This window comes from Bombina bombina, chromosome 2 (genome assembly GCF_027579735.1).
Source record: "Bombina bombina isolate aBomBom1 chromosome 2, aBomBom1.pri, whole genome shotgun sequence".
Lineage (NCBI taxonomy): Eukaryota > Metazoa > Chordata > Amphibia > Anura > Bombinatoridae > Bombina > Bombina bombina.
In genome coordinates, this window is record NC_069500.1 from 1,448,166,817 (window position 1) to 1,448,231,763 (window position 64,947).

Consider the following 64,947-nt stretch of genomic DNA (forward strand, 5'->3'; position numbering starts at 1 on the left):
TAAGCATCGCTAGTATTGAGGGTTGAAGTGGAGGTAAATTCGGCTCAAGGCACCCTTTTTGGAGCCTAACGCAGCCCTTCAGACAACTCTAAATACCAGCGTTGTTTGGAAGCAGCAGTAGGATAAAAAGCTGTGTTAGCTACGCGGGTCTTTACCGACAAAACTCTAAATCTAGTCCTTAGATTCTTTGTCCATGAAGATTTTTCTGACGAATGTCAGAAAATCAAAACTTCATTCTTCATGCCTTTCTCTCCAGTCTACTGTTCATCCTTCAGTGGCTCAATGCATAGAGGTGATCGGTCTGATGGTAACTTTCATGGACATCATTCCTTTTGCTCGGTTCCATCTGAGACCTCTGCAACTATGCATGCTCAGTTAATGGAACGGGGATCACTCAGATCTCTCGCAGAGGATAAATCTGGACTCCCCAACAAGAGTCTCTCTCGTGGTGGACTTCACAGGACCATCTGTCTCAGGGCACATGCTTCCTGAGGCCATCCTGGGTGATCGTGACCACGGACGCCAGTTTGATGGACTGGGGAGCAGTTTGGGGTTCCTTAAAAGCTGAGGGGTTGTGGACTCTGTAGGAGTTGTCTCTTTCAATAAACATTGAGAGCAATCTTCAATGTTTTGATAACTTGGCCTCAACTAGCTTTGGTTCGGTTTATCAGATTCCAGTCAGACAACATTACTTTGGTAGCTTACATCATCCACCAAGGGGGGACTCAGAGTTCCTTAGCAATGAAGGAGGTGACTCGAATTCTTCATTGGGCAGAAACTCACGATTGTCTTCTATCTGCTATCCACATTCCAGGAGTGGACAATTGGGAGGCAGATTTTCAGAGCAGACAGACTTTTCATCCCGTGGAGGTTTTTCTTGGAACAAGGTAAAGGTTCCTTGAATTTTGGCTTTTCTTCAGGAAGGTCTGGAGAAAGGTTTGTCAGTCAGTACTCTGAAGGGTCAGATTTCAGCACTGTCTATTCTCTTGCATAAACGTCTGGCAGTTCTAACAGATGATCAGTCTTTTGTTCAGGCTTTAGTCAGAATCAGGCCTGTGTTTGAATCTGTTGCTCCTCCTTAGAGCCTTAATCTTGTTCTTAGGGTTTTACAGCAGACTCCATTTGAGCTGATGCATTCTATTGCTATCAAGTTACTATCTTGGAAGGTTTTGTTTCTTCTTGCTATTTCTTCTGCTCGCAGAGTTTCCAAAATTTTCGACTTTGCAGTGTGATTCCCCTTAACTTATTTTTCATGTTGATAAGGCGGTCCTTCGTACTAAGCTAGGCTTTCTCATTAAGGTAGTGTGGGATTACAATATTAATCAGGTAATTGTTGTTCCCTCTTTTTGTCCTAATCTTTCTTCACAGAAGAAATGTCTTTTGCATAACTTGGATGTTGTGCATGTTCTTAAATTTTACTTTAAGCAACTAAGGATTTTCGGCAGTCTTCTGCCTTGTTCATTGTTTTCTCTGGTAAGCGTAGGGGTCAGAAGGCCACTTCTACTACCCTTTCTATCTGGTTGAGAAGTGTCATATGGTTAGCTTATGAGACAGATGGACAACAGCCTCCTGAGAGAATTACAGCTCATTCTACTAGAGCTGTTTCTTCTTCTTGGGCTTTCAAGAATGAAGCTCCGGTGGAGAAAATTTGCAAGCCGTCCACTTGGTCTTCTATTTATACTTTTTCCAAATTTTATAAATGTTATACTTTTGCCTCGACTGAGGTTTCTTTTAGGAGGAAAGTTCTTCAAGCAGTGGGGCCTTCGGTTTATTTTTGCCTGTCTTGTTCTCCCTCCCTTTCATTCCGTGTCCTCTAGCTTGGGTATTGGTTCCCACTAGTAATTGGAATGATTTGTGGACTCTCCATGCCATAGGAAAGAAAACATAATTTTTGCTTACTTGAATGACTGGGGGTTATGGGTAAGGGAAGTGATTCTTAACAGCTCTGCTGAGGTGCTCTTTGCTTCCTCCTGCTGGCAAGAAGTGAATATCCCACTAGTAATTGGAATGATTCGTGGACTCTCTATGCCTGGAAATAAATACATTTATCAGGTAAGCATAAACAGTGTCCTGAACTAGTACCGTTATCTCCTGAGCTAGTACCCTTATCTCCTGAGCTAGTACCATTATCTCCTGAGCTAGTATCCTTATCGCCTGAGCTAGTACCCTTATCTCCTGAGCTTGTACCCTTATCTCCTGAACTAGTACCATTATCTCCTGAGCTAGTATCCTTATCTCCTGAGCTAGTACCCTTATCTCCTTAGCTACTACCATTATCTCCTCAGCTAGTACCCTTATCTCCTGAGCTAGTACCGTTATCTTCTGAGCTAGTACCTTTATCTTCTGAGCTAGTACCGTTATCTCCTGAGCTAGTACCGTTATCTCCTGAGCTAGTACCGTTATCTCCTGAGCTAGTACCGTTATCTCCGGAGCTAGTACAGTTATCTCCTGAGCTAGTACCGTTATCTCCTGAGCTAGTACCCTTATCTCCTGAGCTAGTACCGTTATCTCCTGAGCTAGTACCGTTATCTCCTGAGCTAGTACCATTATCTCCTGAGCTAGTACCCTTATCTCCTGAGCTAGTACCGTTATCTCCTGAGCTTGTGCCCTTATCTCATGAGCTAGTACCGTTATCTCCTTAGCTAGTACCGTTTTATCCTGAGCTAGTACCTTTATATCCTGAGCTAGTACCTTTATATCCTGAGCTAGTACCGTTATCTCCTGAGCTAGTACCCTTATCTCCTGAGCTAGTACCGTTATCTCCTGAGCTAGTACTGTTATCTCCTGAGCTAGTACCCTTATCTTCTGAGCTAGTACCCTTATCTCCTGAGCCAGTACCCTTATCTCCTGAGCCAGTACCCTTATCTCCTGAGCTAGTACCCTTATCTCCTGAGCTAGTACCATTATCTCCTGAACTTGTACCCTTATCCCTGAGCTAGTACTGTTATCTCCTAAGCTAGTACCCTTATCTCCTGAGCTTGTACCCTTATCTCCTGAGCTAGTACCATTATCTCCTGAGCTAGTACCGTTATCTCCTGAGCTAGTACCATTATCTCCTGAGCTAGTACCGTTATCTCCTTAACTAGTACCGTTATCTCCTGAGCTAGTACTGTTATCTCCTGAGCTAGTATCCTTATCTCCTGAGCTAGTACCGTTGTCTCCTGAGCTTGTACCATTATCTCCTGAGCTAGTACTGTTATCTCCTGAGCTAGTACCCTTATCTCCTGAGCTAGTACCCTTATCTCCTGAGCTAGTACCGTTATCTCCTGAGCTAGTACCATTATCTCCTGGGCTTGTACCGTTATCTACTGAGCTAGTACCCTTATCTCCTGAGCCCTGAGCTAGTACCGTTATCTCCTGAGCTAGTACCTTTATCTTCTGAGCTAGTACCATTATCTCCTGAGCTAGTAACCTTATCTTCTGAGCTAGTACCGTTATCTCCTGAGCTAGTACCATTATATCCTGAGCTATTTCTGTTATCTTCTGTGCTAGTACCATTATCTTTTGAGCTAGAATCATTATATCCTGAGCTAGTTCCATTATCTTCTGAGCTAGTACCATTATCTCCTGATCTAGTACCGTTATCTCCTGAGCTAGTACCCTTATCTCCTGAGCTAGTACTGTTTTCTCCTGAGCTTGTACCATTATCTCCTGAGCTAGTACCATTATCTATTGAGTTAGTACCATTATCTCCTGATCTAGTACAATTATCTCCTGAGCTAGTACCTTTATCTTCTGAGCTAATACCGTTATCTCCTGAGCTAGTACCTTTATCTCCTGAGCTGGTACCATTATATCCTGAGCTAGTACCGTTAGCTCCTGAGCTAGTACCCTTATCTCCTGAGCTAGTACCCTTATCTCCTGAGCTAGTACCGTTATCTCCTGAGCTAGTATGATTATCCCCTAAACTAGTACCCTTATCTCCTGAGCTAGTAACGTTAGCTCCTGAGCTACTACCCTTATCTCCTGAGCTAGTACCCTTATCTCCTGAGCTAGTACCGTTATCTCCTGAGTTAGTACCGTTATCTCCTGTGCTAGTAGCGTTATCTCCTGAGCTAGTACCCTTATCTCCTGAGCTAGTACCCTTATCTCCTGAGCTAGTACCGTTATCTCCTGAGCTTATACCCTTATCTCATGAGCTAGTACCATTATCTCCTGAGCTTGTACCCTTACCTCCTGAGCTAGTACCTTTATCTTCTTAGCGAGTACAGTTATATCCTGAGCTAGTACCGTTAACTCCTGAGCTAGTACCTTTAACTACTGAGCTAGTACAATTATCTCCTGAGCTAGTACCGTTATCTCTTGAGCTAGTACCCTTATCTCCTGAGCTAGTACCATTATCTCCTGAGCTAGTACCCTTATCTCCTGAGCTTGTACCCTTATCTTCTGAGCTAGTACCTTTATCTCCTAAGCTAGTGCCATTATCTCCTGATCTAGTACAAATATCTCCTGAGCTAGTACCTTTATCTTCTGAGCTAATACCGTTATCTCCTGAGCTAGTACCTTTATCTCCTGAGCTGGTACCATTATATCCTGAGCTAGTACCGTTTTCTCCTGAGCTAGTACCTTTATCTTCTGAGCTAGTACCGTTAATTCCTGAGCTAGTATCCTTATCTCCTGAGCTAGTACCATTTCCTGAGCTAGTACCATTATCTCCTGAGCTTGTACCATTATCTCCTGAGCTTGTACCATTATCTCCTGAGCTAGTACCATTATCTCCTGAGCTAGTACCATTATCTCCTGAGCTAGTACCCTTATCTTCTGAGCTAGTACCATTATCTCCTGAGCTAGTACCCTTATTTCCTGAGCTAGTACCATTATCTCCTGAGCTTGTATCCTTATCTCCTAAGTTAGTATCCTTATCTTCTGAGCTAGTACCTTTATCTTCTTAGCTAGTACAGTTATATCCTGAGCTAGTACCGTTAACTCCTGAGCTAGTACCTTTAACTCCTGAGCTAGTACCGGTATCTCCTGAGGTAGTACCGTTATATCTCCTGAGCTAGTACCCTTATCTCCTGAGCTAGTACCTTTATCTCCTGAGCTAGTACCGTTATCTCCTGAGCTTGTACCCTTATCTACTGAGCTAGTACCGTTTTATCCTGAGCTAGTACCTTTATCTTCTGAGCTAGTACCGTTAATTCCTGAGCTAGTATCCTTATCTCCTGAGCTAGTACCATTTCCTGAGCTAGTACCATTATCTCCTGAGCTTGTACCATTATCTCCTGAGCTTGTACCATTATCTCCTGAGCTAGTACCATTATCTCCTGAGCTAGTACCGTTATCTCCTGAGCTAGTACCCTTATCTTCTGAGCTAGTACCATTATCTCCTGAGCTAGTACCCTTATTTCCTGAGCTAGTACCATTATCTCCTGAGCTTGTATCCTTATCTCCTAAGTTAGTACCCTTATCTTCTGAGCTAGTACCTTTATCTTCTTAGCTAGTACAGTTATATCCTGAGCTAGTACCGTTAACTCCTGAGCTAGTACCTTTAACTCCTGAGCTAGTACCGTTATCTCCTGAGGTAGTACCGTTATATCTCCTGAGCTAGTACCCTTATCTCCTGAGCTAGTACCTTTATCTCCTGAGCTAGTACCGTTATCTCCTGAGCTAGTACCCTTATCTACTGAGCTAGTACCGTTATCTCCTGAGCTTGTACCCTTATCTTCTGTGCTAGTACCTTTATCTTCTGTGCTAGTACCTTTATCTCCTGAGCTAATGCCATTATCTCCTGAGCTAGTACCTTTATCTTCTGAGCTAGTACCGTTAACTCCTGAGCTAGTATCCTTATCTCCTGAGCTAGTACCATTATTTCCTGAGCTAGTACCATTATCTCCTGAGCTTGTACCATTATCTCCTGAGCTAGTACCATTATCTCCTGAGCTAGTACCATTATCTCCTGAGCTAGTACCCTTATCTTCTGAGCTAGTACCCTTATCTTCTGAGCTAGTACCTTTTTCTCCTGAGCTAGTACCATTATCTCCTGAGCTAGTACCCTTATCTCCTGAGCTAGTGCCGTTAACTCCTGAGCTAGTACCTTTAACTCCTGAGCTAGTACCGTTATCTCCTGAGCAAGTACCGTTATCTCCTGAGCTACTACCCTTATCTCCTGAGCTAGTACCTTTATCTCCTGAGCGAGTACCGTTATCTCCTGAGCTAGTACCCTTATCTACTGAGCTAGTACCGTTATCTCCTGAGCTTGTACCCTTATCTTCTGAGCTAGTACCTTTATCTCCTGAGCTAGTGCCATTATCTCCTGAGCTAGTACCATTATCTCCTGAGCTAGTACCATTATCTTCTGAGCTAGTACCATTATCTCCTGAGCTAGTACTCTTATCTCCTGAGCTGGTACCATTATCTCCTGAGCTAGTACCGTTATCTCCTGAGTTAGTATCCTTATCTCCTAAGCTAGTACCATTATCTCCTGAGCTTGTACCATTATCTCCTGAGCTAGTGCCATTATCTACTGAGCTAGTACCATTATCTCCTGAGCTAGTACCTTTATCTTCTGAGCTAGTACCATTATCTCCTGAGCTAGTACTCTTATCTCCTGAGCTGGTACCATTATCTCCTGAGCTAGTACCATTATCTCCTGAGTTAGTATCCTTATCTCCTAAGCTAGTACCATTATCTCCTGAGCTTGTACCATTATCTCCTGAGCTAGTACCATTCTCTCCTGAGCTACTACCGTTATCTCCTGAGCTAGTACCCTTATCTTCTGAGCTAGTACCCTTATCTTTTGAGCTAGTACCCTTATCTTCTGCGCTAGTACCTTTTTCTCCTGAGCTAGTACCATTATCCCCTGAGCTAGTACCCTTATCTCCTGAGCTAGTACCATTATCTCCTGAGCAAGTACCGTTTTCTCCTGAGCTAGTACCCTTATCTTCTGAGCTAGTACCGTTATCTCCTGAGCTAGTAGTCTTATCTCCATAGCTAGTATCCTTATCTCCTGAGCTAGTACCATTATCTCCTGAGCTAGTACCGTTATCTCCTGAGCTAGTACCCTTATCTACTGAGCTAGTACCGTTATCTCCTGAGCTTGTACCCTTATCTCCTGAGCTAGTACCCTTATCTTCTGAGCTACTACCATTATCTCCTGAGCTAGTACCATTATCTCCTGAGCTAGTACCCTTATCTTCTGAGCTAGTAACATTATCTCCTAAGCTGGTACTGTTGTCTCCTGAGCTAGTACCATTATCTCCTGAGCTAGTACCCTTATCTTCTTAGCTGGTACCATTATCTCCTGAGCTAGTACTGTTAATTCCTGAGCTAGTATCCTTATCTTCTGAGCTAGTATCCTTATCTCCTGAGCTAGTACCATTCTCTCCTGAGCTAGTACCCTTATCTTCTGAGCGAGTACCCTTATCTTCTGAGCTAGTACCCTTATCTTCTGAGCTAGTACATTTTTCTCCTGAGCTAGTACCATTATCTCCTGAGGTAGTACCATTATCTCCTGAGCTAGTACCCTTATCTCCTGAGCTAGTACCCTAATCTCCTGAGCTAGTACCATTATCTCCTGAGCTTGTACCATTATCTCCTGAGATAGTACCCTTATATCCTGAGCTTGTATCCTTATCTCCTGAGCTAGTACCCTTATCTCCTGAGTTAGTACCTTTAACTCCTGAGCTAGTACTGTTATCTCCTGAGCTAGTACCGTTATCTCCTGAGTTAGTACCCTTATCTCCTGAGCTAGTATCTTTATCTATTGAGCTAGTACTGTTATATCCTGAGCTAGTACTGTTATCTCCCGAGCTAATACCCTTATCTTCTGAGAGAGTACAGTTATCTCCTGAGCTAGTACCCTTATCTACTGAGCTAGTAGTTATCTCCTGAGCTAGTACCCTTATCTTCTGAGCTAGTACCTTTATCTCCTGAGCTAGTACCGTTATCTCCTGAGCTACTACCTTTATCTCCTGAGCTACTACCGTTATCTCCTGAGCTAGTACCGTTATCTCCTGAGCTAGTACCGTTATCTCCTGAGCTAGTACCCTTATCTCCTGAGCATGTACCGTTATCTCCTGAGCTAGTACAATAATCTCCTGAGCTAGTACCATTGTCTCCTGAGCTAGTACCCTTATCTTCTGAGCTAGTAACATTATCTCCTAAGCTGGTACTGTTGTCTCCTGAGCTAGTACCATTATCTCCTGAGCTAGTACCCTTATCTTCTTAGCTGATACCATTATCTCCTGAGCTAGTACTGTTAACTCCTGAGCTAGTATCCTTATCTTCTGAGCTAGTATCCTTATCTCCTGAGCTAGTACCATTCTCTCCTGAGCTAGTACCCTTATCTTCTGAGCGAGTACCCTTATCTCCTGAGCTAGTACCCTTATCTTCTGAGCTAGTACATTTTCTCCTGAGCTAGTACCATTATCTCCTGAGGTAGTACCATTATCTCCTGAGCTAGTACCCTAATCTCCTGAGCTAGTACCCTAATCTCCTGAGCTAGTACCATTATCTCCTGAGCTTGTACCATTATCTCCTGAGATAGTACCCTTATATCCTGAGCTTGTATCCTTATCTCCTGAGCTAGTACCCTTATCTCCTGAGTTAGTACCTTTAACTCCTGAGCTAGTACTGTTATCTCCTGAGCTAGTACCGTTATCTCCTGAGTTAGTACCCTTATCTCCTGAGCTAGTACAATAATCTCCTGAGCTAGTACCATTGTCTCCTGAGCTAGTACCTTTATCTCCTGAGCTAGTACCGTTATCTTCTGAGCTAGTACCCTTATCTCCTGAGCTAGTACCGTTATCTCCTGAGCTTATACCGTTATCTCCTGAGCTAGTACCGTTATCTCCTGAGCTAGTACCGATATCTCCTGAGCTAGTACCCTTATCTTCTGAGCTAGTACCTTTATATCTTGAGCTAGTACCCTTATCTCCTGAGATAGTACCTTTATCTTCTGAGCTAGTACCATTATCTCCTGAGCTAGTACTCTTATCTCCTGAGCTGGTACCATTATCTCCTGAGCTAGTACCATTATCTCCTGAGTTAGTATCCTTATCTCCTAAGCTAGTACCATTATCTCCTGAGCTTGTACCATTATCTCCTGAGCTAGTACCATTCTCTCCTGAGCTACTACCGTTATCTCCTGAGCTAGTACCCTTATCTTCTGAGCTAGTACCCTTATCTTCTGATCTAGTACCCTTATCTTCTGCGCTAGTACCTTTTTCTCCTGAGCTAGTACCATTATCCCCTGAGCTAGTACCCTTATCTCCTGAGCTAGTACCGCTATCTCCTGAGCAAGTACCGTTTTCTCCTGAGCTAGTACCCTTATCTTCTGAGCTAGTACCGTTATCTCCTGAGCTAGTAGTCTTATCTCCATAGCTAGTATCCTTATCTCCTGAGCTAGTACCATTATCTCCTGAGCTAGTACCGTTATCTCCTGAGCTAGTACCCTTATCTACTGAGCTAGTACCGTTATCTCCTGAGCTTGTACCCTTATCTCCTGAGCTAGTACCCTTATCTTCTGAGCTACTACCATTATCTCCTGAGCTAGTACCATTATCTCCTGAGCTAGTACCCTTATCTTCTGAGCTAGTAACATTATCTCCTAAGCTGGTACTGTTGTCTCCTGAGCTAGTACCATTATCTCCTGAGCTAGTACCCTTATCTTCTTAGCTGGTACCATTATCTCCTGAGCTAGTACTGTTAACTCCTGAGCTAGTATCCTTATCTTCTGAGCTAGTATCCTTATCTCCTGAGCTAGTACCATTCTCTCCTGAGCTAGTACCCTTATCTTCTGAGCGAGTACCCTTATCTTCTGAGCTAGTACCCTTATCTTCTGAGCTAGTACATTTTTCTCCTGAGCTAGTACCATTATCTCCTGAGCTAGTACCCTTATCTCCTGAGCTAGTACCCTAATCTCCTGAGCTAGTACCATTATCTCCTGAGCTTGTACCATTATCTCCTGAGATAGTACCCTTATATCCTGAGCTTGTATCCTTATCTCCTGAGCTAGTACCCTTATCTCCTGAGTTAGTACCTTTAACTCCTGAGCTAGTACTGTTATCTCCTGAGCTAGTACCGTTATCTCCTGAGTTAGTACCCTTATCTCCTGAGCTAGTATCTTTATCTATTGAGCTAGTACTGTTATATCCTGAGCTAGTACTGTTATCTCCCGAGCTAATACCCTTATCTTCTGAGAGAGTACAGTTATCTCCTGAGCTAGTACCCTTATCTACTGAGCTAGTAGTTATCTCCTGAGCTAGTACCCTTATCTTCTGAGCTAGTACCTTTATCTCCTGAGCTAGTACCGTTATCTCCTGAGCTACTACCGTTATCTCTGAGCTACTACCTTTATCTCCTGAGCTAGTACCGTTATTTCCTGAGCTAGTACCCTTATCTCCTGAGCATGTACCGTTATCTCCTGAGCTAGTACAATAATCTCCTGAGCTAGTACCATTGTCTCCTGAGCTAGTACCTTTATCTCCTGAGCTAGTACCGTTATCTTCTGAGCTAGTACCCTTATCTCCTGAGCTAGTACCGTTATCTCCTGAGCTTATACCGTTATCTCCTGAGCTAGTACCGTTATCTCCTGAGCTAGTACCGATATCTCCTGAGCTAGTACCCTTATCTTCTGAGCTAGTACCTTTATCTCTTGAGCTAGTACCCTTATCTCCTGAGCTAGTGCCATTATCTCCTGAGCTATTACTCTTATATCCTGAGCTAGTACCATTATCTCCTGAGCTAGTACCCTTATTTCCTGAGCTAGTGTCATTATCTCCTGAGCTATTACCCTTATATCCTGAGTTAGTACCATTATCTTCTGAGATAGTACCATTATCTTCTGAGCTTGTACCGTTATCTCCTGAGCTAGTACCATTATCTCCTGAGCTAGTACCATTATCTCCTGAGCTAGTGCCATTATCTACTGAGCTAGTACCTTTATCTCCTGAGCTAGTTTTGTTAACTCCTGAGCTAGTACCGTTATCTCCTGAGCTAGTACCGTTATCTCCTGAGCTAGTACCCTTATCTCCTGGGCTAGTACCGTTATCTCCTGAGCTAGTACCCTTATCTCCTGAGCTAGTACCGTTATCTCCTGAGCTTATACCGTTATCTCCTGAGCTAGTACCGTTATCTCCTGAGCTAGTACCATTATCTCCTGAGCTAGTACCCTTATCTTCTGAGCTAGTACCTTTATCTCTTGAGCTAGTACCATTATCTCCTGAGCTAGTATCCTTATCTCCTGAGCTAGTGCCATTATCTCCTGAGCTATTACCCTTATATCCTGAGCTAGTACCATTATCTTCTGAGATAGTAACATTATCTTCTGAGCTTGTACCGTTATCTCCTGAGCTAGTACCATTATCTCCTGAGCTAGTACCATTATCTCCTGAGCTAGTGCCATTATCTACTGAGCTAGTATCTTTATCTCCTGAGCTAGTTTTGTTAACTCCTGAGCTAGTACCGTTATCTCCTGAGCTAGTACCGTTATCTCCTGAGCTAGTACCCTTATCTCCTGAGCTAGTACCGTTATCTCCTGAGCTAGTACCATTATCTCCTGAGCTACTACCATTATCTCCTGAGCTACTACCGTTATCTCCTGAGCTAGTACCCTTATCTCCTAGTACCATTATCTCCTGAGCTAGTACCCTTTTATCCTGAGCAAGTATCCTTATCTTCTGTACTAGTACCGTTATCTTCTGAGCTAGTACCATTATCTCCTAAACTAGTACCATTATCTCCTAAACTCGTACCATTATCTCCTGAGCTAGTACCGTTATCTCCTGAGATGGTTCCGTTATCTTCTGAGATAGTTCCTTTATCTTCTGAGCTTGTTCCCTTATCTCCTGAGCTAGTACCGTTATCTCCTGAGCTAGTACCGTTATCTCCTGAGCTAGTACCGTTATCTCCATTTTCTCCAACATAGGTGTGTCCGGTCCACGGCGTCATCCTTACTTGTGGGATATTCTCTTCCCCAACAGGAAATGGCAAAGAGCCCAGCAAAGCTGGTCACATGATCCCTCCTAGGCTCCGCCTTCCCCAGTCATTCTCTTTGCCGTTGTACAGGCAACATCTCCACGGAGATGGCTTAGAGTTTTTTGGTGTTTAACTGTAGTTTTTATTATTCAATCAAGAGTTTGTTATTTTAAAATAGTGCTGGTATGTACTATTTACTCTGAAACAGAAAAGAGATGAAGATTTCTGTTTGTAAGAGGAAAATGATTTTAGCAACCGTTACTAAAATCGATGGCTGTTTCCACACAGGACTGTTGAGAGGAATTAACTTCAGTTGGGGGAAACAGTGAGCAGACTTTTGCTGCTTGAGGTATGACACATTTCTAACAAGACGATGTAATGCTGGAAGCTGTCATTTTCCCTATGGGATCCGGTAAGCCATTTTTATTACATAAAGAAAAAAAGGGCTTCACAAGGGCTTTTAAGACTGTAGACATTTTCTGGGCTTAAACGATTGATATATAAGCATATTTTAATACTTCATAGCTTTGAGGAATTATTTTATTCTTGGGAATTATGTAAAATAACCGGCAGGCACTGTATTGGACACCTTATCCTCTAGGGGCTTTCCCTAATCATAGGCAGAGCCTCATTTTCGCGCCTCTATTGCGCACTTCTTTTTGGGAAGCATGACATGCAGATGCATGTGTGAGGAGCTCTGATACATAGAAAAGACTTTCTGAAGGCGTCATTTGGTATCGTATTCCCCTTTGGGCTTGGTTGGGTCTCAGCAAAGCAGATACCAGGGACTGTAAAGGGGTTAAATATAAAAACGGCTCCGGTTCCGTTATTTTAAGGGTTAAAGCTTTCAAATTTGGTGTGCAATACTTTTAAGGCTTTAAGACACTGTGGTGAAATTTTGGTGAATTTTGAACAATTCCTTCATACTTTTTCACATTTGCAGTAATAAAGTGTGTTCAGTTTAAAATTTAAAGTGACAGTAACGGTGTCATGAGATGCAGGACATATGCAGGACACAGCAATGATGGTACAACTCTATTTTATTACAGAGCATAGCAATACACATCCAGACAGGTTGATTGTACTAAACTAACTGCGACACAGACACCGGACCTAAGCCCCGCCCACCTGCTAGTGACATCACATCCTGCTATCATCACATCTTCCCCTTTTTCAAAGGCAAAGCATACATTCGCATATATTAAATAACAAGGTACACCAACAGGGTATACAACAACATTTTGTTTTAGAACATTATAAAAACAGATAGATTAGAAAACATGAACAAATAAATTACATCCTGACTTGGACATCGGGGTAGACTACCCTAGTCCACAGTGACCATGGGATTATTCTGCCCATACTTCCGGTCACTGTTCTAGCTAAAGTCAGTCCCTGTATCGGGCCGGAAGCCTCACCACTCTTCCGCTTGATGTAACTTTGCATGAACTGTCCTCTGATACAGAAGATGGTGAACAAGAGTCTGCTGGAGGCAAAGATATATCCCCGCTATGATCTTGCTGAGGGGAAGGCACCTCCCTTAGAACAGGGGATCCCACCGGCGGTGGTACTGAGGTATCCGGTTCCAGACTCTCAGGTACAGGCTGAAGATGTCTTCGGTTACGGCGTGTAACCGTCCCTCCCTCTGTAAGGACTGTGTAAGACCTTGGTTCTGGAGAGCGGCCCACTACCGTAGCAGGCGTCTTCCATTTCTTCTCATCATCCAGTTTAATTCTGACACTTTGGCCCGCTTTCAGTTCCTGTAAAGGCCTGACAGAATGTCTCCTGTCGTAGAAGAAACGATAACCCTTTTTGGCCTCTTCATCCCTCCTAAGGACTTCGTCCCGAGGAACAGGGCCAGGCGGCTTGAAGACACCCACTGAGGGTAAAGTAGTGCGAATCTGGCGTCCTAGCATCAGCTGTGCCGGGCTAAACCCGGTGGCTTGAATGGGCGTCGCCCTGTATGACAAGAGGGCTAGGTACGGTTCAGATTGCTTTAGAATGAATTTTGTTGTTTGAACTGCCCTTTCAGCCATTCCGTTGGCCTGCGGATAATGTGGACTTGACGTGGAATGTACAAAATCATATTCCCTGCTGAAAGCACTGAACTCTGTAGAAGCGAACTGCATGCCATTATCACTCACTAGCTCCATTGGAATGCCCCAGCGGGCGAACAAGCTCTTCAGGCGAATGATAACGGTTTGACTTGTGATATCATTCAGGGGTGCTATTTCCAAATACCTGGAATAGTAGTCGATAACAACAAGAAACTTTTTCCCGTGCAGTTCGCACAAATCAGCAGCTATTTTCTGCCACGGCCCCGCAGGCAGCGGAGTAGACATTAAGGGCTCCCTTCTCTGAGTAGGCCGGCGTTCCCGGCAAAAGGCACATTTAGACACATGATTTGCAATGTCGGAGCTGATCCCAGGCCACCACACAGCTGTAGCTGCTCTTTCTCTGCACTTTGTGATGCCTAAGTGCCCATCGTGTATCCTGTTCAACATCTCCTTCCTCATGCTGACAGGAATTACAATACGGTCTTGGAACAGCACCAACCCCTCCAGCTCCGTGAGCTGCGACCTCTCTGGCTGGTAAGCATTTAAAGACATCCAGGCTGCCCGGCTCTCGGGCCAGCCATCTCTTATGTACCTTATAACTTCTTGCAGATCTGTGTCCAAATATGTCTCTTTCTTTATCTCTTCCAGTTTCCTTGAAGAAATGGACTTAGAGGCCAGAACTGAATCAACATACACTTTTACATCCGACTCTGTGGAGGATTCTTCAGCAGCAGCCAGCGGGAGCCTGGACAGTGTATCCGCCACAACCAGCTGCTTCCCCGGCACATGCACTGCCTGAACATTGAACCTGAGCAGTCTCATTAAAAGTCTCTGGCATCTCAAGGGTGTTTTGTCGATGTCATAAGAATTGATAAGAGGGACTAGCGGTTTGTGGTCAGTTTCCAGACTAAATTTCTCCAAACCCACTAGATAACGCTGAAAGCGCTCACAGGCCCAAACTGCAGCCAGGCACTCTTTCTCAATTTGAGCGTATTTTGACTCCGCAGCCGTCAGTGTGCGGGAACAGTAGGCGATGGGCTGTAGTTTGTTGTCATTCAGCTGCAGAAGTGCAGCCCCCAACCCATAACTGCTTGCATCAGCACTAACCACAGTCTTTTTTGAAGGGTCGTAGAACCCCAGCACTGGGGCAGACCCCAGCAGGGACTTAGCATGCAGGAACGCTTTTTCTTGTGAGGGTCCCCAAACCCAGGCAACATCTTTCTTAAGCAACTCTGTGATAGGGTGCAAAACTGTAGATAAATCTGGAAGAAACTTGCCCACGTAATTTACAAGGCCCAATATCTGTCTCAGCTCATGTACATCAGAAGGGCTTTTCATCTGTTCGATAGCCCGAATTTTCTCGGGGTCCGGCTTGATGCCATCCCCGTTGACGATATGCCCAAAGTAGCATAATTCAGTTTTCCTAAAATGACATTTTTCTTTATTCAGCTTCAGCCCAGACTCTTTGATAGCCTGCAGCACACAACTCAAACGCTGATCATGCTCTTCCACTGTAGACCCATACACTAGAATGTCGTCCATGACGACTGCTGTGCCCACGTGGCCACTCAGGAGAGAACTCATTTCCCTCTGAAAGATCTCTGGAGCGGAGGATATCCCAAAGGGAAGTCTGCAGAAGCAGAACCGACCTACCGGAGTGATAAAGGTAGTCAGTTTGCGGCACTTTGGATCCAGGGGGATCTGCCAAAAGCCGCTAGAAGCGTCTAATGTGGAAAAGAACTTCGCCCCAGCCAACTTCGGGGCTATATCTTCCAATGTCGGCAGCACAAATCTCTCCCTCTTCACTGCCTCATTCAACCTTTTCAGGTCCACACAGATGCGCACCTTTCCGTTTTTCTTTGCAACTGGAACAATGGGGGCACACCAATCAGTTGCTTCAACAACCTCTTCAATAACCCCCATAGACTTCATGCGCATGAGCTCTTTCTCCACTTGAGGCATGAGCGGGAACGGAATTCTACGAGGAGTAGAAATACTGTACGGGACTGCGTCACTTTTAAGTGCTATACGGACAGGTTTGCAGCTCAGTAGGCCCAACTCGCCAAACATATCTTCAGAGATCTCATTCACTCTGGCCACGAGGCCCAAGTCACAGGCTGCTTTTCTGCTCAATAAACTGTTAACACACTGACCTCGGATCACATGCACCCACATGGTGAACTTTTTTTGTTTGTACTCACAGCTGGCAAGAAATTTCCCCACACAATCAATGCGGCCACCAGGACTATGAACATTTGTAGTAACCTTCGCCAGCTGGGGCTGTCTAGGCAGTTTCATAAATTCAGCAAAAGACATTACAGTGATATCTGCTCCTGTGTCAATCTTAAAATCAACTTTGGCTCCCATTACAGTAAAAGTAACTTTCCAATCTTCCTCTGAGCTTGTCCGTTCCACAACAGACCCCACAAAAGACACTTCCTGACCCTCCTGGTCACTGTCCACCTGCATCTCCTTAATGTATTCAGTTTTACACACCACTTCAAAATGGCCTATTCTGTTACATTTTCTGCATCTTTTATCTCTGGCCGGGCATATAGCACTCTGATCATGAGCCCGGTAGCACCGTGTGCATCGGCCATGTTGCGCCCATCCACTTCTAGGCCTTTCCAATACTTTTGATCTACCGCTCACACTGTGCCTTTCACTAGTAATTTTTCTAGACTGTTGCACTTCATCCACAATACTCTCAGACCTCAGATCAGCACTTTGCTTTTTCACCAGTTCACTCTGGCGGGCCATCCTAATAGCCCCGTCTAATGTTAAATCAGGCTCTAACTGCAGCTTCAGGGAGACTTCAGCATCTGCAATTCCAATAACTATTCTGTCTCTGATTTGCTCTTCTTTAGCAACACCAAACTCACAGAATTCAGCTAATTCATACAGGCTGCGCAAAAATGACTCCACAGATTCTCCCACACGCTGATTACGTTTGTGAAAACAAGCTCTCTCATGAATCACATTTCTTTTGGGCACAAAGTGGGCACTGAGTTTATCCATAACTATATCAAAGTTAACTTCTTCCCCTTCTTGGAAAGTAAAAGCATTGAACACTGGCTCTACATCTTTCCCCATAGAGTATAAAAGAGAATTAACTTGTACTTCACCACTCTCCTTGTTCAGTTTGGATGCAATCCTGAAGCGCTGAAACCGCTGACGCCATGTGGGCCAAGCTGCAGGCTGAGAAAAGTCAAAAGGCTCAGGTGGGGTAAACTTTGACATCGTCATCATCAGAAACAGAAGCGTAGTCCAGAACTTCTGACACCATGTCATGAGATGCAGGACATATGCAGGACACAGCAATGATGGTACAACTCTATTTTATTACAGAGCATAGCAATACACATCCAGACAGGTTGATTGTACTAAACTAACTGCGACACAGACACCGGACCTAAGCCCCGCCCACCTGCTAGTGACATCACATCCTGCTATCATCACAAACGGTTTTATTTTAAAACGTTTTTTGTACTTTGTTATAAAGTTTATGCCTGTTTAACATGTCTGAACTACCAGATAGACTGTGTTCTGTATGTGGGGAAGCCAAGGTTCCTTCTCATTTAAATAGATGTGATTTATGTGACACAAAATTTAGAGAAAATGATGCCCAAGATGATTCCTCAAGTGAGGGGAGTAAGCATGGTACTGCATCATCCCCTCCTTCGTCTACACCAGTCTTGCCCACACAGGAGGCCCCTAGTACATCTAGTGCGCCAATACTCCTTACTATGCAACAATTAACGGCTGTAATGGATAATTCTATCAAAAACATTTTAGCCAAAATGCCCACTTATCAGCGAAAGCGCGACTGCTCTGTTTTAGAAAATACTGAAGAGCATGAGGACGCTGATGATATTGGTTCTGAAGTGCCCCTACACCAGTCTGAGGGGGCCAGGGAGGTTTTGTCTGAGGGAGAAATTTCAGATTCAGGGAAAATTTCTCAACAAGCTGAACCTGATGTGATTACATTTAAATTTAAATTGGAACATCTCCGCGCCCTGCTTAAGGAGGTGTTATCTACTCTGGATGATTGTGAGAATTTGGTCATTCCAGAGAAATTATGTAAAATGGACAAGTTCCTAGAGGTCCTGGGGCCCCCGAAGCTTTTCCTATACCCAAGCGGGTGGCGGACATTGTAAATAAAGAATGGGAAAGGCCCGGCATACCTTTCGTCCCTCCCCCTATATTTAAGAAATTGTTTCCTATGGTCGACCCCAGAAAGGACTTATGGCAGACAGTCCCCAAGGTCGAGGGGGCGGTTTCTACTCTAAACAAACGCACCACTATACCCATAGAAGATAGTTGTGCTTTCAAAGATCCTATGGATAAAAAATTAGAGGGTTTGCTTAAAAAGATGTTTGTTCAGCAAGGTTACCTTCTACAACCAATTTCATGCATTGTTCCTGTCACTACAGCAGCGTGTTTCTGGTTCGATGAACTAGAAAAGGCGCTCAATGAAGATTCTTCTTATGAGGAGATTTTGGACAGAATTCATGCTCTCAAATTGGCTAACTCTTTCACCCTAGACGCCACTTTGCAATTGGCTAGATTAGCGGCGAAAAATTCTGGGTTTGCTATTGTGGCGCGCAGAGCGCTTTGGCTAAAATCTTGGTCAGCGGATGCGTCTTCCAAGAACAAATTGCTTAACATTCCTTTCAAGGGGAAAACGCTGTTTGGCCCTGACTTGAAAGAGATTATTTCTGATATCACTGGGGGCAAGGGCCACGCCCTTCCTCAGGATAGGTCTTTCAAGGCCAAAAATAAACCTAATTTTCGTCCCTTTCGCAGAAACGGACCAGCCCCAGCTACGTCCTCTAAGCAAGAGGGTAATACTTCTCAAGCCAAGCCAGCCTGGAGGCCAATGCAAGGCTGGAACAAAGGTAAGCAGGCCAAGAAACCTGCCACTGCTACCAAGACAGCATGAGATGTTGGCCCCCGATCCGGGACCGGATCTGGTGGGGGGCAGACTCTCTCTCTTCGCTCAGGCTTGGGCAAGAGATGTTCTGGATCCTTGGGCGCTAGAAATAGTCTCCCAAGGTTATCTTCTGGAATTCAAGGGGCTTCCCCCAAGGGGGAGGTTCCACAGGTCTCAATTGTCTTCAGACCACATAAAAAAACAGGCATTCTTACATTGTGTAGAAGACCTGTTAAAAATGGGAGTAATTCATCCTGTTCCATTAGGAGAACAAGGGATGGGGTTCTACTCCAATCTGTTCGTAGTTCCCAAAAAAGAGGGAACATTCAGACCAATCTTAGATCTCAAGATCCTAAACAAGTTTCTCAAGGTTCCATCGTTCAAAATGGAAACCATTCGAACAATTCTTCCTTCCATCCAGGAAGGTCAATTCATGACCACGGTGGATTTAAAGGATGCGTATCTACATATTCCTATCCACAAGGAACATCATCGGTTCCTAAGGTTCGCATTTATGGACAAGCATTACCAGTTTGTGGCACTTCCGTTCGGATTAGCCACTGCTCCAAGAATTTTCACAAAGGTACTAGGGTCCCTTCTAGCGGTGCTAAGACCAAGGGGCATTGCAGTAGTACCTTACTTGGACGACATACTGATTCAAGCGTCGTCCCTTCCACAAGCAAAGGCTCACACGGACATTGTCCTGGCCTTTCTCAGATCTCACGGGTGGAAAGTGAACGTAGAAAAAAGTTCTCTATCTCCGTCAACAAGGGTTCCCTTCTTGGGAACAATAATAGACTCCTTAGAAATGAGGATTTTTCTGACAGAGGCCAGAAAATCAAAACTTCTAAACTCTTGTCAAATACTTCATTCTGTTCCTCTTCCTTCCATAGCGCAGTGCATGGAAGTAATAGGTTTGATGGTAGCGGCAATGGACATAGTTCCTTTTGCGCGAATTCATCTAAGACCATTACAACTGTGCATGCTCAGTCAGTGGAATGGGGACTATACAGACTTGTCTCCGACGATACAAGTAGATCAGAGGACCAGAGATTCACTCCGTTGGTGGCTGTCCCTGGACAACCTGTCACAGGGGATGAGCTTCCGCAGACCAGAGTGGGTCATTGTCACGACCGACGCCAGTCTGGTGGGCTGGGGCGCGGTCTGGGGACCCCTGAAAGCTCAGGGTCTTTGGTCTCGGGAAGAATCTCTTCTCCCGATAAATATTCTGGAACTGAGAGCGATATTCAATGCTCTCAAGGCTTGGCCTCAGCTAGCAAAGGCCAAGTTCATACGGTTTCAATCAGACAACATGACGACTGTTGCGTACATCAACCATCAGGGGGGAACAAGGAGTTCCCTGGCGATGGAAGAAGTGACCAAAATCATTCAATGGGCGGAGACTCACTCCTGCCACTTGTCTGCAATCCACATCCCAGGAGTGGAAAATTGGGAAGCGGATTTTCTGAGTCGTCAGACATTTCATCCGGGGGAGTGGGAACTCCATCCGGAAATCTTTGCCCAAATTACTCAATTGTGGGGCATTCCAGACATGGATCTGATGGCCTCTCGTCAGAACTTCAAGGTTCCTTGCTACGGGTCCAGATCCAGGGATCCCAAGGCGACTCTAGTAGATGCACTAGTAGCACCTTGGACCTTCAAACTAGCTTATGTATTCCCGCCGTTTCCTCTCATCCCCAGGCTGGTAGCCAGGATCAATCAGGAGAGGGCATCGGTGATCTTGATAGCTCCTGCGTGGCCACGCAGGACTTGGTATGCAGACCTGGTGAATATGTCATCGGCTCCACCATGAAAGCTACCTTTGAGGCGAGACCTTCTTGTTCAAGGTCCGTTCGAACATCCGAATCTGGTCTCACTCCAACTGACTGCTTGGAGATTGAACGCTTGATCTTATCAAAGCGAGGGTTCTCAGATTCTGTCATTGATACTCTTGTTCAGGCCAGAAAGCCTGTAACTAGAAAAATCTACCACAAAATATGGAAAAAATATATCTGTTGGTGTGAATCTAAAGGATTCCCTTGGGACAAGGTAAAAATTCCTAAGATTCTATCCTTTCTTCAAGAAGGTTTGGAGAAAGGATTATCTGCAAGTTCTTTGAAGGGACAGATTTCTGCCTTGTCTGTGTTACTTCACAAAAAGCTGGCAGCTGTGCCAGATGTTCAAGCCTTTGTTCAGGCTCTGGTTAGAATCAAGCCTGTTTACAAACCTTTGTCTCCTCCTTGGAGTCTCAATTTAGTTCTTTCAGTTCTTCAGGGGGTTCCGTTTGAACCCTTACATTCCGTTGATATTAAGTTATTATCTTGGAAAGTTTTGTTTTTGGTTGCAATTTCTTCTGCTAGAAGAGTTTCAGAATTATCTGCTCTGCAGTGTTCTCCTCCTTATCTGGTGTTCCATGCAGATAAGGTGGTTTTGCGTACTAAACCTGGTTTTCTTCCGAAAGTTGTTTCTAACAAAAACATTAACCAGGAGATAGTCGTGCCTTCTTTGTGTCCGAATCCAGTTTCAAAGAAGGAACGTTTGTTGCACAATTTGGATGTAGTTCGTGCTCTAAAATTCTATTTAGATGCTACAAAGGATTTTAGACAAACATCTTCCTTGTTTGTTGTTTATTCTGGTAAAAGGAGAGGTCAAAAAGCAACTTCTACCTCTCTCTCTTTTTGGATTAAAAGCATCATCAGATTGGCTTACGAGACTGCCGGACGGCAGCCTCCTGAAAGAATCACAGCTCATTCCACTAGGGCTGTGGCTTCCACATGGGCCTTCAAGAACGAGGCTTCTGTTGATCAGATATGTAAGGCAGCGACTTGGTCTTCACTGCACACTTTTACTAAATTTTACAAATTTGATACTTTTGCTTCTTCTGAGGCTATTTTTGGGAGAAAGGTTTTGCAAGCCGTGGTGCCTTCCATCTAGGTGACCTGATTTGCTCCCTCCCTTCATCCGTGTCCTAAAGCTTTGGTATTGGTTCCCACAAGTAAGGATGACGCCGTGGACCGGACACACCTATGTTGGAGAAAACAGAATTTATGTTTACCTGATAAATTACTTTCTCCAACGGTGTGTCCGGTCCACGGCCCGCCCTGGTTTTTTAATCAGGTCTGATAATTTATTTTCTTTAACTACAGTCACCACGGTATCATATGATTTCTCCTATGCAAATATTCCTCCTTTACGTCGGTCGAATGACTGGGGAAGGCGGAGCCTAGGAGGGATCATGTGACCAGCTTTGCTGGGCTCTTTGCCATTTCCTGTTGGGGAAGAGAATATCCCACAAGTAAGGATGACGCCGTGGACCGGACACACCGTTGGAGAAAGTAATTTATCAGGTAAACATAAATTCTGTTATCTCCTGAGCTAGTACCATTATCTCCTGAGCTAGTACCGTTATCTCCTGAGCTAGTACTATTAACTCCTGAGCTAGTACCGTTATCTCCTGAGCTAGTACCGTTATCTCCTGAGGTAGTACCCTTATCTCCTGAGCTAGTACCGTTATCTCCTGAGTTAGTACCCTTATCTCCTGAGCATGTACCATTATCTCCTGAGCTAGTACCATTATCTCCGGAAATAGTACCATTGTCTCCTGAGCTAGTACCTTTATCTCCTGAGCTAGTATCCTTATCTCCTGAGCTAGTACCGTTATCTCCTGAGCTAGTACCGTTATCTCCTGAGCTAGTACCCTTATCTACTGAGCTAGTAACGTTATCTACTGAGCTAGTAACGTTATCTCCTGAGCTTGTACCCTTATCTCCTGAGCTAGTACCCTTATCTTCTAAGCTACTACCATTATCTCCTGAGCTAGTACCATTATCTCCTGTGCTAGTACCCTTATCTTCTGAACTAGTAACATTATCTCCTAAGCTGGTACTGTTATCTCCTGAGCTAGTACCATTATCTCCTGAGCTAGTACCCTTATCTTCTTAGCTGGTACCATTTTCTCCTGAGCTAGTACTGTTAACTCCTGAGCTAGTATCCTTATCTCCTGAGCTAGTACCATTCTCTCTTGAGCTAGTACCCTTATCTTCTGAGCGAGTACCCTTATCTTCTGAGCTAGTACCCTTATCTTCTGAGCTAGTACATTTTTCTCCTGAGCTAGTACCATTATCTCCTGAGCTAGTACTCTAATCTCCTGAGCTAGTACCATTATCTCCTGAGCTTGTACCATTATCTCCTGAGATAGTACCCTTATATCCTGAGCTTGTATCCTTATCTCCTGAGCTAGTACTCCATATCTCCTGAGTTAGTACCTTTAACTCCTGAGCTAGTACTGTTATCTCCTGAGCTAGTACTGTTATCTCCTGAGTTAGTACCCTTATCTCCTGAGCTAGTATCTTTATCTATTGAGCTAGTACTGTTATATCCTGAGCTAGTACTGTTATCTCCCGAGCTAATACCCTTATCTTCTGAGAGAGTACAGTTATCTCCTGAGCTAGTACCCTTATCTTCTGAGCTAGTAGTTATCTCCTGAGCTAGTACCCTTATCTTCTGAGCTAGTACCTTTATCTCCTGAGCTAGTACCGTTATCTCCTGAGCTACTACCGTTATCTCCTGAGCTACTACCGTTATCTCCTGAGCTAGTATCGTTATCTCCTGAGCTAGTACCGTTATCTCCTGAGCTAGTACCCTTATCTCCTGAGCATGTACCGTTATCTCCTGAGCTAGTACAATAATCTCCTGAGCTAGTACCATTGTCTCCTGAGCTAGTACCTTTATCTCTTGAGCTAGTACCGTTATCTTCTGAGCTAGTACCCTTATCTCCTGAGCTAGTACCGTTATCTCCTGAGCTTATACCGTTATCTCCTGAGCTAGTACCGTTATCTCCTGAGCTAGTACCGTTATCTCCTGAGCTAGTACCCTTATCTTCTGAGCTAGTACCTTTATCTCTTGAGCTAGTACCATTATTTCCTGAGCTAGTACCCTTATCTCCTGAGCTAGTGCCATTATCTCCTGAGCTATTACCCTTATATCCTGAGCTAGTACCATTATCTTCTGAGATAGTACCATTATCTTCTGAGCTTGTACCGTTATCTCCTGAGCTAGTACCATTATCTCCTGAGCTAGTACCATTATCTCCTGAGCTAGTGCCATTATCTACTGAGCTAGTACCTTTATCTCCTGAGTTAGTTTTGTTAACTCCTGAGCTAGTACCCTTATCTCCTGAGCTAGTACCGTTATCTCCTGAGCTAGTACCATTATCTCCTGAGCTACTACCATTATCTCCTGAGCTACTACCGTTATCTCCTGAGCTAGTACCCTTATCTCCTAGTACCATTATCTCCTGAGCTAGTACCCTTTTATCCTGAGCAAGTATCCTTATCTTCTGTGCTAGTACCGTTATCTTCTGAGCTAGTACCATTATCTCCTAAACTAGTACCATTATCTCTTAAACTCGTACCATTATCTCCTGAGCTAGTACCGTTATCTCCTGAGATGGTTCCGTTATCTCCTGAGATAGTTCCTTTATCTTCTGAGCTAGTTCCCTTATCTCCTGAGCTAGTACCGTTATCTCCTGAGCTAGTACCGTTATCTCCATTATCTCCTGAGCTAGTACCGTTATCTCCTGAGCTAGTACCTTTATCTCCTGAGCTAGTACTATTAACTCCTGAGCTAGTACCATTATCTTCTGAGCCAGTACCGTTATCTCCTGAGCTAGTACCGTTATCTCCTGAGTTAGTACCCTTATCTCCTGAGCATGTACCATTATCTCCGGAGCTAGTACCATTGTCTCCTGAGCTATTACCTTTATCTCCTGAGCTAGTACCCTTATCTCCTGAGCTAGTACCGTTATCTCCTGAGCTTATACCGTTATCTCCTGAGCTAGTACCGTTATCTCCTGAGCTAGTACCGTTATCTCCTGAGCTAGTACCGTTATCTCCTGAGCTAGTTCCCTTATCTCCTGAACTAGTTCCCTTATCTCCTGAGCTAGTACCTTTATTTTCTGAGCTAGTACCGTTATCTCCTGAGCTTATACCGTTATCTCCTGAGCTAGTACCGTTATCTCCTGAGCTAGTACCGTTATCTCTTGAGCTAGTACCGTTATCTCCTGAGCTAGTTCCCTTATCTCCTGAGCTAGTTCCCTTATCTCCTGAGCTAGTACCTTTATTTTCTGAGCTAGTACCGTTATCTCCTGAGCTAGTACCCTTATCTTCTGAGCTAGTACCTTTATCTCTTGAGCTAGTACCGTTATCTCCTGAGCTAGTACCATTATCTCCTGAGCTAGTACCTTTGTATCTTGAGCTAGTACCATTATCTCCTGAGCTAGTACCCTTATCTTCTGAGCTAGTACCATTATCTTCTGAGCTTGTACCATTATCTCCTGAGCTAGTACCGTTATCTCCTGAGCTAGTACCATTATCTCCTGAGCTAGTACCATTATCTCCTGAGCTAGTACCATTATCTCCTGAGCTAGTACCATTATCTCCTTAGCTAGTACCTTTATCTCCTGAGCTAGTACGGTTATCTCCTGTGCTAGTACCCTTATCTCCTGTGCTAGTACCCTTATCTCCTGAGCTAGTACCGTTATCTCCTGAGCTATTACCGTTATCTCCTGAGCTAGTACCCTTATCTCCTGAGCTAGTACCCTTATCTCCTGAGCTAGTACCATTATCTTCTGAGCTAGTACTGTTATCTCCTGAGGTAGTATCCTTATCTCCTGAGCTTGTACCATTATCTCCTGAGCTAGTACTGTTATCTCCTGAGCTAGTATCATTATCTCCTGAGCTTGTACCATTATCTCCTGAGCTAGTACCCTTATCTCCTGAGGTAGTACCTTTATCTTCTTAGCGAGTACAGTTATATCCTGAGCAAGTACCGTTATCTCCTGAGCTAGTACCCTTATCTCCTGAGCTAGTACCCTTATCTCCTGTGCTAGTACCCTTATCTCCTGAGCTAGTACCATTATCTCCTGAGCTATTACCGTTATCTCCTGAGCTATTACCCTTATCTCCTGAGCTAGTACCCTTATCTCCTGAGCTAGTACCATTATCTTCTGAGCTAGTACTGTTATCTCCTGAGCTAGTATCCTTATCTCCTGAGCTTGTACCATTATCTCCTGAGCTAGTACTGTTATCTCCTGAGCTAGTATCATTATCTCCTGAGCTTGTACCATTATCTCCTGAGCTAGTACCCTTATCTCCTGAGGTAGTACCTTTATCTTCTTAGCGAGTACAGTTATATCCTGAGCAAGTACTGTTTGAGCTAGTACCCTTATCTCCTGAGCTAGTACCCTTATCTCCTGAGCTAGTACCATTATCTTCTGAGCTAGTACTGTTATCTCCTGAGCTAGTATCCTTATCTCCTGAGCTAGTACCGTTGTCTCCTGAGCTTGTACCATTATCTCCTGAGCTAGTACTGTTATCTCCTGAGCTAGTATCCTTATCTCCTGAGCTAGTACCGTTGTCTCCTGAGCTTGTACCATTATCTCCTGAGCTAGTACTGTTATCTCCTGAGCTAGTACCCTTATCTCCTGAGCTAGTACCCTTATCTCCTGAGCTAGTACCATTATCTTCTGAGCTAGTACTGTTATCTCCTGAGCTAGTATCCTTATCTCCTGAGCTAGTACCGTTGTCTCCTGAGCTTGTACCATTATCTCCTGAGCTAGTACTGTTATCTCCTGAGCTAGTATCCTTATCTCCTGAGCTAGTACCGTTGTCTCCTGAGCTTGTACCATTGTCTCCTGAGCTAGTACCCTTATCGTCTGAACTAGTACCTGTATTTCCTGTATTTTCTAAGCAAGTACCTTTATCTGTTGAGCTAGTACCCTTATGCCCTGTGTGCCACCTTTATACCTTTACCTTTGGAATTATAACCCTATTAAGTCACAATTAGTCCCATTTTCAAATATATTGACAACCACAGCTGAATTTGGACAACAATTTATTTAGGAGATTAAAATAAAATATATTTTACAGACCAAAATATCAGGAAATTAACGAGAAGTTGTGTGTTAGCGTGTAAATTAGACAATATGAGTATGCCCCAGTTGTACAGCATATGTAGGTATCCATGAAATTAAATGTGCCCCATCTGCTTGTGATACCTGTGTAACATGATGTAACTGTGCCACATGCAGAATATTACTGCATTATATGTGTGAGTCTGTATGTAACAGGATATGATTGCACTAGATATATGTGCCCCTCTGTAACAAGATATGGCTACACTATGTGTGTGTGAGTCTGTTTGTAACAGGATATGGCTACACTTCATGTGTGTGAGTCTGTATGTAACAGGATATGGCTACACTACATGCGTGTTAGTCTGTATGTAACAGGATATGGCTATACTACATGCGTGTAAGTCTGTATGTAACAGGATATGGCTACACTACATGCATGTAAGTCTGTATGTAATAGGATATGATTGCACTAGATATATGTGCCCCTCTGTAACAAGATATAGCCACACTATGTGTGTGTGAGTCTGTTTGTAACAGGATATGGCTACACTTCATGTGTGTGAGTCTGTATGTAACAGGATATGGCTACACTACATGTGTGTGAGTCTGTATGTAACAGGATATGGCTACACTACATGCGTGTAAGTCTGTATGTAACAGGATATGGCTACACTACATGTGTGTGAGTCTGTATGTAACAGGATATGATTGCACTAGATATATGTGCCCCTGTGTAACAAGATATGGCTACACTATGTGTGTGAGTCTGTATGTAACAGGTTATGATTGCACTAGATATGTGCCCCTGTGTAACAAGATATGGCTACACTATGTGTGTGTGAGTCTGTATGTAACAGGATATGGCTACACTTCTTGTGTGAGTCTGTATGTAACAGGATATGGCTACACTTCATGTGTGTGAGTCTGTATGTAACAGCATATGGCTACACTACATGTGTGTGAGTCTGTATGTAACAGGATATGGCTACACTTTATGTGTGTGAGTCTGTATGTAACAGGATATGGCTACACTTTATGTGTGTGAGTCTGTATGTAACAGGATATGGCTACACTTCATGTGTGTGAGTCTGTATGTAACAGGATATGGCTACACTACATGTGTGTGAGTCTGTATGTAACAGGATATGGCTACACTTCATGTGTGTAAGTCTGTATGTAACAGGATATGGCTACACTTCATGTGTGTGAGTCTGTATGTAACAGGATATGGCTACACTACATGTGTGTGAGTCTGTATGTAACAGGATATGGCTACACTTCATGTGTGTAAGTCTGTATGTAACAGGATATGGCTACACTTCATGTGTGTGAGTTTGTATGTAACAGGATATGGCTACACTACATGTGTGTGAGTCTGTATGTAACAGGATATGATTGCACTAGATATATGTGCCCCTGTGTAACAAGATATGGCTACACTATGTGTGTGAGTCTGTATGTAACAGGATATGATTGCACTAGATATGTGCCCCTGTGTAACAAGATATGGCTACACTATGTGTGTGTGAGTCTGTATGTAACAGGATATGGCTACACTTCTTGTGTGAGTCTGTATGTAACAGGATATGGCTACACTTCATGTGTGTGAGTTTGTATGTAACAGGATATGGCTACACTACATGTGTGTGAGTCTGTATGTAACAGGATATGATTGCACTAGATATATGTGCCCCTGTGTAACAAGATATGGCTACACTATGTGTGTGAGTCTGTATGTAACAGGATATGATTGCACTAGATATGTGCCCCTGTGTAACAAGATATGGCTACACTATGTGTGTGTGAGTCTGTATGTAACAGGATATGGCTACACTTCTTGTGTGAGTCTGTATGTAACAGGATATGGCTACACTTCATGTGTGTGAGACTGTATGTAACAGGATATGATTGCACTAGATATGTGCCCCTGTGTAACAAGATATGGCTACACTATGTGTGTGTGAGTCTGTATGTAACAGGATATGGCTACACTTCTTGTGTGAGTCTGTATGTAACAGGATATGGCTACACTTCATGTGTGTGAGTCTGTATGTAACAGCATATGGCTACACTACATGTGTGTGAGTCTGTATGTAACAGGATATGATTGCACTAGATATATGTGCCCCTGTGTAACAAGATATGGCTTCACTATGTGTGTGAGTCTGTATGTAACAGGATATGATTGCACTAGATATGTGCCCCTGTGTAACAAGATATGGCTACACTATGTGTGTGTGAGTCTGTATGTAACAGGATATGATTGCACTAGATATGTGCCCCTGTGTAACAAGATATGGCTACACTATGTGTGTGTGAGTCTGTATGTAACAGGATATGACTACACTTCTTGTGTGAGTCTGTATGTAACAGGATATGGCTACACTTCATATGTGTGAATCTGTATGTAACAGCATATGGCTACACTACATGTGTGTGAGTCTGTATGTAACAGGATATAGCTACACTTTATGTGTGTGAGTCTGTATGTAACAGAATATGGCTACACTTCATGTGTGTAAGTCTGTATGTAACAGGATATGGCTACACTTCATGTGTGTGAGTCTGTATGTAACAGGATATGGCTACACTACATGTGTGTGAGTCTGTATGTAACAGGATATGGCTACACTTCATGTGTGTAAGTCTGTATGTAACAGGATATGGCTACACTTCATGTGTGTGAGTCTGTATGTAACAGGATATGGCTACACTACATGTGTGTGAGTCTGTATGTAACAGGATATGATTGCACTAGATATATGTGCCCCTGTGTAACAAGATATGGCTACACTATGTGTGTAAGTTTTTATGTAACAGGATATGGCTACACTTCTTGTGTGAGTCTGTATGTAACAGGATATGGCTACACTTCATGTGTGTGAGTCTGTATGTAACAGCATATGGCTACACTACATGTGTGTGAGTCTGTATGTAACAGGATATGGCTACACTTTATGTGTGTGAGTCTGTATGTAACAAGATATGGCTACACTTCATGTGTGTGAGTCTGTATGTAACAGGATATGGCTATACTACATGTGTGTGAGTCTGTATGGAACAGGATATGGCTACACTACATGTGTGTAAGTCTGTATGTAACAGGATATGGCTACACTACATGCGTGTAAGTCTGTATGTAACAGGATATGATTGCACTAGATATATGTGCCCCTCTGTAACAAGATATAGCTACACTATGTGTGTGTGAGTCTGTTTGTAACAGGATATGGCTACACTTCATGTGTGTGAGTCTGTATGTAACAGGATATGGCTACACTACATGTGTGTGAGCCTGTATGTAACAGGATATGGCTACACTACATGCGTGTAAGTCTGTATGTAACAGGATATGGCTACACTACATGTGTGTGAGTCTGTATGTAACAGGATATGATTGCACTAGATATATGTGCCCCTGTGTAACAAGATATGGCTACACTATGTGTGTGAGTCTGTATGTAACAGGATATGATTGCACTAGATATGTGCCCCTGTGTAACAAGATATGGCTACACTATGTGTGTGTGAGTCTGTATGTAACAGGATATGGCTACACTTCTTGTGTGAGTCTATATGTAACAGGATATGGCTACACTTCATGTGTGTGAGTCTGTATGTAATAGGATATGGCTACACTTCATGTGTGTGAGTCTGTATGTAACAGCATATGGCTACACTACATGTGTGTGAGTCTGTATGTAACAGGATATGGCTACACTATGTGTGTGTGAGTCTGTATGTAACAGGATATGGCTACACATCTTGTGTGAGTCTGTATGTAACAGGATATGGCTACACTTCATGTGTGTGAGTCTGTATGTAACAGCATATGGCTACACTACATGTGTGTGAGTCTGTATGTAACAGGATATGGCTACACTTTATGTGTGTGAGTCTGTATGTAACAGGATATGGCTACACTTCATGTGTGTGAGTCTGTATGTAACAGGATATGGCTACACTACATGTGTGTGAGTCTGTATGTAACATGATATGGCTACACTTCATGTGTGTAAGTCTGTATGTAACAGGATATGGCTACACTACATGTGTGTGAGTCTCTGTGTAACAGGATATGGCTACACTTCATGTGTGTGAGTCTGTATGTAACAGGATATGGCTACACTTCATGTGTATGAGTCTGTATGTGACAGGATATGGCTACACTACATGTGTGTGAGTCTGTATGTAACAGGATATGGCTACACTACATGTGTGTGAGTCTGTATGTAACAGGATATGGCTACACTTCATGTGTGTAAGTCTGTATGTAACAGGATATGGCTACACTACATGTGTGTGAGTCTCTGTGTAACAGGATATGGCTACACTTCATGTGTGTGAGTCTGTATGTAACAGGATATGGCTACACTTCATGTGTATGAGTCTGTATGTGACAGGATATGGCTACACTACATGTGTGTGAGTCTGTATGTAACAGGATATGGCTACACTACATGTGTGTGAGTCTGTATGTAACAGGATATGGCTACACTACATGTGTGTAAGTCTGTATGTAACAGGATATGGCTACACTTCATGTGTGTGAGTCTGTATGTAACAGGATATGGCTACACTACATGTGTGTGTGTCTGTATGTAACAGGATATGGCTACACTTCATGTGTGTGAGTCTGTATGTAACAGGATATGGCTACACTACATATGTGTGAGTCTGTATGTAACAGGATATGGCTACACTTCATGTGTGTAAGTCTGTATGTAACAGGATATGGCTACACTTCATGTGTGTGAGTCTGTATGTAACAGGATATGGCTACACTACATGTGTGTGAGTCTGTATGTAACAGGATATGATTGCACTAGATATATGTGCCCCTGTGTAACAAGATATGGCTACACTATGTGTGTGAGTCTGTATGTAACAGGATATGATTGCACTAGATATGTGCCCCTGTGTAACAAGATATGGCTACACTATGTGTGTGTGAGTCTGTATGTAACAGGATATGGCTACACTTCATGTGTGTGAGTCTGTATGTAACAGGATATGGCTACACTACATGTGTGTGAGTCTGTATGTAACAGGATATGGCTACACTTCATGCGTGTAAGTCTGTATGTAACAGGATATGGCTACACTACATGTGTATGAATCTGTATGTAACAGGATATGATTGCACTAGATATATGTGCCCCTGTGTAACAAGATATGGCTACACTATGTGTGTGAGTCTGTATGTAACAGGATATGTATGCAATACATGAATGTGAGTCTCTGTGTAACAGGATATGTCTACATTACGTGTGTGAGTCCCTGTCTAACAGGATATGACTACATGGGTGTGTGTAACATGATGACACTGCGTGGATTACAGGATATACATTCAGTACACACTTGCGAGCCTTTTGTAAGAGGACCCAAGGCAAGGGTAGTCATATAGGCACCGATGTAGCAAAAGGTAACTATAACTGCAGGACTGGTAAGTCTCGTTGTAGAATGGAGGTATGGTTAGACATCCCTTGTTCCTCTATATCTTATCGTTTAGCTTAGTCTTACACAGCTCAGGGTCTGCATGGCTTTATGGCATGGTATTACTATCAGAGTAGAAGCAGATGTGTGACTGCACTCACCCTACAAGTATGTCTATGACAAGACTCAGTGCTTTAGTGTTTTTCTCTTAAACATCCTTAGGGCGATTGTTATTGCCCCTTGACCCACGTGCAGCTGGATCATAAAGGTGACTTCAGAGATATTAGAGGGAGTTTGATATCGGCTGAGCTCCTAAAATGGAAATATAACCCTTGAGAGACAGGATGGAAACAACAATATAAGAAATGACGGCAAAATCACTCTGGGAATAGAGGAAGCATAGAATGTACACCAAGGAAATAGACAGCTTAAGTACAAATAGTGTGACATTGTGACACTTCAGGTACAACAGGTAACTTTAAATATAGTGTGAAGATGTCACATCTCGTTAGCAAGTCTGAAGGGCCATGACTTTGAGAGCACATGATAAAGCACCATCTTAAGTAGAATGGCTGACTGTAGACTCTTTAAGGAGCGGCCATCTCAGGGGGTTCGTTAAGAGATTACTGTAGTGAAGTGGAACTAAAAAAAAACAACATCTTAAGGATGTTTGCACCTTGAGAGACCATGGGGCAAATGATGTAGAGATCACCCTGGAAATGGTGGGTGGAGAGAACACCTATTATTGTAGGGAAGTGGAACTGAGAAGGAACCTTGAGGATGTTCAAGAAATTTTGAGAGTGCTAAATTGAGTAAGTTTCTCAGACACAGGTAAATGCATCCAAAACCAGTAGTTAGGTTTGAGTACATATTCAGTTCCATGGCATCACATAAATACCCAACAGAAGACAGTAGATGTGTTACTATAGACGGGGGGGAGTACATATTCAGTTCCATGGCATCACATACATAACCAACAGAAGACAGTAGATGTGTTACTAAAGACGGGGGGAGTACATATTCAGTTCCAAGGCATCACATAAATACCCAACAGAAGACAGTAGATGTGTTACTATAGACGGGGGGGAGTACATATTCAGTTCCATGGCATCACATACATAACCAACAGAAGACAGTAGATGTGTTACTATAGACGGGGGCTTCATGCCTAACACAGAGAGAACATCGGAGGTACTTAGGGCCAGTACGTGCTGAATAATACATTTAAGTGAAGTGTTTGTGTAGAATTGGTTCTATGTAATTCAGCATCCAGGAGAGACGATTTCCCAGCTGTGCTCATATAAGAGAGGGGAATAACTGGTGACAAATTTGTGGTATTTGAGCAGGTTATGTGGTTGATCTGAAGCTCTCTGTATAGTTCTATATGATCCGTGTTATAGGATTTGATTATTCAGCTCGCCTCTGTATTGCTCAAAACGCTTGTTTGCCTCTTCACTAAATGCGTCACCTAAATAGTAAATACATAAAATTAGTCATATTACCATGTAATCTGGCACAATAAAAACATAACACTACTGACAATCACACAAAATCAAATACTAACACCACAACATAATCCTATACACACACTGATACAGATACACAGTACACATCATACACACTGTAACACAACATATTATACACACAATGATACATATACACAGCACATATTATACACACTGTAACACAACATATTATACACACACTGATACATATACACACACATAATACACACTGTAACACAACATATTATACACACACTGATACATATACACACACATAATACACACTGTAACACAACATATTATACACACACTGATACATATACACACACATAATACACACTGTAACACAACATATTATACACACACTGATACATATACACACACATAATACACACTGTAACACAACATATTATACACACACTGATACACACTGAAACACAACATAATCCTATACACACAATGATACATATACACAGCACATATTATACACACTGTAACACAACATATTATACACACACTGATACATATACACAGTACACATCATACACACTGTAACACAACATATTATACACACACTGATACACACTGAAACACAACATAATCCTATACACACAATGATACATATACACAGCACATATTATACACACTGTAACACAACATATTATACACACACTGATACATATACACAGTACACATCATACACACTATAACACAACATATTATACACACACTGATACATATACACACACATAATACACACTGTAACACAACAATCGTATACACACACTGATACATATACACACACATCATACACACTGTAACACAAGAATCTTATGCACACACTGATACATACACACACATCATACACACTGTAACACAACTTAATTTTATACACACAATGATACATATACACACACACATCATACACACTGTAACATAACATAATCTTATACACACACTGATACATATACACAGCACACATTATACACACTGTAACACAACAATCTTATACACACACTGATACATATACACAGCACATATTATACACACTGTAACACAACATATTATACACACGCTGATACATATACACACACACTGTAACATACACACACATCATACACACTGTAACACAACTTAATTTTATACACACAATGATACATATACACACATCATACACACTGTAACATAACATAATCTTATACACACACTGATACATATACACAGCACACATTATACACACTGTAACACAACAATCTTATACACACACTGATACATATACACAGCACATATTATACACACTGTAACACAACATATTACACACACGCTGATACATACACACACACACTGTAACACAACATAATCTTATACACACACTGATACATACACACTGTAACACAACATAATCTTATGCACACACTGATACATATACACTGTAACACAACATAATCTTATACACACACTGATACATACACACTGTAACACAACATAATCTTATGCACACACTGATACATATACACACATCATACACACTGTAAAAACTAAATTTATGCTTACCTGATAAATTACTTTCTTTTACGATATGAAGAGTCCACGGATTTCATCCTTACTTGTGGGATATTAACCTCCTGCTAACAGGAAGTGGCAAAGAGCACCACAGCAGAGCTGTATATATAGCCCCTCCCTTCCCCTCCACCCTCAGTCATTCGGCCGAAGGTATAGGAAGAGAAAAGGAAAGGCTAAAAAGATGCAGAGGTGACTGAAGTTTACAATATATATATATATATATATATATATATATATATATATATATATATATATATATATATATATATATATATATATATATATATATATATATATATATATATACAGGTAGTCCTCAGTTTACGCCGGGGTTAGGTTCCAGAAGGAATGGTTGTAAATCGAAACCGTTGTAAATTGAAACCCAGTTTATTATGTAAGTCAATGGGAAGTGAGGGAGATAGGTTCCAGGCCCCTCTCAAAATTGTCATAAGTAACACCTAATACATTATTTTTAAAGCTTTGAAATGAAGACTTTAAATGCTAAACAGCATTATAAACCTAATAAAAAAAATCACACAACACAGATTTCACTTGCATTTTTCTGCAAACAGTTCTTTCTATGCATTCCAATCTGGACTGATTTATAGACAGAAAGATCTTGTTCCTTTAAAATCTGCTCGATAGGTCAGGTCTGATTAAACTAATTAATTTCAACTTGCTTGGCTTTGCTGCAACACAAGCGGACAGCTCCACCTACTGGCTATTTTAATAAATGCACTGCTTCTCAATGCTTTTCAATAGCAGCCACATGACTGGAAAAAAAGGTTGTTATTCTGAAACGGTGTAAATTGAACCGTTGTAAAACAAGGGCCATCTGTATATATACATAGTAACATAGTAGATAAGGTTGAAAAAAGACTGAAGTCCATCGAGTTCAACCTATACAAATCTAAAATACTTACAAAAAGCTCCAGTTAAGCTTAAATAACCCCATTAAAATGTGACCCATTTAATACTAGCAATCATATCCATGAATTTTGTTTATATACAGAAATTTATCCAGACTATTTTTAAATGTATCTATGGTATTGGCATTCACTACCTCCTTTGGTAATGAGTTCCACAATTTTATTGCTCTTACAGTGAAAAAACGTTTCCGTTGCAGGAGATTAAATCTCCTTTCCTCCAACCTTAAATTATGACCTCTTGTCAGAAACAATTTTCTTGGAATAAAAAGAGCTTCTGCCATCTCTGTATATGGGCCTTGAATATATTTATATAAAGTAATCATGTCACCTCTCAAGCGCCTTTTTTCTAAAGAGAACAGACCCAGTTTGGCTAGCCTCTCCTCATAGGTTAATTTCTCCAATCCCCTTATTAGCTTTGTGGCCCTTCTCTGAACTTTTTCTAGTTCTGCAATATCTTTTTTAGCAATCGGTCCCCAGAACTGCACTCCAAACTCAAGGTGAGGTCTTACCAGGGCTTTATATAATGACAGAATTATGCTTTCCTCCCTTGAATCAATGCCTCTTTTAATACATGCTAGTATCTTATTAGCCTTTGAAGCCGCTGCCCTGCATTGTGCACTCATCTTTAGCTTGTTATCTATTACTACTCCCAAATCCCTTTCCTCCTGTGTTTGGCTAAGTCTTGTCCCATTTAAAAAATACATAGCCTGCTTATTTTTACTTCCAAAATGTAGAACCTTACATTTTTCCGTATTAAATCTCATTTTCCATTCACTTGCCCATAGTTCTAATTTTAGCAAATCCCTTTGCAAAGAGAGTTCATCCTGCTCTGACCTAATGACCTTACTTAACTTAGTATCATCTGCAAAAATAGAGATGTCGCTATTTAATCCTTGCTCCAAGTCATTTATAAAAATATTAAAAAGAACAGGGCCCAGTACTGATCCCTGGGGGACGCCACTGATTACCTTTGTCCAATCTGAGTATGATCCATTTACTGCTACTCGTTGCTCCCTATCTTTTATCCAGTTATTTATCCATGAGCTAACATTTTCAGCTATTCCCAGTCCCTTAATTTTGTGCATTAATCTCTCATGTGGCACTGTATCAAATGCCTTTGCAAAATCTAAGTATATCACATCAACTGATTCCCCTTTATCTATATTTTTACTTACTTCCTCGTAGAATCTAATTAGATTAGTTTGACATGATCTATTTCTCCTAAAGCCATGCTGATTAGAACTCATAATCTTGTTTACACGAATATGCTCATCAATATAATCCCTTATAATCCCTTCAAATATCTTCCCCACTATTGATGTCAGACTAACTGGTCTATAGCTTCCTGGATCATCCCTGCTTCCCTTTTTGAAGAGTGGCACCACATCAGCTTTACGCCAATCCTGGGGTACCATGCCTGAGGATAATGAGTCTTGAAAAATTAAGAGTAAAGGTTTGTCTATAACAGTGCTAAGTTCACTTAACACCCTTGGGTGTATTCCATATATATAAAGAAAAACTCTTAAAAAGAACAGGGTGGGCCGTGGACTCGTCATATCGTAAAAGAAAGTAATTTATCAGGTAAGCATAAATTTAGTTTTCTTTTACAAAGATATGACGAGTCCACGGATTTCATCCTTACTTGTGGGAAACCAATACCAAAGCAATAGGACACGGATGAAAGGGAGGGACAAGACAGGAACCTAAACGGAAGGCACCACTGCTTGAAGAACCTTTCTCCCAAAGATAGCCTCAGAAGAAGCAAAAGTATCAAATTTGTAAAATTTGGGAAAAGTGTGAAGAGACGACCAAGTCGCAGCCTTACAAATCTGTTCAACAGATGCATCATTTTTAAAAGCCCATGTGGAAAGAACAGCCCTAGTAGAATGAGCCGTAATTCTTTCTGGAGGCTGCTGTCCAGCAGTCTCATATGCCAGGCGGATGATACTTCTCAACCAAAAAGAAAGAGAGGTAGCCGCAGCTTTCTGACCCCTACGCTTTCCAGAATAAACAATGAATAATGAAGATGATTGACGGAAATCCTTAGTTGCCTATAAGTACAACTTTAAGGCACGGACCACGTCCAAGTTATGTAACAGACGCTCCTTAGAAGAAGGATTAGGACACAAGGAAGGAACAACAATTTCCTGTTTAATATTCTTATTTGAAAACAACCTTAGGAAGGAACCCAGGTTTGGTACGTAAAACCACCTTATCAGAATGAAATATGAGATAAGGTGAATCACACTGTAATGCTGAAAGCTCAGAAACTCTTTGAGCAGAAGAAATAGCAACCAAAAACAAAACTTTCCAAGATAATAGTTTAATATCTATGGAATGCATAGGATGAAATGGAACCCCTTGCAGAACTCGAAGAACTAAATTCAAACTCCAGGGAGGAGTAATAGGTCTAAATACAGGCTTAATTCTAGATAGAGCCTGACAAAAAGACTGAACATCTGATACATTTGCCAAACGTTTGTGAAACAGAATTGACAAAGCTGAAATTTGTCCCTTTAAGGAACTTGCTGATAACCCTTTCTCCAATCCTTCTTGGAGAAAAGACAAAATCCTAGAAATCCTAACTTTACTCCATGAGTATCCCTTGGATACACACCAATAAAGATATTTACGCCATATCTTATGATAGATTTTTCTAGTGACAGGCTTTCTAGCCTGTATCAAAGTATTGATAACTGAATCAGAGAATCCTCGTTTCGACAAAATCAAGCGTTCAATCTCCACGCAGTCAGTTGCAGAGAAATTACATTTGGATGTTGGAAAGGACCTTGAATGAGAAGTTCCTGTCTCAACGGAAGTTTCCACGGTAGCAGAGAGGACATGTCCACTAGATCCGCATGCCAAGTCCTGCATGGCCACGCAGGCGCTATCAGGATCACTGAAGCTCTCTCCTGTTTGATTTGAGCAATCACGCGTGGGAGGAGAGGAAACGGCGGAAACACATAAGCTAGGCTGAACAACCAAGGCATCTATCAGTTCGGCCTGAGGATCCCTTGACCGGGATCCGTATCTTGGAAGAATCAATGAGGCAAATACCTCCGGGTGAAGTTCCTCGCCATCTGAGAATCAATGAGGCAAATACCTCCGGGTGAAGTTCCTCCCCATCTGAGAATCAATGAGGCAAATACCTCCGGGTGAAGTTCCCACTCCCCCGGATGAAAAGTCTGTGGACTTAGAAAATCTGCTTCCCAGTTCTCTACCCCTGGGATGTAGATCGCTGACAGATGACAAGAGTGGGCCTCTGCCCAACTGATTATCTTGGATACTTCTATCATCGCTAAGGAACTCCTTGTTCCCCCTGATGACTGACATATGCCACAGTTGTTATGTTGTCCGACTGGAATCTGATGAATTTGGCCGAAGCCAACTGAGGCCACGCCTGAAGCGCATAGAATATTGCCCTCAGTTCCAAAATATTGATTGGAAATAGAGACTCCACTTGAGCCCAAACACCATGAGCCTTCAGGGAATTCCAAACTGCACCCCAGCCCAGAAGGCTGGCATCTGTTGTCACTATCACCCACGAGGGTCTGCGGAAACAAGTCCCCTGGGACAGATGATCTGGCGACAACCACCAAAGAAGAGAGTCTCTGGTCTCTTGATCCAGAATTATCTTTGGAGATAAATCCGCATAATCCCCATTCCACTGACCGAGCATGCACAGTTGCAGTGGTCTGAGATGAAAGCGAGCAAACGGAACGATGTCCATTGCCGGTACCATTAATCCGATTACCTCCATACACTGAGCCACTGATGGCCGAGGAATGGACTGAAGTGCTCGGCAAGTATTAAAAATCCTTGATTTTCTGACCTCCGTCAGAAATACTTTCATGGCTACCGAGTCTATCAGAGTTCCCAAGAAAGGAACCCTTGTCTGTGGAACAAGTGAACTCTTCTCTATGTTCACCTTCCAGCCGTGAGTTCTCAGAAAAGACAACACTGTGTCCGTGTGAGATTTTTTCAGATGATATGTTGATGCCTTAATCAGAATATCGTCCAGATAAGGCGCCACCGCTATCCCTTGCGGTCTGAGAACCGCCAAAAGAGACCCTAGAACCTTTGTGAAGATTCTGGGTGCTGTGGCCAACCCGAAAGGAAGAGCCACAAACTGATAATGTTTGTACAAGAAGGCAAACCTTAGAAACCAATGATGATCTTTGTGGATTGGAATATGAAGGTAAGCATCCTTCAAATCCATGGTAGTCATATATTGACCCCCACAAATAGGTTTGAGTAAAACCCCTGTCCCTGGAACAGGACAGATTACTCCCATAGTAAAAAGGTCTTTTACACAGCGTAAGAACGCCTCTCTCTTTATCTGGCTTGCAGATAATTTTGAAAGATGAAACCTCCCTCTTGGGGAGAAAATCCTTGAATTCCAATTAATAACCGTGGGTCACTATTTCTAGTGCCCAGGAATCCTGAACATCTCTTGCCCAAGCCTGAGCAAAGAAAGAAAGTCTTCCCCCTACTAGATCCAGTCATGGATCGGGGGCCACCCCTTCATGCTGTCTTAGGACCAGCAGTGGGTTTTTTGGATTGTTTACCCTTATTCCAGTTCTGATTGGCTCTCCAGACTGACTTAGATTGGGAAAAATTCCCTTCCTGCTTTGTGGAAGAAGAAGAAGCGGGGGGTCCTCCTTTAAAGTTCCGAAAGGAACGAAAATTATTCTGTTTACCCCTCATTTTAACCAACCTATCCTGAGGTAGGGCATGGCCCTTACCTCCTGTAATATCAGAAATGATCTCCTTCAATTCTGGCCCAAAAAGGGTCTTACCTTTAAAGGGAATAGCTAAAAGCTTATATTTTGATGACACATCAGCAGACCAAGATTTGAGCCACAATGCTCTACATGCTAAAATAGCAAAATCCTGCATTTTTTGCCCTTAATTTAGCAATTTGAAAAGCGGCATCAGTAATAAAAGAATTAGCTAGCTTAAGAGCCCTAATTCTATCTAGAATGTCATCTAATGGAGTCTCAACCTTAATAGACTCTTCTAGAGCCTCAAACCAAAAAGCTGCTACAGTAGTTACTGGAACAATGCAAGCTGTAGGTTGTAAAAGAAATCCCTGATTAACAAATAATTTCTTTAGTAGACCCTCTAATTTCTTATCCATAGGGTCCTTGAAAGCACAGCTATCCTCAATGGGTATAGTAGTACGCTTAGCTAGGGAAGATATAGCTCCCTCTACCTTAGGGACCATTTGCCATGAGTCCCGAATGGTATCTGATATAGGAAACATTTTCTTAAAACTAGGAGAGGGAGAAACGGTATACCTGGTCTATCCCATTCCTTACTAATAATTTCCGAAATTCTCTTAGGAACCGGAAAAACATCAGTGTAAGTAGGAACTTCCAAATATTTATCCATTTTACACAATTTCTCTGGAGGAATCACAATAGGATCACAATCATCCAGAGTCACTAAAACCTCCCCAAGCAACAGGCGGAGGTGTTCAAGCTTAAATTTAAATGACATAGCATCCGAATCTGTCTGAGGCAAAACATTCCCTGAATCAGAAATTTCACCCTCAGACAGTAATTCCCTGACCCCCAACTCAGAGCACTGTGAGGGAACATCGGAAATAGCTAATAAAGCATCAGAGGATTCAGTATTTACATTAATACTTGACCTACTGCTTTTACCCTGCAACACTGGTAATTTAGACAATACCTCTGTAAGGGTAGTTGACATAACTGCAGCCATCTCCTGCAGAGTAAAGGAATTAGACGCACTAGAAGTACTTGGCGTCACTTGTGTGGGCGTTAAAGGTTGTGACACTTGGGGAGAATTGGATGGCATATCCTGATTCTCTTCAGACTGAGAATCATCCCTAGGCACACTTACTTTATTTAAAATATGCTTTTTACATTGTAAAGCCCTTTCAGTACAAAAGTTATACAATGTTAGAGGGGGTTGCACAATAGCTTCTAAACACATAGAACAATGAGAAACCTCAATGTCAGACATGTTGAACAGACTAGTAATAACACAAAAGTCGTTTAAACACTTATTTATAGCATAAAATAAACATTAGAAAAAACGTGTACTGCGCCTTTAAGAAAAGAAAAAGTGAACAATTTTTCCAAAATGCACAAAAAACGTTAAATTATTCCCAAATTTAACTTAATATCATTGGTTAATCCAAAAATGACTGCACCCAGAAGCAAGGGCAGAAATAAGGCTTTAGAAGTACTTATATCAACATGTAGTCAAAAGATAGATAAAAATACACTCTGCACCTCTGTGGCGCCTACCTGCCCCCAGGGTACTTCGAATCAAGTTTCCAACCCTTCAGACCAGCTAAACAGTCCAGGAGCCACCAAGTTACTGTTTGCTGCTGCTAAGCCTGAAGAAATTGCGCCAAAATAGGCTCCGCCCCTTAAGGTCAAAAGTCAGAGTAGGCCCAAACAACACCACATGGAAATGCAGTTTTGCACTAAAGTAAAAATACACACACTCAATTTAACCCTCAAGAATAAAACCAATAAGTTTTAAGTGCCAAAAATAAAAAACATAAAACACCGTTTTTGATATTGTCTCCCATGTCACATAATGCCCAAATATCAACTAATGAAAAATATAAAATAGGGACTCCAGTAACACCCCTCTTATTAAAATAGGTTTTACTGCTTACCCCATTCCCATACAGGGAAATAAATGCAAGCCAGTTCTGATACACCAAGTCTCCTCAGAAAAAAGGGCTACACATACCTTAATGCTGCTTGTAGCATGAAACCGGTCTCCACACTGAAGATGTCTCATGGTTACCTTCAGAAGTCTTGTGGGAACCAGCGTGGATCTTAGTTACAAATGCTAAGATCATCAAACCTCAGGGCAGAAATCTTCTTCCATATCCCCCTGAGGAAAATAGTACGCACCGGTACCATTTAAAATAAAAAACTTCTTGATTGAAGAAACTAAAACTAACACCTCACTTTACCATGTCTTCCTAGTATAACACAGGCAAAGAGAATGACTGAGGGTGGAGGGGAAGGGGAGGGGCTATATATACAGCTCTGCTGTGGTGCTCTTTGCCACTTCCTGTTAGCAGGAGGTTAATATCCCACAAGTAAGGATGAAATCCGTGGACTCGTCATATCTTTGTAAAAGAAACAACATATTATACACACACTGATAAATATACACACACATCATACACACTGTAACACAACATATTATACACACACTGATACATACACACATCATACACACTGTAACACAACATAATCTTATACACACACTGATACAAACACACACATCATACACACTATAACATAACATATTATACACACACTGATACATACACACATCATACACACTGTAACACAACATAATCTTATACACACTCTGATACATACACAAACATCATACACACTGTAACACAACATAATCTTATACACACACTGATACATACACACACATCATACACACTGTAACACAACATAATCTTATACACACACTGATACATACACACACATCATACACACTGTAACACAACATAATCTTATACACACACTGATACATACACACACATCATACACACTGTAACACAATATAATCTTATACACACACTGATACATACACACTGTAAAACAACAATCATACACACACTGATACATACACACTGTAACACAACATAATCTTATGCACACACTGATACATACACACACACACATCATACACACTGTAACACAACTTAATCTTATACACACAATGATACATACACACACACACACATCATACACACTGTAACATAATATTATACACACACTGATACATACACACTGTAACATAACAATCTTTTACACACACTGATACATATACACACACATCATACACACTAACACAACATAATCTTATACACACAATGATACATATACACAGCACATATTATACACACTGTAACACAACATAATCTTATACACACACATAATACACACTGTAACACAACATATTATACACACACTGATACATATACACACACATAATACACACTGTAACACAACATATTATACACACACTGATACATACACACACACATCATACACACTAACACAACATAATCTTATACACACAATGATACATATACACAGCACATATTATACACACTGTAACACAACATAATCTTATACACACACATAATACACACTGTAACACAACATATTATACACACACTGATACATATACACACATTATACACACTGTAACACAACATATTATACACACACTGATACATATACACACACATAATACACACTGTAACACAACATATGATACACACACTGATACATATACACACACATTACACACTGTAACACAACATATTATACACACACTGATACATATACACACACATAATACACACTGTAACACAACATATTATACACACACTGATACACACTGAAACACAACATAATCTTATACACACACTGATGCATACACACTGTAACACAACAATCGTATACACACACTGGTACATATACACAAACATATTATACACACATCTAGTGCTGATGCCTTATCTGAGTACCGTGATGTTGCTGTAGAACAGCTGTGCTGCCATCCTTATGTAAATGATCAGAGGAAGAGAGACCTATTAAGGTGAAGGCACATTCATCTAGTGCTGGTGTCTCATCTGAGTACCGTGATGTTGCTGTAGAACAGCTGTGCTACCATCCTTATGTAAATGAGCAGAGGAAGAGACTTATTAAGGTGACGGCACATTCATCTAGTGCTGGTGTCTCATCTGAGTACCGTGATGTTGCTGTAGAACAGCTGTGCTACCATCCTTATGTAAATGACCAGAAGAAGAGACTTATTAAGGTGACGGCACATTCATCTAGTGCTGGTGCCTCATCTGAGTACCGTGATGTTGCTGTAGAACAGCTGTGCTACCATCCTTATGTAAATGACCAGAGGAAGAGACTTATTAAGGTGACGGCACATTCATCTAGTGCTGGTGCCTCATCTGAGTACCGTGATGTTGCTGTAGAACAGCTGTGCTACCATCCTTATGTAAATGATCAGAGGAAGAGAGAGACCTATTAAGGTAAAGGCACATTCATCTAGTGCTGGTGTTGTCATCAGAGTACCGTGATGTTGCTGTAGAACAGCTGTGCTACCATCCTTATGTAAATGAGCAGAGGAAGGGAGACCTATTAAGGTGAAGGCACATTCATCTAGTGCTGGTGTCTCATCTGAGTACCGTGATGTTGCTGTAGAACAGCTGTGCTACCATCCTTATGTAAATGAGCAGAGGAAGAGACTTATTAAGGTGACGGCACATTCATCTAGTGCTGGTGTCTCATCTGAGTACCGTGATGTTGCTGTAGAACAGCTGTGCTACCATCCTTATGTAAATGACCAGAGGAAGAGACTTATTAAGGTGACGGCACATTCATCTAGTGCTGGTGCCTCATCTGAGTACCGTGATGTTGCTGTAGAACAGCTGTGCTACCATCCTTATGTAAATGATCAGAGGAAGAGAGAGACCTATTAAGGTAAAGGCACATTCATCTAGTGCTGGTGTTGTCATCAGAGTACCGTGATGTTGCTGTAGAACAGCTGTGCTACCATCCTTATGTAAATGAGCAGAGGAAGGGAGACCTATTAAGGTGAAGGCACATTCATCTAGTGCTGGTGTCTCATCTGAGTACCGTGATGTTGCTGTAGAACAGCTGTGCTACCATCCTTATGTAAATGACCAGAGGAAGAGAGAGACCTATTAAGGTGAAGGCACATTCATCTAGTGCTGGTGTCTCATCTGAGTACCGTGATGTTGCTGTAGAACAGCTGTGCTGCCATCCTTATGTAAATGAGCAGAGGAAGAGAGAGACCTATTAAGGTGAAGGCACATTCATCTAGTGCTGGTGCCTCATCTGAGTACCGTGATGTTGCTGTAGAACAGCTGTGCTGCCATCCTTAATTAAATGAGCAGAGGAAGAGAGACCAATTAAGGTGAAGGCACATTCATCTAGTGCTGGTGTCTCATCTGAGTACCGTGATGTTGCTGTAGAACAGCTGTGCTACCATCCTTATGTAAATGAGCAGAGGAAGAAAGAGACCTATTAAGGTGAAGGCACATTCATCTAGTGCTGGTGTCTCATCTGAGTACCGTGATGTTGCTGTAGAACAGCTGTGCTACCATCCTTATGTAAATGATCAGAGGAAGAGAGAGACCTATTAAGGTGAAGGCACATTCATCTAGTGCTGGTGTCTCATCTGAGTACCGTGATGTTGCTGTAGAACAGCTGTGCTGCCATCCTTATGTAAATGAGCAGAGGAAGAGAGAGACCTATTAAGGTGACGGCACATTCATCTAGTGCTGGTGCCTCATCTGAGTACCGTGATGTTGCTGTAGAACAGCTGTGCTGCCATCCTTATGTAAATGAGCAGAGGAAGAGAGAGACCTATTAAGGTGACGGCACATTCATCTAGTGCTGGTGCCTCATCTGAGTACCGTGATGTTGCTGTAGAACAGCTGTGCTACCATCCTTATGTAAATGAGCAGAGGAAGAGAGAGACCTATTAAGGTGAAGGCACATTCATCTAGTGCTGGTGTCTCATCTGAGTACTGTGATGTTGCTGTAGAACAGCTGTGCTACCATCCTTATGTAAATGAGCAGAGGAAGAGAGACCTATTAAGGTGAAGGCACATTCATCTAGTGCTGGTGCCTCATCTGAGTACCGTGATGTTGCTGTACAATAGCTGTGCTGCCATCCTTATGTAAATGACCAGAGGAAGAGAGACCTATTAAGGTGACGGCACATTCATCTAGTGCTGGTGTCTCATCTGAGTACCGTGATGTTGCTGTAGAACAGCTGTGCTACCATCCTTATGTAAATGACCAGAGGAAGAGAGAGACCTATTAAGGTAAAGGCACATTCATCTAGTGCTGGTGTCTCATCTGAGTACTGTGATGTTGCTGTAGAACAGCTGTCCTGCCATCCTTATGTAAATGAGCAGAGGAAGAGAGACCTATTAAGGTGACGGCACATTCATCTAGTGCTGGTGTCTCATCTGAGTACCGTGATGTTGCTGTAGAACAGCTGTGCTGCCATCCTTATGTAAATGAGCAGAGGAAGAGAGACCTATTAAGGTGACGGCACATTCATCTAGTGCTGGTGCCTCATCTGAGTACCGTGATGTTGCTGTAGAACAGCTGTGCTACCATCCTTATGTAAATGAGCAGAGGAAGAGAGACCTATTAAGGTGAAGGCACATTCATCTAGTGCTGGTGTCTCATCTGAGTACTGTGATGTTGCTGTAGAACAGCTGTGCAGCCATCCTTATGTAAATGAGCAGAGGAAGAGAGACCTATTAAGGTGAAGGCACATTCATCTAGTGCTGGTGTCTTATCTGAGTACCGTGATGTTGCTGTACAACAGCTGTGCTGCCATCCTTATGTAAATGAGCAGAGGAAGAGAGACCTATTAAGGTGAAGGCACATTCATCTAGTGCTGGTGTCTTATCTGAGTACCGTGATGTTGCTGTACAACAGCTGTGCTGCCATCCTTATGTAAATGAGCAGAGGAAGAGAGACCTATTAAGGTGAAGGCACATTCATCTAGTGCTGGTGTCTCATCTGAGTACCGTGATGTTGCTGTAGAACAGCTGTGCTACCATCCTTATGTAAATGAGCAGAGGAAGAGAGACCTATTAAGGTGAAGGCACATTCATCTAGTGCTGGTGCCTCATCTGAGTACCGTGATGTTGCTGTAGAACAGCTGTGCTACCATCCTTATGTAAATGAGCAGAGGAAGAGAGAGACCTATTAAGGTGAAGGCACATTCATCTAGTGCTGGTGCCTCATCTGAGTACCGTGATGTTGCTGTAGAACAGCTGTGCTACCATCCTTATGTAAATGACCAGAGGAAGAGAGAGACCTATTAAGGTGAAGGCACATTCATCTAGTGCTGGTGTCTCATCTGAGTACCGTGATGTTGCTGTACAATAGCTGTGCTGCCATCCTTATGTAAATGACCAGAGGAAGAGAGACCTATTAAGGTGACGGCACATTCATCTAGTGCTGGTGTCTCATCTGAGTACTGTGATGTTGCTGTAGAACAGCTGTGCTACCATCCTTATGTAAATGAGCAGAGGAAGAGAGAGACCTATTAAGGTGAAGGCACATTCATCTAGTTCTGGTGTCTCATCTGAGTACCGTGATGTTGCTGTAGAACAGCTGTGCTGCCATCCTTATGTAAATGAGCAGAGGAAGAGAGAGACCTATTAAGGTGACGGCACATTCATCTAGTGCTGGTGTCTCATCTGAGTACCGTGATGTTGCTGTAGAACAGCTGTGCTGCCATCCTTATGTAAATGAGCAGAAGAAGAGAGACCTATTAAGGTGACGGCACATTCATCTAGTGCTGGTGCCTCATCTGAGTACCGTGATGTTGCTGTAGAACAGCTGTGCTACCATCCTTATGTAAATGATCAGAGGAAGAGACTTATTAAGGTGAAGGCACATTCATCTAGTGCTGGTGTCTCATCTGAGTACTGTGATGTTGCTGTAGAACAGCTGTGCAGCCATCCTTATGTAAATGATCAGAGAGTGAAGGCACATTCATCTAGTGCTGGTGTCTCATCTGAGTACTGTGATGTTGCTGTAGAACAGCTGTGCTGCCATCCTTATGTAAATGACCAGAGGAAGAGAGAGACCTATTAAGGTGAAGGCACATTCATCTAGTGCTGGTGTCTCATCTGAGTACCGTGATGTTGCTGTAGAACAGCTGTGCTACCATCCTTATGTAAATGATCAGAGGAAGAGAGACCTATTAAGGTGACGGCACATTCATCTAGTGCTGGTGCCTCATCTGAGTACTGTGATGTTGCTGTAGAACAGCTGTGCTGCAATCCTTATGTAAATGAGCAAAGGAAGAGAGAGACCTATTAAGGTGAAGGCACATTCATCTAGTGCTGGTGTCTCATCTGAGTACCGTGATGTTGCTGTAGAACAGCTGTGCTGCCATCCTTATGTAAATGAGCAGAGGAAGAGAGAGACCTATTAAGGTGAAGGCACATTCATCTAGTGCTGGTGCCTCATCTGAGTACCGTGATGTTGCTGTAGAACAGCTGTGCTGCAATCCTTATGTAAATGATCAGAGAGTGAAGGCACATTCATCTAGTGCTGGTGTCTCATCTGAGTACCGTGATGTTGCTGTAGAACAGCTGTGCTGCAATCCTTATGTAAATGAGCCGAGGAAGAGAGACCTATTAAGGTGAAGGCACATTCATCTAGTGCTGGTGTCTCATCTGAGTACCGTGATGTTGCTGTAGAACAGCTGTGCTGCCATCCTTATGTAAATGAGCAGAGGAAGAGAGACCTATTAAGGTGAAGGCACATTCATCTAGTGCTGGTGTCTCATCTGAGTACCGTGATGTTGCTGTAGAACAGCTGTGCTGCCATCCTTATGTAAATGACCAGAGGAAGAGAGAGACTTATTAAGGTGAAGGCACATTCATCTAGTGCTGGTGCCTCATCTGAGTACCGTGATGTTGCTGTAGAACAGCTGTGCTACCATCCTTATGTAAATGAGCAGAGGAAGAGAGACCTATTAAGGTGAAGGCACATTCATCTAGTGCTGGTGCCTCATCTGAGTACCGTGATGTTGCTGTAGAACAGCTGTGCTACCATCCTTATGCAAATGAGCAGAGGAAGAGAGACCTATTAAGGTGAAGGCACATTCATCTAGTGCTGGTGTCTCATCTAAGTACAGTGATGTTGCTGTAGAACAGCTGTGCTGCCATCCTTATGTAAATGATCAGAGGAAGAGAGAGACCTATTAAGGTGAAGGCACATTCATCTAGTGCTGGTGCCTCATCTGAGTACCGTGATGTTGCTGTAGAACAGCTGTGCTGCCATCCTTATGTAAATGAGCAGAGGAAGAGAGACTTATTAAGGTGACGGCACATTCATCTAGTGCTGGTGTCTCATCTGAGTACCGTGATGTTGCTGTAGAACAGCTGTGCTACCATCCTTATGTAAATGAGCAGAGGAAGAGAGACCTATTAAGATGAAGGCACATTCATCTAGTGCTGGTGTCTCATCTGAGTACCGTGATGTTGCTGTAGAACAGCTGTGCTGCAATCCTTATGTAAATGAGCAGAGGAAGAGAGAGACCTATTAAGGTGAAGGCACATTCATCTAGTGCTGGTGCCTCATCTGAGTACCGTGATGTTGCTGTAGAACAGCTGTGCTGCCATCCTTATGTAAATGAGCAGAGGAAGAGAGACCTATTAAGGTGACGGCACATTCATCTAGTGCTGGTGTCTCATCTGAGTACCGTGATGTTGCTGTAGAACAGCTGTGCTGCCATCCTTATGTAAATGAGCAGAGGAAGAAAGAGACCTATTAAGGTGACGGCACATTCATCTAGTGCTGGTGCCTCATCTGAGTACCGTGAGGTTGCTGTAGAACAGCTCTGCTACCATCCTTATGTAAATGATCAGAGGAAGAGAGAGACCTATTAAGGTGAAGGCACATTCATCTAGTGCTGGTGTCTCATCTGAGTACCGTGATGTTGCTGTAGAACAGCTGTGCTGCCATCCTTATGTAAATGAGCAGAAGAAGAGAGAGACCTATTAAGGTGAAGGCACATTCATCTAGTGCTGGTGCCTCATCTGAGTACCGTGATGTTGCTGTAGAACAGCTGTGCTGCCATCCTTATGTAAATGATCAGAGGAAGAGAGACCTATTAAGGTTAAGGCACATTCATCTAGTGCTGGTGTCTCATCTGAGTACCGTGATGTTGCTGTAGAACAGCTGTGCTACCATCCTTATGTAAATGAGCAGAGGAAGAGAGACCTATTAAGATGAAGGCACATTCATCTAGTGCTGGTGTCTCATCTGAGTACCGTGATGTTGCTGTAGAACAGCTGTGCTACCATCCTTATGTAAATGAGCAGAGGAAGAGAGACCTATTAAGGTGAAGGCACATTCATCTAGTGCTGGTGCCTCATCTGAGTACTGTGATGTTGCTGTAGAACAGCTGTGCTGCCATCCTTATGTAAATGAGCAGAGGAAGAGAGAGACCTATTAAGGTGAAGGCACATTCATCTAGTGCTGGTGTCTCATCTGAGTACCGTGATGTTGCTGTAGAACAGCTGTGCTACCATCCTTATGTAAATGAGCAGAGGAAGAGAGACCTATTAAGGTGAAGGCACATTCATCTAGTGCTGGTGTCTCATCTGAGTACCGTGATGTTGCTGTAGAACAGCTGTGCTACCATCCTTATGTAAATGAGCAGAGGAAGAGAGACCTATTAAGGTGAAGGCACATTCATCTAGTGCTGGTGTCTCATCTGAGTACCGTGATGTTGCTGTAGAACAGCTGTGCTACCATCCTTATGTAAATGAGCAGAGGAAGAGAGACCTATTAAGGTGAAGGCACATTCATCTAGTGCTGGTGTCTCATCTGAGTACCGTGATGTTGCTGTAGAACAGCTGTGCTGCCATCCTTATGTAAATGACCAGAGGAAGAGAGAGACCTATTAAGGTGAAGGCACATTCATCTAGTGCTGGTGCCTCATCTGAGTACCGTGATGTTGCTGTAGAACAGCTGTGCTACCATCCTTATGTAAATGAGCAGAGGAAGAGAGACCTATTAAGGTGAAGGCACATTCATCTAGTGCTGGTGTCTCATCTGAGTACCGTGATGTTGCTGTAGAACAGCTGTGCTGCCATCCTTATGTAAATGAGCAGAGGAAGAGAGAGACCTATTAAGATGAAGGCACATTCATCTAGTGCTGGTGTCTCATCTGAGTACCGTGATGTTGCTGTAGAACAGCTGTGCTGCCATCCTTATGTAAATGATCAGAGGAAGAGAGAGACCTATTAAGGTGAAGGCACATTCATCTAGTGCTGGTGTCTCATCTGAGTACCGTGATGTTGCTGTAGAACAGCTGTGCTGCCATCCTTATGTAAATGAGCAGAGGAAGAGAGACCTATTAAGGTAAAGGCACATTCATCTAGTGCTGGTGTCTCATCTGAGTACCGTGATGTTGCTGTAGAACAGCTGTGCTGCCATCCTTATGTAAATGAGCAGAGGAAGAGAGAGACCTATTAAGATGAAGGCACATTCATCTAGTGCTGGTGTCTCATCTGAGTACCGTGATGTTGCTGTAGAACAGCTGTGCTGCCATCCTTATGTAAATGACCAGAGGAAGAGAGAGACTTATTAAGGTGACGGCACATTCATCTAGTGCTGGTGTCTCATCTGAGTACCGTGATGTTGCTGTAGAACAGCTGTGCTGCCATCCTTATGTAAATGAGCAGAGGAAGAGAGAGACCTATTAAGGTGAAGGCACATTCATCTAGTGCTGGTGTCTCATCTGTGTACCGTGATGTTGCTGTAGAACAGCTGTGCTGCCATCCTTATGTAAATGAGCAGAGGAAGAGAGAGACCTATTAAGGTGAAGGCACATTCATCTAGTGCTGGTGTCTCATCTGAGTACCGTGATGTTGCTGTAGAACAGCTGTGCTGCCATCCTTATGTAAATGAGCAGAGGAAGAGAGAGACCTATTAAGATGAAGGCACATTCATCTAGTGCTGGTGTCTCATCTGAGTACCGTGATGTTGCTGTAGAACAGCTGTGCTGCCATCCTTATGTAAATGAGCAGAGGAAGAAAGAGACCTATTAAGGTGAAGGCACATTCATCTAGTGCTGGTGTCTCATCTGAGTACTGTGATGTTGCTGTAGAACAGCTGTGCTACCATCCTTATGTAAATGAGCAGAGGAAGAGAGACCTATTAAGGTGAAGGCACATTCATCTAGTGCTGGTGCCTCATCTGAGTACCGTGATGTTGCTGTAGAACAGCTGTGCTACCATCCTTATGTAAATGAGCAGAGGAAGAGAGACCTATTAAGGTGAAGGCACATTCATCTAGTGCTGGTGCCTCATCTGAGTACCGTGATGTTGCTGTACAACAGCTGTGCTGCCATCCTTATGTAAATGACCAGAGGAAGAGAGACCTATTAAGGTGACGGCACATTCATCTAGTGCTGGTGTCTCATCTGAGTACCGTGATGTTGCTGTAGAACAGCTGTGCTGCCATCCTTATGTAAATGAGCAGAGGAAGAGAGAGACCTATTAAGGTAAAGGCACATTCATCTAGTGCTGGTGTCTCATCTGAGTACCGTGATGTTGCTGTAGAACAGCTGTGCTACCATCCTTATGTAAATGACCAGAGGAAGAGAGAGACCTATTAAGGTGAAGGCACATTCATCTAGTACTGGTGCCTCATCTGAGTACTGTGATGTTGCTGTAGAACAGCTGTCCTGCCATCCTTATGTAAATGAGCAGAGGAAGAGAGACCTATTAAGGTGACGGCACATTCATCTAGTGCTGGTGTCTCATCTGAGTACCGTGATGTTGCTGTAGAACAGCTGTGCTGCCATCCTTATGTAAATGAGCAGAGGAAGAGAGACCTATTAAGGTGACGGCACATTCATCTAGTGCTGGTGCCTCATCTGAGTACCGTGATGTTGCTGTAGAACAGCTGTGCTACCATCCTTATGTAAATGAGCAGAGGAAGAGAGACCTATTAAGGTGAAGGCACATTCATCTAGTGCTGGTGTCTCATCTGAGTACTGTGATGTTGCTGTAGAACAGCTGTGCAGCCATCCTTATGTAAATGAGCAGAGGAAGAGAGACCTATTAAGGTGAAGGCACATTCATCTAGTGCTGGTGTCTTATCTGAGTACCGTGATGTTGCTGTACAACAGCTGTGCTGCCATCCTTATGTAAATGAGCAGAGGAAGAGAGACCTATTAAGGTGAAGGCACATTCATCTAGTGCTGGTGTCTCATCTGAGTACCGTGATGTTGCTGTAGAACAGCTGTGCTGCCATCCTTATGTAAATGAGCAGAGGAAGAGAGAGACCTATTAAGGTGAAGGCACATTCATCTAGTGCTGGTGCCTCATCTGAGTACCGTGATGTTGCTGTAGAACAGCTGTGCTGCCATCCTTATGTAAATGAGCAGAGGAAGAGAGAGACCTATTAAGGTGAAGGCACATTCATCTAGTGCTGGTGTCTCATCTGAGTACCGTGATGTTGCTGTAGAACAGCTGTGCTGCCATCCTTATGTAAATGATCAGAGGAAGAGAGAGACCTATTAAGGTGAAGGCACATTCATCTAGTGCTGGTGTCTTATCTGAGTACCGTGATGTTGCTGTACAACAGCTGTGCTGCCATCCTTATGTAAATGAGCAGAGGAAGAGAGACCTATTAAGGTGAAGGCACATTCATCTAGTGCTGGTGCCTCATCTGAGTACCGTGATGTTGCTGTAGAACAGCTGTGCTACCATCCTTATGTAAATGAGCAGAGGAAGAGAGAGACCTATTAAGGTGAAGGCACATTCATCTAGTGCTGGTGTCTCATCTGAGTACTGTGATGTTGCTGTAGAACAGCTGTGCTACCATCCTTATGTAAATGAGCAGAGGAAGAGAGAGACCTATTAAGGTGAAGGCACATTCATCTAGTTCTGGTGTCTCATCTGAGTACCGTGATGTTGCTGTAGAACAGCTGTGCTGCCATCCTTATGTAAATGAGCAGAGGAAGAGAGAGACCTATTAAGGTGACGGCACATTCATCTAGTGCTGGTGTCTCATCTGAGTACCGTGATGTTGCTGTAGAACAGCTGTGCTGCCATCCTTATGTAAATGAGCAGAAGAAGAGAGACCTATTAAGGTGAAGGCACATTCATCTTGTGCTGGTGCCTCATCTGAGTACCGTGATGTTGCTGTAGAACAGCTGTGCTACCATCCTTATGTAAATGATCAGAGGAAGAGACTTATTAAGGTGAAGGCACATTCATCTAGTGCTGGTGTCTCATCTGAGTACTGTGATGTTGCTGTAGAACAGCTGTGCAGCCATCCTTATGTAAATGATCAGAGAGTGAAGGCACATTCATCTAGTGCTGGTGTCTCATCTGAGTACTGTGATGTTGCTGTAGAACAGCTGTGCTGCCATCCTTATGTAAATGACCAGAGGAAGAGAGAGACCTATTAAGGTGAAGGCACATTCATCTAGTGCTGGTGTCTCATCTGAGTACCGTGATGTTGCTGTAGAACAGCTGTGCTACCATCCTTATGTAAATGAGCAGAGGAAGAGAGAGACCTATTAAGGTAAAGGCACATTCATCTAGTGCTGGTGTCTCATCTGAGTACCGTGATGTTGCTGTAGAACAGCTGTGCTACCATCCTTATGTAAATGATCAGAGGAAGAGAGACCTATTAAGGTGACGGCACATTCATCTAGTGCTGTTGCCTCATCTGAGTACTGTGATGTTGCTGTAGAACAGCTGTGCTGCAATCCTTATGTAAATGAGCAAAGGAAGAGAGAGACCTATTAAGGTGAAGGCACATTCATCTAGTGCTGGTGTCTCATCTGAGTACCGTGATGTTGCTGTAGAACAGCTGTGCTGCCATCCTTATGTAAATGAGCAGAGGAAGAGAGAGACCTATTAAGGTGAAGGCACATTCATCTAGTGCTGGTGCCTCATCTGAGTACCGTGATGTTGCTGTAGAACAGCTGTGCTGCAATCCTTATGTAAATGATCAGAGAGTGAAGGCACATTCATCTAGTGCTGGTGTCTCATCTGAGTACCGTGATGTTGCTGTAGAACAGCTGTGCTGCAATCCTTATGTAAATGAGCCGAGGAAGAGAGACCTATTAAGGTGAAGGCACATTCATCTAGTGCTGGTGTCTCATCTGAGTACCGTGATGTTGCTGTAGAACAGCTGTGCTGCCATCCTTATGTAAATGAGCAGAGGAAGAGAGACCTATTAAGGTGAAGGCACATTCATCTAGTGCTGGTGTCTCATCTGAGTACCGTGATGTTGCTGTAGAACAGCTGTGCTGCCATCCTTATGTAAATGACCAGAGGAAGAGAGAGACCTATTAAGGTGAAGGCACATTCATCTAGTGCTGGTGCCTCATCTGAGTACCGTGATGTTGCTGTAGAACAGCTGTGCTACCATCCTTATGCAAATGAGCAGAGGAAGAGAGACCTATTAAGGTGAAGGCACATTCATCTAGTGCTGGTGTCTCATCTGAGTACCGTGATGTTGCTGTAGAACAGCTGTGCTGCCATCCTTATGTAAATGATCAGAGGAAGAGAGAGACCTATTAAGGTGAAGGCACATTCATCTAGTGCTGGTGCCTCATCTGAGTACCGTGATGTTGCTGTAGAACAGCTGTGCTGCCATCCTTATGTAAATGAGCAGAGGAAGAGAGACTTATTAAGGTGACGGCACATTCATCTAGTGCTGGTGTCTCATCTGAGTACCGTGATGTTGCTGTAGAACAGCTGTGCTACCATCCTTATGTAAATGAGCAGAGGAAGAGAGACCTATTAAGATGAAGGCACATTCATCTAGTGCTGGTGTCTCATCTGAGTACCGTGATGTTGCTGTAGAACAGCTGTGCTGCAATCCTTATGTAAATGAGCAGAGGAAGAGAGAGACCTATTAAGATGAAGGCACATTCATCTAGTGCTGGTGTCTCATCTGAGTACCGTGATGTTGCTGTAGAACAGCTGTGCTGCAATCCTTATGTAAATGAGCAGAGGAAGAGAGAGACCTATTAAGGTGAAGGCACATTCATCTAGTGCTGGTGCCTCATCTGAGTACCGTGATGTTGCTGTAGAACAGCTGTGCTGCCATCCTTATGTAAATGAGCAGAGGAAGAGAGACCTATTAAGGTGACGGCACATTCATCTAGTGCTGGTGTCTCATCTGAGTACCGTGATGTTGCTGTAGAACAGCTGTGCTGCCATCCTTATGTAAATGAGCAGAGGAAGAAAGAGACCTATTAAGGTGACGGCACATTCATCTAGTGCTGGTGCCTCATCTGAGTACCGTGAGGTTGCTGTAGAACAGCTCTGCTACCATCCTTATGTAAATGATCAGAGGAAGAGAGAGACCTATTAAGGTGAAGGCACATTCATCTAGTGCTGGTGTCTCATCTGAGTACCGTGATGTTGTTGTAGAACAGCTGTGCTGCCATCCTTATGTAAATGAGCAGAAGAAGAGAGAGACCTATTAAGGTGAAGGCACATTCATCTAGTGCTGGTGCCTCATCTGAGTACCGTGATGTTGCTGTAGAACAGCTGTGCTGCCATCCTTATGTAAATGATCAGAGGAAGAGAGACCTATTAAGGTTAAGGCACATTCATCTAGTGCTGGTGTCTCATCTGAGTACCGTTATGTTGCTGTAGAACAGCTGTGCTGCCATCCTTATGTAAATGAGCAGAGGAAGAGAGACCTATTAAGGTGAAGGCACATTCATCTAGTGCTGGTGCCTCATCTGAGTACCGTAATGTTGCTGTAGAACAGCTGTGCTGCAATCCTTATGTAAATGAGCAGAGGAAGAGAGACCTATTAAGGTGAAGGCACATTCATCTAGTGCTGGTGTCTCATCAGAGTTTTGTGATGTCGTCAGTGTGGTTCTTTGACCGTGTAAGAGATATTTCTTAGCTTCTCTATGGATCATATCTATTGATATGAGTATAGATTCATTAATTTTATCTTGCTTACTGTAACGGTACCAACACGATACCAAGGGTTAACACCAGGGAACAAAGTCCTGAATATGGGATCAGCAACTCACAACCCAGCCAGTTTTCAGGTTTAAAACAGAATGATATTTATTAAAAGGCTATGCCTAGTATTTATGCAGGTCTGACCCCCCAGATGGGGGGTTGAAAGAATGTTGTACATTAGATGGAGGGACCACACCCTTGGACAGGCCACAATAGAATCACATTACTTTACTTAGGCAGATAACAACTTAAACACAAGACACATTTGGCTTTTCTTATCACCTAGGCGTCTGCTCTCTGAGGGTGATTAAACAATGGACTGTTTATCACTAACTTTAATGACAGTGCACAATAGCTGAGGCTAGTAACCTTGTCGTTCAAGAATAGTTTCTTAAAGCTGAACACAGTTAACTCCTTCAGTACTGACAGAAGGGTCTGTCACATCTACATAGCGCACAATACAGCCTATAGACAACCTTTCTTACATTATAGTCCAGAAGTGGCTAGGTTTGCCACAATGCTCCCCCCAGAACCAAGCCGGCATACACAGTCTGATCCCAACGGATCGGCTTGGGGATGTCCGGGGAAGTACTCACAGATCACTTTTCAAGTTCAGTTTGTCTGGACAACCCGTCGGCGTTACCGTTTTGTTTCCCTGGGCGGTAATGGATTGTAAAGTCGAAGGGCTGCAGCGCCAAACTCCAGCGCAGCAGCCTGGCATTGTCCCCGGCCACACGGTTCAGCCACACCAACGGGTTGTGATCTGTGAGTAAGGAAAAAGTTTGTCCATACAGGTACGGCTGCAACTTTTTGAGGGCCCACACCACGGCCAGGCATTCTTTTTTGATGGCGGCGTAGCTTACTTCACGGGGCAACAACTTTCGGCTCAAGTAAGCTTCGGGGTGCCTAGTGGCGTAGTCCACCACGGTTAAAATGTACCTCTTCCCGGAGGGACTGGGCTTTGGGTAGTCACAGGGTTAACATCAGCGGGACCCATTTGAGCATAGGCAGAGACAAGGGGGGCCAAGTAATTTCCAAGGAGAACATCAGCAGGTAAGTCCTTCTTGACCCCCACATTCACAGGTCTAGCGCCCACTCCCCAATCCAAATGTACCCTGGCAACAGGTAGGCGGAACACAGTGCCCCCTGCTACCCTCACAGCCACAGTGTCTCCAGTGTGCTGTTTCTCAGACACCAAGTTCTCTTGAAGCAAGGTCATGGTAGCACCAGTATCCCGTAGACCACTGACCTCCTTCCCATTCACTTTAACCCGTTGCCAGTTATTCCAGTGGGCAGCTTGCACGGGGTCTGCTTCATGTAGGCTGCCCCAGCATTCTGGCGCCTCTACGTAGCGGGCCGCAGGCTGAGGATTATGTGGGATTCTGCCGGCGGGTCTTCTCCAGGACTGTGCTTGATTCGCTGCGTTTAGGGGACACTCTGGTCTTTTGTGCCCTAGTTGCTTACATCCAAAGCACCGAATAGGTTGTGAGTAGCCCCGCGAACTGAACCGGGCTCTCTGAGGGTAGTTCGTGGCCGGAGGCCGTGTGGTATAGCGGTGCGCCGGGGGCTGGTAACTGGCAGCTGCTGGGGTGACTGGGGGTCTGTACTCCACTCTAGCAGTGGGCAATCGGTATACCGCTCCCCCTGCCCCTCGTACTGCCACGGATCCGCCAGTGTGTGCTGTATCCGGCACCAAATGGGGAGCTATCAGGGTTAAAGTAGCTCCCGAATCCCGAAGTCCCTGGACCTCCTTCCATCTTAGTCAGTATTGTAGTAATCCCCCTCTTCCTGAGGTTACTGGCTTGTGTAGTTGCTCTTCTGGGCGATAAGGTTCATTCCGTCGCTTGCCACCAATTGTAACGGTACCAACACGATACCAAGGGTTAACACCAGGGAACAAAGTCCTGAATATGGGATCAGCAACTCACAACCCAGCCAGTTTTCAGGTTTAAAACAGAATGATATTTATTAAAAGGCTATGCCTAGTATTTATGCAGGTCTGACCCCCCAGATGGGGGGTTGAAAGAATGTTGTACATTAGATGGAGGGACCACACCCTTGGACAGGCCACAATAGAATCACATTACTTTACTTAGGCAGATAACAACTTAAACACAAGACACATTTGGCTTTTCTTATCACCTAGGCGTCTGCTCTCTGAGGGTGATTAAACAATGGACTGTTTATCACTAACTTTAATGACAGTGCACAATAGCTGAGGCTAGTAACCTTGTCGTTCAAGAATAGTTTCTTAAAGCTGAACACAGTTAACTCCTTCAGTACTGACAGAAGGGTCTGTCACATCTACATAGTGCACAATACAGGCTATAGACAACCTTTCTTACATTATAGTCCAGAAGTGGCTAGGTTTGCCACACTTACTTATCAGGAATTAAGTGTGACTCTTCTTACTAAATCTTAGCAAGGACTGATTGTATACACATTCTCACACACACTCTTACTGTTCATAGTCTCCTCACCTAGGTGGCAGTTGTGTACCCAGATTCTGTGCCCATCATATTTACAGTTGCATTTCATGGCGTTATTGGTAAAATCACTCTCTGCAACCTCAAAATTTGGGTTTATGACAACCTAGGAGTAAGCGAAACAGTTACTGAGGGGGAAAGTCACAAGTAAGGTAAGTGAGGATGTGAGAGTGGGGAGTGTGAGAGAGTGATCATGGGAAGAGTGGAGAGAGAGTGAGAATTGTGAGAGTGGGGAGAGAATGAGGAGAGAGTGTTAAAGGGAATGAGAATGGGGAGAGACTGTGAGAAAGGGAGTGAGAATGGGGAGAGAGTGAGAATGGGGATAGAGTGTAAGAGGGAGTGAGAATGGGCAGAGTGTGTGAAAGAGTGAGAATGCGGAGAGTGTGTGAAAGAGTGAGCATGCGGAGAGTGTGTGAGAGAGTGAGAATGCGGAGAGTGTGTGAGAGAGTGAGAATGCGGAGAGTATGTGAGAGAGTGAGAATGCAGAGAGTGTGTGAGAGAGAAAGTGAGAATGGGGAGAGTGTGTGAGGGAGAAAGTGAGAATGCGGAGAGTGTGTGAGAGAGAAAGTGAGAATGCGGAAAGTGTGTGAGAGAGAAAGTGAGAATGCGGAGAGTGTGTGAGAGAGAAAGTGAGAATGCGGAGAGTGTGTGAGAGAAAAAGTGAGAATGCGGAAAGTGTGTGAGAGAGAAAGTGAGAATGCGGAGAGTGTGTGAGAGAGAAAGTGAGAATGCGGAGAGTGTGTGAGGGAGAAAGTGAGAATGCGGAAAGTGTGTGAGAGAGAAAGTGAGAATGCGGAGATTGTGTGAGAGAGAAAGTGAGAATGCGGAGAATGTGTGAGGGAGAAAGTGAGAATGCGGAGAGTGTGTGAGAGAGAAAGTGAGAATGCGGAGAGTGTGTGAGGGAGAAAGTGAGAATGCGGAGAGTGTGTGAGGGAGAAAGTGAGAATGCGGAGAGTGTGTGAGAGAGAAAGTGAGCATGCGGAGAGTGTGTGAGAGAGAAAGTGAGAATGCGGAGAATGTGTGAGGGAGAAAGTGAGAATGCGGAGAGTGTGTGAGAGAGAAAGTGAGAATGCGGAGAGTGTGTGAGGGAGAAAGTGAGAATGCGGAGAGTGTGTGAGGGAGAAAGTGAGAATGCGGAGAGTGTGTGAGAGAGAAAGTGAGAATGCGGAGAGTGTGTGAGAGAGAAAGTGAGAATGCGGAGAATGTGTGAGGGAGAAAGTGAGAATGCGGAGAGTGTGTGAGAGAGAAAGTGAGAATGCGGAGAGTGTGTGAGGGAGAAAGTGAGAATGCGGAGAGTGTGTGAGGGAGAAAGTGAGAATGCGGAGAGTTTGTGAGAGAGAAAGTGAGAATGCGGAAAGTGTGTGAGAGAGAAAGTGAGAATGGGGAGAGTGTGTGAGAGTGAGTGAGAATGGGGAGAGGGTGAGAGTGAGTGAGAATGGGGAGAGAGGGGAGAGAGAGTGAGAATGGGTAGAGTGTTATAGAGAGTGAGAATGGGGGGAGAGAGAGAGTTAGAGTGTTAGAGAGTGTGTGAGAATGGGGAGAGAGAGAGAGTGAGAATGGGGAGAGTGTGTAAGAGAGTGAGAATGGGGAGAGAGTGTAAGAGGGAGTGTGAGACTGGGTAGAGAGTGTGAGAGTGAGTGAGAATGGGGAGAGAGTGTGAGAGGGAGTGAGAATGGGAGAGAGTGTGAGAGAGAGTGTGAGACTGGGTAGAGAGTGTAAGGGGGGAGTGAGAATAGGGAGAGAGTGTGTGACTGGGTAGAGAGTGTGAGGGGGAGTGAGAATAGGGAGAGAGTGTGAGAGAGAGATAGAATGGGGAGAGAGTGAGATTGTGGATAGAGAATTGGCAGAGGGTGTGAGAGAGTGAGAATAGGGAGAGTGTGTGTGAGAGAGAAAGAGAGAGTGAGTGAAAATGGGAAGAGTGTAAGAGAGAGTGAGAATGGGGAGCATTTAAGAGATAGTGTGAATGGGGAGAGAGTGTGAGAATAGGGATAGGATGAGAGGGGGTGTGAGAATTGGGAGAGTGTGAGAGAGTGAGAATGTAGAGAGGGGAGAGAGAGACAGTGATTGAGTGAGAGTGAGACTGGGGAGAGTGTGTGAGAATGGGGAGAGTGTGTGTGTGAGAATGTAGAGAGGGGAGAGAGAGAGAGAGTGAGTGAGTGAGAGTGAGACAGGGGAGAGTGTGTGAGAGAGAGTGAGAATAGGGAGAGTGTGAGAGAGAGTGAGAATGGGGAGAGAGAGTGAGAATGGCGAGAGTGTGAGAGAGAGAGAATATAGAGAGGGGGAGAGAGAGAGAGAGAGAGAGAGAGAGACAGTGAGTGAGTGAGTTAGAGTGAGACTGGGGAGAGTGTATGAGAGGGTGAGAGAAAGTGAGAATGGGGAGAGGGTGAGAGAGAGTGAGAATGGGGAGAGTGTGTGAGAGGGAGTGAGAATGGGGAGAGAGTGTGAGAGAGTGAGAATGGGGAGAGGGTGAGAGTGAGAATGTAGAGAGGGGAGAGAGAGAGAGTGAGTGAGACTGGGGAGAGTGTGTGAGAGAGAGTGAAAATGGGGAGAGTGGGAGAGAGAGTGAGAATGGGCAGAGTGTGTGAGAGGGAGTGAGAATGGGGAGAGAGTGTGAGAGAGTGAGAATGGGGAGAGTGTGTGAGAGAGTGAGAATGGGGAGAGTGTGTGAGAGAGTGAGAATGGGGAGATTGTGTGAGAGAGTGAGAATGGGGAGAGAGTGTGAGAGAGAGTGAGTGAGAATGGGGAAGAGTGTGTGAGAGAGAGAGTGAGAATGAGGAGAGAGTGTGTGTGAATGGGTAAAGCGTGTGAGAGAGTGAAAATGGGGAGAGGGAGAGAGTGTGAGAATGGGGAGAATGTGAGAGAGTGTGAGAATGGAGAGAGAGGAGAGTGAGAATGGGGAGAGTGGATAGAGGGGGAGAGTGAGAGGGGAGAGAGAGACAGTGAGTGTGAGTGAGACTGGGGAGAGTGAGAGAGAGAGTGAGTGAGTGTGAGAAAGGGGAGAGAGTGTGAGAAATGGGAGAGTGAGAGTGAGAATAGGGAGAGGGTGACAGTGAGAATGGAGAGAGAGGGGAGAGAGAGTGAGAATGGGGAGAATGTGAGAATGGGAAGACAGTGTGAGAGAGAGTGAGAATGGGGAGCATTTAAGAGATAGTGTGAATGGGGAGAGAGTGTGAGAATAGGGATAGGATGAGAGGGGGTGTGAGAATGGGGAGAGTGTGAGAGAGTGAGAATGTAGAGAGGGGAGAGAGAGACAGTGATTGAGTGAGAGTGAGACTGGGGAGAGTGTGTGAGTGAGAATGTAGAGAGGGGAGAGAGAGACAGTGAGTGAGAGTGAGACAGGGGAGAGTGTGTGAGAGAGAGTGAGAATAGGGAGAGTGTGAGAGAGAGTGAGAATGGGGAGAGAGAGTGAGAATGGCGAGAGTGTGAGAGAGAGAGAATATAGAGAGGGGGAGAGAGAGAGAGAGAGAGAGAGAGAGAGACAGTGAGTGAGTGAGTTAGAGTGAGACTGGGGAGAGTGTATGAGAGGGTGAGAGAAAGTGAGAATGGGGAGAGGGTGAGAGAGAGTGAGAATGGGGAGAGTGTGTGAGAGGGAGTGAGAATGGGGAGAGAGTGTAAGAGAGTGAGAATGGGGAGAGGGTGAGAGAGTGAGAATGTAGAGAGGGGAGAGAGAGAGAGAGAGAGAGTGAGTGAGACTGGGGAGAGTGTGTGAGAGAGAGTGAAAATGGGGAGAGTGGGAGAGAGAGTGAGAATGGGCAGAGTGTGTGAGAGGGAGTGAGAATGGGGAGAGAGTGTGAGAGAGTGAGAATGGGGAGAGAGTGTGAGAGAGTGAGAATGGGGAGAGTGTGTGAGAGAGTGAGAATGGGGAGAGTGTGTGAGAGAGTGAGAATGGGGAGATTGTGTGAGAGAGTGAGAATGGGAAGAGAGTGTGAGAGAGAGTGAGTGAGAATGGGGAAGAGTGTGTGAGAGAGAGAGTGAGAATGAGGAGAGAGTGTGTGTGAATGGGTAAAGCGTGTGAGAGAGTGAAAATGGGGAGAGGGAGAGAGTGTGAGAATGGGGAGAATATGAGAGAGTGTGAGAATGGAGAGAGAGGAGAGTGAGAATGGGGAGAGTGGATAGAGGGGGAGAGTGAGAGGGGAGAGAGAGACAGTGAGTGTGAGTGAGACTGGGGAGAGTGAGAGAGAGAGTGAGTGAGTGTGAGAAAGGGGAGAGAGTGTGAGAAATGGGAGAGTGAGAGTGAGAATAGGGAGAGGGTGACAGTGAGAATGGAGAGAGAGGGGAGAGAGAGTGAGAATGGGGACAATGTGAGAATGGGAAGAGAGTGTGAGAGAGAGTGAGAATGGGGAGAGAGTGTGAGAGAGAGTGAGAATGGGAAGAGAGTGTGAGAGAGAGTGAGAATGGGGAGAGTGAAGAGAGAGTGAGAATGGAGAGAGAGTGTGAGAGAGAGTGAGAATGGGAAGAGAGTGTGAGAGAGAGTGAGAATGGGAAGAGAGTGTGAGAGAGTGAGAATGGGGAGAGAGTGTGAGAGAGAGTGAGAATGAGGAGAGTGTGAGAAGTGAGAATGGAGAGAGTGTGAGAGAGTGAGAATGGGGAGAGTGAGAATGGGGAGAGTGTGAGAGAGAGTGAGAATGCG

At 43.6% G+C, this 64,947-nt stretch overlaps 1 long non-coding RNA gene across 1 annotated transcript; it reads right to left on the reverse strand.

The window, feature by feature from the left end:
* Positions 1 to 26,782: 26,782 nt before the first annotated feature.
* On the reverse strand, positions 26,783 to 60,463 carry LOC128650463 (uncharacterized). Its single transcript, XR_008400767.1, has 2 exons — positions 60,312 to 60,463; positions 26,783 to 33,725 (listed from the first exon to the last, which is right to left on the reverse strand). It is a non-coding gene; the product is annotated as an uncharacterized LOC128650463 (long non-coding RNA).
* Positions 60,464 to 64,947: the final 4,484 nt, after the last annotated feature.